The sequence below is a fragment of the Triticum aestivum genome, chromosome 7B (genome assembly GCF_018294505.1).
Source record: "Triticum aestivum cultivar Chinese Spring chromosome 7B, IWGSC CS RefSeq v2.1, whole genome shotgun sequence".
Taxonomy (NCBI): domain Eukaryota; kingdom Viridiplantae; phylum Streptophyta; class Magnoliopsida; order Poales; family Poaceae; genus Triticum; species Triticum aestivum.
Window position 1 is genome coordinate 338619952 of NC_057813.1, and position 72089 is coordinate 338692040.

Consider the following 72089-nt stretch of genomic DNA (forward strand, 5'->3'; position numbering starts at 1 on the left):
CCCCTCTGGTCCATGGACTCCATGGCGGTGGAGGGGCGAGAGCCCCTCCAAGATCGGATCTCTCTCTCTCTCTCTCTCTCTCTCTCTCTCTCTCTCTCTCTCTCTCTCTCTCTGTGTGTGTGTGTGTGTGTGTGTGTGTGTGTGTGTGTGTGTGTGTGTGTGTGTGTTTCCTTCTGTTTCTGTGCTCTCACATTCTGGCCTTTCGCAGTTTCTTAAATTCCTAGAGATCCGTAACTCCAATTGGGCTGAAATTTTAACAAGATTTCTATCTACATATTAGCTTTCTTGCGGCGAAAGAAGGGCACCAACCACCTTACAAGGTGACCACAAGGGCCCAGGGCGCGCCCCTTGCTTTGTGGCCCACTCGGGCATCGTCTCGCGTTGATTCTTTTTCCCAAAAATCACATATATTCCAAAAAAATCTTCGTAAGTTTTTATCGCATTTGGACTCTGTTTAATATGGATTTTCTATGGAAAAAAAAACATGCAACAAACAGGAACTTGCACTGGGCACTGGATCAATATGTTAATCCCAAAAATAGTATAAAAAGTTGCCAAAAGTATGTAAAAGTTGTAGAATATTGGCATGGAACAATCAAAAATTACAGATACCACAGAGACGTATCGCTCATTAATATTTTCTACCAAGAGATCATTAACAATAGCAACACTAGGTTCTACTTTAAATTTATCAGAGGGTTTAGGTGCTTTAATATTAATTTTACCAACCATGGTTGATACCTTAGCATGTTCATTTATCCTAACAGGGAAAGGTGGTTTTTAAATATAAGCAGTAGACACAAGTGGATCAACATTGTAAATAATAGTTTCATATTTAGCTTTTACCGATTCTTTAATTTTTTTATTTAATAGGGGGATGGTATTTAAACCACTTCTCCTTAGGGAGATCAACATGAGTAGCAAATGATTCACAAAAAGAGGCTACTATCTCAGAGTCAAGTCTATATTTAGTGCTAAACTTGTGAAAAGCATCGGTATTCATAAAATATTTAACACAATCAAAACTCAAGCTTAATACTTGACTCTTTACCTTCATCGAGTTCCCAATATTTAGAGTTGCGTTTAATTCTTTCTAAAATATCCCACCTAAATTCAATAGTCTTCTTCATACAAGAACCAGTACAAGAAGTATCGAGCATGGATTGATCATCACGAGAATGTCGAGCATAAAAATTCTGAATAATAATTTATCTCGAGAGCACATGATTGGGGCATGAATATAACATTTACTTAAGCCTCCCCCAAGCTAGAGCGATACTTTCTCCTTCACGAGGCCAAAAATTATATATATAATTCTGATCACGATGAACTAGATGCATAGGATAAATGTTTTGGTGAAATTCCAATTTCAATCGGTTCCAGTTCCAAGATCCAATATCATCGCATAGCCTATACCATGTCAATGCTTTTCCCTTCAAAGATAAAGGGAAAACCTTCTGCTTAACTTCATCTCCGGGTAAACCTGCAAGCTTAAATAATCCAAGGATTTCATCCACATGGATCAAGTGCATATCAGGATGTTCCGTTCCATCTCCTGCATAAGGATTAGCTAGCAGTTGTTCTATCATACCCGAAGGAATTTCATAACTAGTATTTTCAGTAGGTGCAGTAGGTTGACGGGAAACTCTTTGTGTTTCCGGTTGAGGTGAAGATACCCCAAACAAACTCCTCAAAGGATTGTTTTCCATAGTAGCAAGTAACAATAAATTTCAGCACATAGTATAATTTTTTTCCTTACCGATTTCCACTTACCAAGAGCACTTCACTCCCCAGAAATGGTGCCAGAATAGATTCTTGATGACCCACAAGTATAGGGGATCAATCATAGTCCTTTCGATAAGAGTGTCGAACCCAACGAGGAGCAGGAGGAAATGGCAAGTGGTTTTCAGCAAGGTATTTTCTACAAGCACTGAATTGTCGGTAACAGGTAGTTTGATAGCAAGATAATTTGTAACGTATAAGTAATGGTAACGGTAAATAAAGTGCAGCAAGGTAGACCAATCCTTTTTGTAGCAAAGGACAGGCCAAAATTGTCTCTTGTAATAAGCAAAGCGTTCTTGAGGGCACATGGGAATTTCATCTAGTCACTTTCATCATGTTGGTTTGATTCGCATTCGCAACTTTGATAATTTGATATGTGGGTGGACCGGTGCTTGGGTGTTGTTCTTACTTGAACAAGCCTCCCACTTATGATTAACCCCCTCGCAAGCATCCGCAACTACGAGAAAAGTATTAAGATAAAATCTAACCATAGCATTAAACATATGGATCCAAATCAGTCCCTTACAAAATAGCGCATAAACCGGGGTTTAAGCTTTTGTTACTCTAGCAACCAATCATCTAATAACTACTCCACAATGCATTCCCTTAGTTCCAAATATGGTGAAGTGTCATGTAGTCGACATTCACATGACACCACTAAGGGAATCACAATATACATATTATCAAAATATCGAACACATATCAAATTCACATGATTACTTGCAACATGACTTATCCCATGACCTCAAGTACAAAGGTAACTACTAATACGTCTCCATCGTATCTAATTTTCCTAATGCTTTTTCTCTTGTTTTGGACTCTAATTTGCATGATTTGAAAGAAACTAACCCGAACTAACGCTGTTTTCAGTAGAACTACCATGGTGTTGTTTTTTGTGCAGAAATAAAAGTTCTTGGAATGGAACAAAACTTTTTGGAGAATTTTTATACAATAAAAGAAAAATACAGGAGCCAAGAACCATCGGAGGGGGTCCCTGGGGGAGCACAACCCACCAGGGCGCGCCCCCCTCCTGGCGCATCCAGGTGGGTTGTGCCCACCTGGTGGCCCCGCAGACCCTATCTCCGACACTATAAAATCACATTTTCGGAGTAAAAAATCAGGGAGGAAGAATTATCTCATTTCACGATATGGAACCGCCTCCACCTTGATAACCCACAAGTGTAGGGGATCGCAACAGCTTTCGAGGGTAATGTATTCAATCCAAATTTATTGATTCGACACAACAGGAGCCAAAGAATATTCATGAGTATTAGCAGTTGAGTAGTCAATTCAACCACACCTGGATAACTTAGTATCTGCAGTAAAGTATTTAGTAGCAAAGTAATATGATAATAAAGGTAACGATAGCAAAAGTAATATTTTGGGGTTTTGTAGTAATTGTAACAGCAGCAACGAAAAAGTAAATAAGCGAAACACAAGATGTGAAAAGGTCGTAGGCAATGGATCAGTGATGGATAATTATGTTGGATGCGATTCCTCATGTAATAGCTATAACATAGGGTGACACAGAACTAGCTCTAGTTCATCAATGTAATGTAGGCATGTATTTCGTAAATAGTCATATGTGCTTATGGAAAAGAACTTGCATGACATCTTTTGTCCTACCCTCCCGTGGCAGCGGGGTCCTAGCGGAAACTAAGGGATATTAAGGTCTCCTTTTAATAGAGAACCAGAACAAAGCATTAGCACATAGTGAATACATGAACTCTTCAAACTACGGTCATCACCGAGAAGTATCCTGAATATTGTCACTTCGGGGTTGTCGGATCATAACACATAATAGGTGACTATAGACTTGCAAGATAGGATCAAGAACACACATATATTCATGAAAACATAATAGGTTCAGATCTGAAATCATGGCACTCGGGCCCTAGTGATAAGCGTTAAGCATAGCAAAGTCATAGCAACATCAATCTCAGAACATAGTGGATACTAGGGATCAAACCCTAACAAAACTAACTTGATTACATGGTAAACCTCATCCAACCCATCACCGTCCAGCAAGCCTACGATGGAATTACTCACGCACGGCGGTGAGCATCATGAAATTGGTGATGGAGAATGGTTGATGATGATGACGGCGATGAATCCCCCTCTCCAGAGCCCCGAACGGACTCCAGATCAGCCCTCCCGAGAGAGATTAGGGCTTGGCGGCGGCTCCGTATCATAAAACGCGATGAAACTTTCTCTCTGATTTTTTTCTCCGCGAGACAGAATATATCGAGTTGGAGTTGAGGTCAGCGGAGCCTCAGGGGGCCCACGAGACAGGGGGCGCCCTGGGGGAGGGCGCGCCGCCCACCCTCGTGCATAGGGTGTGGGCCCCCTAGTCTTGATTCTTTCGCCAGTATTTTTTATATTTTCCAAAAAGTGCCTTCGTGGATTTTCAGGATATTCCGAGAACTTTTGCTTTCTACACACAAAACAACATCATGGCAGTTCTGCTGAAAACAGCGTCAGTCCGGGTTAGTTTCATTCAAATCATGCAAGTTAGAGTCCAAAACAAGGGCAAAAGTGTTTGGAAAAGTAGATACGTTGGAGACATATCAACTCCCCCAAGCTTAAACATTTGCTTGTCCTCAAGCAATTCAGTTGATAAACTGAAAGTCATAAAGAAAAACTTTTACAAACTCTGTTTGCTCTTGATGTTGTAAACATGTAAAGCCAGCATTCAAGTTTCAGCAAATATTATGAACTAACCATACCCACAATAACACCTAGGTCTTACAATTACTCATATCAATAACATAATCAGCTAGTGAGCCATAATAATAAAACTCAAATGACAACATTTTCTCAAAACAATCATAACATCATATAACAAAATGGTATCTTGCTAGCCCTTTCTGAGACCACAAAACATAAATGCAGAGCACCTTTAAAGATCAAGGACTGACTAAATATTGTAATTCATGGTAAAAGAGATCCAGTCAAGTCATACCCAATATAAACTAATAGTAATGAATGCAAATGACAGTGTGCTCTCCAGCGGGTGCTTTTTAATAAGAAGGGTGATGACTCAACATAAAAGTAAATAGATAGGCCCTTCGCAGAGGGAAGCAGGGATTTGTAGAGGTGCCGGAGCTCGTCTTTGAAATAGAGATTGGATAACATTTTGAGCGGCATACTTTCGCTGTCAACGCAACAACTATGAGATGGATGTATCTTCCATACTACATGCATTATAGGCAGTTCCCAAACAGAATGATAAAGGTTTATACTCCCCCAACCACCAACAAGCATCAATCCATGGCTTCCTCGAAACAACGAGTGCCACCAACTAACAACAACCCTAGGGGAGTTTTGTTTAATTATTTTGATTTGCTTTGATCTTTTTGGATCTTGAGACTGGGCATCCCGGTTACTGGCCCTTTCTCGTGAATGAGGAGCGGAGTCCACTCCTCTTGAGAATAACCCACCTAGCATGGAAGATATAGGTAGCCCTAGTTGAAACATGAGCTGCTCGAGCATACAAAATAGAATTTCATTTGAAGGTTTGGAGTATGGCACATACAAATTTACTTCGAACGGCAGGTAAATACCGCATATAGGAAGGTATGGTGGACTCATATGGAATAACTTTGGGGTTTAAGGAGTTTGGATGCACAAGCAGTATTCCCGCTTAGTACAGGTGAAGGCTAGCAAAAGACTAGGAAGCGGCCAACTGAGAGAGCGACAACAGTCATAAACATGCATTAAAATGAATTCACACCGAATACAAGCATGAGTAGGATATAATCTACCATGAACATAAATATCATGAAGGCTATGTTGATTTGTTTCAACTACATGCGTGAACATGTGCCAAGTCGAGTCACTCAATTCATTCAAAGGAGGATACCATCCCATCATACCACATCATAATCATTCTAATAGCATGTTGGCATGCAAGGTAAACCATTATAACTCATAGCTAATCAAGCATGGCACAAGCAACTATAATCTCTAAATGTCATTGCAAATATGTTTACCTCATAATAAGCTGAATCAGAAACAATGAACTCATCATATTTACAAAAACAAGAGAGGTCAAGTTCATACCAGCTTTTCTCATCTCAATAAGTCCATCATATATCGTCATTATTGCCTTTCACTTGCACGACCGAACGATGTGTATAATAATAAGAGTGCACGTGCATTGGACTAAGCTGGAATCTGCAAGCATTCAACTCAAGAGAGAAGACAAAGTAATATGGGCTCTAAGTTAAATAAACAATTATGCATATGAGAGCCACTAAACATTTTCAATATGGTCTTCTACTCTCGACCCTCAAAGAAAAGAGAAGAAAATAAAACTATTTACACGGGAAAGCTCCCAACAAGTAGGAAGAAGAACGAGAAATCTTTTTGGGTTTTCATTTTAATTTCTACTACAGGCATGGAAATTAAACTAACTATTTTTTTTATTTTTCTTAAGGTTTATCAACAGACAAGAAGAAAGCAAGAAAAAGAAAATGAAACTAGCATGGATAATACAATGAAAGAGTATGAGCACCGACGACTAGGATTGTGTGTGAACATGAATGTAAAGTCGGTGAGAAATACGTACTCCCCCAAGCTTAGGCTTTTGGCCTAAGTTGGTCTAGTACCAAGGACTGCTGCTACTCTCCCCGGTGTACTGGGAAGTATAATCAGGATACCACTGGCTGGCCATCTCCGGATCCCACTGGCAAGATGATGCACGATAAGGGTCTAGTTCAGGTTCCGGCTCAGGTTCAGGTTCTGGAGTGGATGCTTGGCCTCGATGAGCGTACACCGCTTCCGGTGTAACAAGAAAATTATCTGCAATCAAATCAAACAACAGAGGCGCAGGCAAAATAATAGTCTCATTGTGTTTCTTATTAAATCTAAGGTTATACAAGATCATCTTCTCTTTGTTGTCCATAATAAATGCGTATGCTACCATGCTATTGTAATCTAAAATGTAAGGAGGCAATTTGGTCTCCTCTTTCTCATGGTGCCTAATGGGTATCTCAAAATGTCTAGCAAGACATGAAGCATAGATACCTCCAAATATGGGGCCTTTTGTACGATTCAGGCTTAGCTGTTTAGCAATGACGGCACCCATACTAAAACTTTTATCCCCAAGCAAGGCATGTTGAAGGATGATAATATCAGGAACACTAAAGTTTCCACTATTTCCACGACCAATCAAGCATCTACTAGCAAATATGGCAAAGTAGCGTAAAACAAGAAAGTGTATGCTAGAGATTTTTGCCTCGGAACCCTTCTTTGGCTCCTCTACAGCGATAGTGTTAACAAAGCCATCCACATATTTACGATGGGGTTCCTCTAATTCTCCCTCATAGGGTATCCTACATACCGCACAAAAATTACGTAAAGACATTTCTCTGAATTCATCATATAAATGAAATGATACTAAGGGCGGTGACTTCTTAGGATAATAATAAAAAATTTGCACGAAAGTATTGGTAAGTAAGAGATACTGATCCATTCGGTCGTGGAGGAAATCGGTGAGGCCTGCATTCTCGATCAAAGAATAAAAATCTTCATGAATTTCGGCTTCTTTCAAGAAATCATCACATGGCCATTCACACGGTCGTACTTCCGCTAAGCGAGGAAGATTATACTTGCTTTCTCCTTCTCTTTAGCTTGTTTTTCCTGAGAGCCTTGGCTAGAAGAGCCCCTCAAAAGTTTCCTTAACATTTTCTAAAAATTTCTGAAATTTTAGTAACTTCAAAATAAAAGTGAATAAAACTAAACAAGATTGGTAGCAACTACTCCTACAAGTGCCTAGAGCCTATATCATGCATTAGGATTACTTGGGACCTCATAAATTTAACATGCAAGCTCAAGAACATGGTCACCTATGCAGCAAAAATTTGCAATGAATAAAGCACTTGAACAAAAACTAATTGGACCAATGGAGGAGTCACATACCAAGCAACAATCTCCCAAAGCAGTTTTGTTAATGGAGCTTTGAGCAAGGAGATCGAAAATCGCAGCAAAATGAGCTAGAACTCGTGCTTGAGCTGGATGGGGATTTTTTTTGGGAAGAAGATGGAGTGTGTGGGTGCTGGCATAAGTGGAGGGGGGAAACCAGGGGCCCACGAGACAGGGGCGTGCCCAGGGTAGGTGGGCGCGCCCTCCACTCTCGTGGCCTGGTGCTTGCCCTTCCTGCAGTGATTTCAGTGCCTAAAATCCTCAAATATTCCATAAAAATCATACTAAATTTGCACGGCATTTGGAGCACTTTTATTTTCGGGATATTTTTTATTGCACGGATAATTCAGAAAACAGACAGATAATACTATTTTTGCTTTATTTATTCTAAATAACAGAAAGTAAAAAGAGGGTATAGAAGGTTGTGCCTTCTAGCTTCATCCATCTCATGATCATCAAAATGAATCCACTAACAAGGTTGATCAAGTCTTGTTAACAAACTCATTCCGAATAACACGGAACCGGAGAAATTTCGAATAACACTAAGTTACCTCCACGGGGATATGAACATCCCCAATAATAAGAATATCATACTTTTTCTTGACAGTAGGGAGAGGAAATTCAAAACCTCCAATAATGATAGTTGGAACTTTTCCAATAGAATTAATGCTATGGACTTGAGATTGTTTCCTCGGAAAGTGTACCGTATGCTCATTACCATTAACATGAAAAGTGATATTGCCTTTGTTGCAAACAATAACAGCCCCTACAGTATTCAAAAAAGGTCTACCAAGGATAATCGACATACTATCGTCCTGGGGAATATCAAGAAAAACAAAGTCCGTTAAGATAGTGACATTTGCAACCACAATAGGCACATCCTCACAAATACCGACAAGTATAGCAGTTCATTTATCAGCCATTTGCAAAGATATTTCAGTAGGTGTCAACTTATTCAATTCAAGTCTACGATATAAAAAGAGAGGCATAACACTAACACCAGCTCCAAGATCACATAAAGCAGTTCAAACATAATTTCTTTTAATGGAGCATGGTATAGTTGGTACCCCCGGATCTCCAAGTTTCTTTGGTATTCCACCCTTAAAAGTGTAATTAGCAAGCATGGTGGAAATTTCAGCTTCTGGTATCTTTCTTTTATTTGTAATGATATCCTTCATATACTTAGCATAAGGATTTACTTTGAGCATATCAGTTAAGCGCATACGTAAAAAGATAGGTCTAATCATTTCAGCAAAGCGCTCAAAATCCTCATCATCCTTTGTCTTGGATGGCTTAGGAGGAAAGGGCATGGGTTTCTGAACCCATGGTTCTCTTTCTCTACCGTGCTTCCTAGCAACAAAATCTCTCTTATCATAACGTTGATTCTTTGATTGTGGGTTATCAAGATCAACAGCAGGTTCAATCTCTACATCATTATTTTTGCTAGGTTGAGCATCAACATGAACATTATCATTAACATTATCACTAGGTTCATGTTCATCACCTGATTGTGTTTCAGCATCAGAAATAGAAATATCATTGGGATTCTCAGGTGTGTTTACAGTAGGTTCACTAGAAGCATGCAAAGTTCTATCGTTTTTCTTTTTCTTCTTTTTAGAAGAACTAGGTGCCCGTAAATTATTTTTCTGAGAATCTTGCTCGATTCTCTTAGGGTGGCCTTCAGGATACAAAGGTTCCTGAGTCATTCTACCCGTTCTAGTAGCCACTCTAATAGCAAAGTCATTTTTATTATTTAATTCATCAAGCAAATCATTTTGAGCTTTAAGTACTTGCTCAGCTTGGGTAGCAACCATAGAAGCATATTTGCTAATGAGTTTAAGTTCACCTTTAACTCTAGCCATATTATCGCTCACGCGTCCTATCTCGAAAGCATTATTCTTTAACTCTCTACCAACATAAGCATTAAAACTTTCTTGTCTAGCCATAAAGTCATCAAATTCATCTAAGCATAGGCTATGGAATTTAGTAGAGGGAATTTCAACTTTATCATATCTAGAGAGAATTTACCTTTACTACCTGTGTCGGGTTATCAAGACAATGTTGTTCTTCAACAAGCGGTATATTAAGACCATGTATTTCTTCAATAGGTGGTGAATTCTTAACATCTTCAGTTTTATACCTTTTTATTTCATTGATTTCTTTGCCTCATGCATATCTTCAGGACTGAGAAATAAAACACCTCTCTTCTTCGGAGTGGGTTTAGGAATAGGCTCAGGAGTTGGCTCAACTGGTTCAGGAATTGCCTCAGGAATTGGCTCAGGAAGAGTCCAATTATTTTCATTAGTCAGCATATTATTCAATATTAATTCAGCTTCGTCGACTGTTCTTTCCTTGAAAACACAACCAGCACAACTATCCAAGTAATTCTTGGAAGCATCGGTTAGTCCATTATAAAAGATATCAAGTATTTCATTTTTCTTAAGAGGATGATCAGGCAAAGCATTAAGTAATCGGAGAAGCCTCCCCTAAGCTTGTGGGAGACTCTCTTCTTCGATTAGCACAAAATTATATATTTCCCGTAAGGTAGCTTGTTTCTTATGAGCAGGGAAATATTTAGCAGAGAAGTAATAAATCATATCCTGGGGACTACGCACACAACCAGGAGCAAGAGAATTATACCAAGTCTTAGCATCACCCTTTAACAAGAACGGAAATATCTTAAGGATATAATAATAGCGAGATTTATCATCATGAGTAAACAGGGTGGCTATGTCATTCAACCTGGTAAGATGTGCCACAACAGTTTCAGATTCAAGGCCATAAAAAGGATCAAATTCAACTAAAGTAATAATTTCAGGATCAACAAAGAATTCATAATCCTTATCAGTAACACAGATAGGTGAAGTAGCAAAAGTAGGGTCAGGTTTCATTCTAGCATTAAGAGACTGCTGCTTCCATTTAGCTAATAACTTCTTAAGATCATATCTATCATTGCAAGCAAATATAGCTCTAGCAGCTTCTTCATTCATAACATAACCCTCGGGAACAACAGGCAATTCATAATCATTGGGAGAATTTTCATCATCAATAATAGCATCTTCAATAATTTCATTCTCTCTAACCCTAGCAAGTTGTTCATCAAGAAATTCACCTAATGGCAAAGTAGTATCACGCACAGAAGTAGTTTCATCATAAGTATCATGCATAGCAGAAGTGGCATCATCAATAACATGTGACATATCAGAATTCATAGAAGTAGCAGGTTTAGGTGTCGCAAGCTTACTAATAACAGAAGGAGAATCTAGTGCAGAGCTAGATGGCAGTTCCTTACCTCCCCTCCTAGTTGAGGGCAAAATCTTGGTTCTTTCGTCTTTCAAGTTCCTCATAGTGATCAACAGATATAAATCCCAAGTGACTCAGAGAATAGAGCTATGCTCCCCGGCAACGGCGCCAGAAATTAGTCTTGATAACTCACAAGTGTAGGGGATCGCAACAGCTTTCGAGGGTAAAGTATTCAAACCAAATTTATTGATTCGACACAAGGGAGCCAAAGAATATTCTTGAGTATTAGCAGTTGAGTTGTCAATTCAACCACACCTGGATAACTTAGTATCTGCAACAAAGTATTTAGTAGCAAAGTAATATGATAATAAAGGTAACGATAGCAAAAGTAATATTTTTGGGTTTTGTAGTAATTGTAACAACAGCAACGGAAAAGTAAATAAGCGAAACACAAGATGTGAAAAGCTCGTAGGCAATGGATCAGTGATGGATAATTATGTCGGATGCGGTTCCTCATGTAATAGCTATAACATAGGGCGACACAGAACTAGCTCCAGTTCATCAATGTAATGTAGGCATGCATTCCGTAAATAGTCATACGTGCTTATGGAAAAGAACTTGCATGACATCTTTTGTCCTACCCTCCCATGGCAGCGGGGTCCTAGCAGAAACTAAGGGATATTAAGGCCTCCTTTTAATAGAGAATCGGAACAAAGCATTAGCACATAGTGAATACATGAACTCTTCAAACTACGGTCATCACCGAGAAGTATCCCGATTATTGTCACTTTGGGGTTGTCGGATCATAACACATAATAGGTGACTATAGAATTGCAAGATAGGATCAAGAACACACATATATTCATGAAAACATAATAGGTTCAGATCTGAAATCATTGCACTCGGGCCCTAGTGACAAGCATTAAGCATAGCAAAGTCATAGCAACATCAATCTCAGAACATAGTGGATACTAGGGATCAAACCCTACCAAAACTAACTTGATTCCATGGTAAATCTCATCCAACCCATCATCGTCCAGCAAGCCTGCGATGGAATTACTCACGCACGGCGATGAGCATCATGATTGGTGATGGAGGATGGTTGATGATGACGACGGCGACGAATCCCCCTCCCCGGAGCCCCGAACGGACTCCGAATCAGCCCTCTCGAGAGAGATTAGGGCTTGGCGGCGGCTCCGTATCGTAAAACGCGATGAAACTTTCTCTCTGATTTTTTTCTCCGCGAGACGGAATATATGGAGTTGGAGTTGAGGTCGGCGGAGCCTCAGGGGGCCCACGAGACAGGGGGCGCGCCCAGGGGGAGGGCGTGCCCCCACCCTCGTGGACAGGGTGTGTGCCCCCTGGTCTTGATTCTTTCGCCAATATTTTTAAAAAGTGCCTCCATGGATTTTCAGGACATTCCGAGAACTTTTGCTTTCTACACATAAAACAACATCATGGCAGTTCTACTGAAAGCAGCGTCAGTCCGGGTTAGTTTCATTCAAATCATGCAAGTTAGAGTCCAAAATAAAGGCAAAAGTGTTTGGAAAAGTAGATACGTTGGAGACGTATCACACCTCTTGTTCTTCATCGGGAGGCCAGATCTGGAGTCCGTTTGGGGCTCGGAGAGCGGTGTCTTCGATCTTCGTCATCACCAACCCTCTTTCATCGCCAATTCCATGATGCTCCTCACCAGGAGTGAGTAATTCCTTCGTAGGCTAGCTGGTCGGTGAGGAGTTGAATGAGATTCATCATGTAATCGAGTTAGTTTTGTTAGGGCTTGATCCCTAGTATCCACTATGTTCTGAGGTTGATGTTGCTATGACTTTGCCATTCTTAATGCTTGTCACTTTGGGCCGGGTGCCATGACTTCACTGAACCATTTATGTTATCACCATTATATCTGTGTTCTAGATCTGATCTTGCAAGTTATAGTCACCTATTACGTGTTATGATCCGTAAACCCCGAAGTTACAGTATTTTGGATACTCTCCGATGATGACCATAGTTTTAGGACTTCATGTATTCACTATGTTGTAATGATTTGTTTCGGTTCTCTATTAAAAGGAGACCTTAATATCCCTTAGTTTCCTTATGGACGTCGCTGCCATGGGAGGGTAGGACAAAAGATGTCATGTTCTTTCCATAAGCACGTATGACTACTTACGGAATGCATGCCTACATTATACTTATGAACTGGAGCTAGTTTTGTATCGCCCTAGGTTAAGATTGTTATATGATGGATACAATCCAACGAATTCACCGATCCAATGCCTATGAATTTTCCACATATTGTTTCTGCTAAGTTACTATTGTTATTGCTGTTGTCACAACTGCTACAAAATCATTGCTATCATTGTTACCGTTACCGCTACTATTACGACTACTATCTAAATTATCATATTACTTTGCTACTGATCATATTGCTGCAGATAATTAATCTCCAGGTGTGGTTGAATTGACAACTCAGCTTCTAATACTTGCAAATATTCTTTGGCTCCCCTTGTGCCGAATCTATTAATTTGGGTTGAATACTCTACCCTCGAAAACTGTTGCGATCCCCTATACTTCTGGGTTATCACTACTCACAAATGATATTCATGCTCAAGATCGGAGGGGTGTTAAATAGCATAATGGATCTGAACATATAATCTTCCACCAAATAAACCATATAGTAATCAACTACAAGTTGTAATCAACACTACTAGCCACCCACAGGTACCAATCTGAGATTCCGGTACAAAGTTTGAACACAAGAGATGAACTAGGGTTTGAGATGAGATGGTGATGTTGAAGATGTCAATGGAGATTGGCCTCCCAAAGATGAGAGGGTTGTTGGTGATGACGATGGCTTCGATTTCCCCCCTCCGAGAGGGAAGTTCCCCCGGCGAAATCGCTCCGCCGGAGGAAAAAGTGCTCCTGCCCAAGTTTCGCCTCGAGACGGCGGCGCTTCATCCCGAAAGTCCTCTTCTTATTTTTTTTCTAGGTTAAAAGAGCTTAAATACTAGAAGATGGGCACCGAAGGTGGGCTGGGCTGCCCACCACCCACTAGGCAGCCCCCCTCTGGTAGTTATTTGCTCCAATATTTATTATATCTTCCAAAATAATTCTCTGTAAAATTTCAGCTCATTTGGAGATGTGCAGAATAGGTAACTCTGACATAGCTTTTTCAGGTCCAGAATTCCAGCTGCCAGCATTCTCCCTCTTTGTGTAAATCTTGCATATTATGAGAGAAAGGGCATTAGATATACTCCATAAAGTATTATTATGCATAAAAATATTATAAATAACAATAGTAAAACATGATGCAAAATGGACGTATCAACCCCCGCCGCTTCTCTTCGTGTTGCCGGGTGTGGGATGTTCAACCGGCATCACCGTTGGCGCGAGCCCCATCTTCTTGGCGCTGGGTACAGCCGACTCCATCACCCTTGCTATCGTCGTGTCGAGCTCGCCGATTTGGGCAGAGTAGAGAACAAGGAGCATAGGTGCAGTGCTAATGAGGATGAAGTGGGGGCTGGGGTTTTCTGTACGCGTGAGGAAGAAGGGGGGCTGGAATTTTCTGCACGAGTGAGGAAGAGGGGATAAAGTGGTATTGCCATAGGTGTTGGGCTAGGCATTTTTATCAAAAAAATCATGTTAGGTTGAATCTTTTTATTAGATAAAAACTCAACTTGTCAAAAAACTTTTGGTACTTGGAATTCGAGCGGGAGACCAGGGCAGCACAATCCCTACAACGTACCAATGCAACAGCTAAATTTTTATTATATTTCTTGCAGGTTGTCGCTAATAACTGTTAGGTGTTGACCATGACTTGCATCGGCTTCAACCTGGTGGGTACCAGATAATAGTCTGCTGGTAGCATGAACAAAAGGGTGGGAGAAAAACGACTGGTTGCTATCTTTACATAAGAGTAGTATGTACTTGATGTAAGGATACTTTTATTGGAATATAATATTCTCTTGTTAAAATAATACATTCAAATCCTGAATTTTAAACAACATGTGCATGAGCATGTAGCAAGGCCGGATACATGTAAGAGTCTCCCTCCCACTAATTTAATTATGGGTTCTTCTATGGGGCCTAAAACACTGGGTTGTCTCTCCTTCACAAGTGGAAGTTTCGATCCATATGAAAAATAATATGTGCTATGTACGGGGAACTAAAGAACTAGAGCGTACAACGACTACCAAAACTAAATAACGAATATGATGATACCAATACGGACATAAACAGAGACACATAGATTATGAATGTGCAACGAGATACGAACAAAGTAAAGTAAATGTAAATGTAACACCTTACAAGCAGCACCAAAGGATACTACAATAGTTGTTAATCAAACATGCATTGTGTTTAGCATTCAAGTGCCACTAGTTATTCAAGCAATATACAAAATATATTACTGATTGTACATTGAATCACCAGCATCATTCATGACTCGATTTTTTCTATTTTATTTTAGTAAAAGGGGTTTGACATGAATTTTTCGCTAATAGAAACCATTAGAGGTTCACATCAAACTAAAGCCCTACATAATCCTAAAACAACCTTGGGATTGAAGAATAAAGACCCAACTCCCTCTTCCAACCAACATAACCCAACATTTGAGAAGGGCTACCAAAATAAAGCAAATGTACACATCAAACTCAATAAAGATTCTATTACATCAAGTCTATGCACTAACTAAGTGGCTCACGTAGATGTTGCTATCTATTAAGCTGCAGAGATTAGTCGAAGGCTTGAACCAGATGGATGCCCGGTGAGGGAGAATCCAGCCAGCAGGTTGAATCCCGATTCTTGCGTCCCTCTTTCCTACTTTGGGCTGCAAGGTGTGGCGGCATATATCAGGATATGGTGCATAGAGAGATGCAGGGTACGCTGTGTACATATAATTTTGTTCGATAAACGAAACCGCATTGTCATCAGGATCCTTGCCATCGGTGACCTCCTGGTTAATCGAATAATTCAATCAGAAAAATAGAGAGCATGTGCCGAGGCTACTTACCAGTCTTCAGTCAAAAAATTCTGAAGGCCTAAAGAAGTTAGGATCCCACTCAAAGTCCATGTAGTGACTATGATTGTATTGAGAGAAACAGCATGTTCGGTACATGCGAACAATCATTAATTGTGAGTCATCGTCTTATAGAGTCCGAAACCACCTGCAACTGCCATGCCACTTTTCCTTGGAAGGTTCTCAAATTAGGCAGGGTATGGACACAAGGCGGCCTACAACAACATATCATGTTGGAGTCAAATAAAAAGACTGATATTGTAAATCTAAGAACAATATGCGTAGAGCATGAATATTTTTCAATAAATGTTAACGGTAACATAAACATGGAAGAACGAGTTAATTTCACCGGAACTCTACTATCTATGTTCACTAATACGGGACGTTTTGGCAGTTCAATTTAAACTATCAAAATGTCATACACCACTAAACAGAGGGTGTTGACAGTGTGGTATTAATTTCTACAGAAAAGTATAGTTTTCGTCCCTCAATTTTTGGTGAAATCTAGATTTGGTCCCTCAACTCCAAAACCGGACAAGTTGCACCCTTAACTTCTAAAACCAGCCAAGATTCATCCTTGGTCACGGTTTTGACCGGTTTTGGTGCTATCCCACCCCGTTTTTTGATCATGCCGACTCAAATTCGCGTACTTTTTTCAAGTCCGCGTAATGTTTCCCAATTCTGGTACTTTTCAAATACATGAACTTTTTAAAAGTTTCTGTACTTTTCTCAAATCCGCGTACATTTTCCAAGTTCACGTACTTTTTGAAAGTTCATGTAGTTTTTTCAAATTCATGTATTTTTTCTAAATTGACGTACTTTTTCATATTCGCGTACATTTTTTGGAAATAGTTCATGAATTTAAAAAATCTATGCGAACTTGAAAAAAGTACGTGGACTTGGATATTTTTTACACAAAAATATGTGGATTTGAAAAAAATTATGTCAACTTGAAACAAGAGGTGAAATTCAAACAAAGTTCCTGGATTGGAAAAGGAACACGGATTAGAAAAAAATATGCAAACTTTGAAAAGTATCCGGATTTGAAACAAGTACGTGAATTTCAAAAATAGTTCATGGATTTTAAAAACATACTGGATTTCATAAATTACACAAACTTGGGAGAAATACGCAGGTTTGAAAATAGTACGCAAATTTAAAAAAAACATGGATTTAAAAAAAGTACGCAAATTTCAAAATAGTTCACTGATTTGGAAAAATTATTTTACTTTTGAAGAAAATGTGCCATGAAAAAACTATGCGGATTTTGAAAAGTGTGTGTGAATTTCAAAAAGTTCATGGATATAAAATAATTACGCGAATTTGAGTGAGCACTGGTCAAAACCCGGGTGACTCGGCACCAAAACCGGTCAAAACCGTGGCTCCCCCCATTTTCAGGAAAGTTTGGAAAAGTGCTACAATGCTTAGATACAAAATCTTTATAGGGATAATTAGATTTATGCCCCTAGTTGTGTCTCACTCGGCTGTTTTACCCCTAATTTCAAAAAGTCACCTGTTATGCCCAAGTCACTTCGCTCCTCTTATGCTTTTGCCCTTTGACCGTTTGATCGTCAGTTTAAAAAATTCATACTAAATCAGAAAAATGCAAATAATATACCAAAATGTTCGGAAAAACATCACCTATATGTCAGTGTCATTTGCATTCATGAAAAAAGTGTTGAAAAGTGCCCCTGTGAGTTTTAGCTCTTATGATACCACCATGAATAGTAGAATAAAAAAATTGATGGCAAAAAATGACAAATATTTTAAGTTCTTGCCAAGTTTCATCAGGGAATGACATTCGTGGATGTCGTGGCAAAAAAACAATTAGCACTCCAAAATAGATTATTTTTTGCTATGACTTCCATGAATGTCGTTCCCTGATGAAACTTGGCAAGCACTTAAAATATTTGTCATTGTTTTCCACCAATTTTTTTTTTGAATTTTTTTAGATTTTACTATTCATGGTGGTATCATAAGAGCTAAAACTCGGAGGGGCACTTTCCAACACTTATTCCATGAATGCAAATGACATTGACATATAGGTGATGTTTTTCCGAACATTTTGGTATCTTATTTGCATTTTTCTGATGTAGTATGAGTTAGTTATGAATTTTTCAAACTGATGGTTGACCAAGTCAAAGGGCAAAAGCATAACAGGTGCAAAGTGACTTGGACAGAACCCGTGACTTTTAAAAATTAGGGGTAAAACAGCCTAGAGGACACAACTTGGGGCATAAATTTAATTATCCCATCTTTATATGGCTATTACTCATGACAGAGTCAATATAAGGAGTTTATTGCTGAGAAAAAAATTCTTTTTGCCTAGCTACAAATGTGAAATCTGCAACAATAACTGCGAGGAGACAGCTTTACGTCTCTTTTGGGACCGTCCTTTTGCAATTTCATGCTGGGACTCAATCATACAGAACAGGAAGAGGGGTATCAATATTCTTGATGAGCTTGAAATCATGGCACAGTCTCTCCCACCCCACATTGCAATGGACATCACTATCATGGGCTGCTGGCACATTCGGATGCAAAGAAACTCAAAGATCTTCAACGCCATAAATCCTTCACTTCAATCTTGGAGGCACCTGCTTAGAAACGATCTTCAACTAGTTGTTCTCGGAAAAAAGACCAAGCATAGAGAAATGTTCAAGGAGTGGATACAGAGCCATTTGATTTAAGCTTCAAGTTTTAACTCCTTTTCATGATGTTGCCAAAAATTGGAATTGGGTAGTTGTTTGCTTTGTTTTGGGCTAGCTTGTACATTTTTTTATATATATGGAATTACCGTAGAACAATAGTTCAATAGTTCTACAGTTTACGGTTCAAAAAAAAAAACCATGACCAGTGACGAACCTTGTCCGGTTTCAATAGTTCGAATTGCAAGTTATATGATTTTAAAGTTAAGGGACCAATTCTAGACTACACCAGAAGTTGAGGGACGAAAATGTATTTTTCTCTAATTTCTAACACCAATGTCATGATTCTAACTCTTCCCAAACTATATACGCTAATAATAGGAAGCAAGTCATCGTGATATTTGTAAATCATCGGAAAGTAACGGAGGTCAAAAAGAAAACCGGATGGCTGACTGTGAATTCTTCATGTCAGTGTCATGCGTACTGTGGTTTTTGTTGAGTACATGTGTTGTGCATATTTGTGTATTGGGTCCATCTTCTAGTTGCTTTGTATAATTGAGGTTGTGACCCGCTTTTATACATCATATATGCGTGTCTTTGCACATGAGCAATATATCGTACAATTTATACATCATACATGGTATCAGTTTTCTAGTTTCAACCTAGCTTCCGCCCCGCCGCCGCCGCGCGCCCTCACCGCGCCGCCGCCACCTGCGCGCCTCACCGCGCCCGCCGTCGCCGCTCCTCCTCTCTCCCTGCCACCGCGCATCCCCTTCCCTACCCGCGCCGCCGCCTCCACCCGACTGCCGCCGCGCCACCCCCACCCGAGCAATGCCACCACCTCTCTTCCCAGCCACCTAGCCGCTGCTGCCCTCTCCCCGACACGCGCACCACCTTCACCCGAGCCGCCCGCTGCCACCGCCACCCGCACCAAACCCTAACCTGCGCCACCCCGAGCCGACCCTAGCCGCCATGTCGTCAGTCACGTCCTCCGCGTCCACCAACTCCAACCCGTTCGCCGACGCTAACCCTCCCGACGTCAACGACATCCGCAACATGAACATCTACGAGCGGGTGCCGGTTCGTCTCTCCCAAACGGACTCCTCCTACTACACATGGAAGACTTCCAGGAGTACCGCCTCGTTGATCACGTGGACGGCTCCGTTGACTCCAGCCACGTCCCCGAGTTGCATGATAGTCCACCATCGACACCATGATTATCCAATGGTTCCTCCTCACCATCTCGCTGGACCTCTTTCAGGCGGTCGTGCATGACGGTGATAATGCTCATGCCGTGTGGACCAAGCTGAACGGGCTCTTCACCGACAATCAACTCCAACGTCGTGTTTTTTTGCAGCAAGAGTTTTTTGGGTGCCACCAGGACAACTCCTCCATCGACGACTACCGTCGCCGTCTCAAAACTCTTGTTGACGAGCTCCGTGATATTGGCGCGAGGATCGATGATGACCTCCTCCTCAGCACACTCACCGCCAGGCTCAACGAGGACTTCAGCAACGCTGCGGCGAACCTCACCCTCATCCCCGAGCCCTCCTTTGCCAAGTTCGTTGCGTACCTCCGCTTGGAGGAGCGACGGATGAAGCAGGTGAAGGCGTGGGCCATCCACACCGCCCTCGCCATTGGCACCACCCGTGGCGGACCCCCGGGGCTTCCCGCTGCCCCGGCCGCGCCACCAGGCGCCCTACCCGGTGCCGCCACCGCCGTACCCGGTGCCACAGCAGCAGCCGAGGATGCTCCCCCTCCCATACGGGCCGCCCACCCTCCCGTCCCTCCCACCAACCGGCGCTGCGAGGGCCGGCACGGTGGTCATGGGGACGGGCAGCGGTAGCAGCAGTAGGGCGCCGGTCAGCCCCGTCAGCAGCAGCTCCAGGTGCCCCCCACCCATGGGCCTACGGCTACAACGCATGGACCGGTGTCGTTCATGCCTACACCATGCCGGTTCCCCGGGCCCCTGCACCGACACTTCCCATGTTGCGACCGCCAGTGATCAGGCGCACTACGAGGCCCGCAGCTGTATGGAGGGTACCCACCGCCGCAGCTGAGCAGCGGCTACGACATCCCGATGGCGCCTTCCTCCCCCTCGCCGACGCTGCCGCTGGCGCCCTGGGATCCGGCGCTCCTCGTCGCGCTACACACCGCTCCTACGCCAAACAAGTACACTGGAGGCGGTGATTGGTACATGGACATCGAGGCCACGGCTCACATGTTTGCTCATCCTGGTATCTTGCCTCCTTCACTCCCGTCACCACCGACCGCCGCATCATTGTCGGCGACGGTTCCGCACTTCCTATCACACACGTCGGCACACTTCTTTTCCTTCTAATTCCATGCCTACAACTTTGCCTAACATACTTGTGTCTCCTCATCTTATTAAGAATCTTGTTTCTGTGTTGTTTAACTCGTGAAAATCCTGTCACTGTTGAATTTGACGAGCTTGGTTTTTGTGTTAAGGACGCTCGAACTAGGGTGGTACTCCATCGACGTGACAGCCCCGACGAGCTCTATCCGGTGCATTCGCCTTCATCCGCCACCACCGCACCGGTTGCTCTCTCCGCTGGCGTCGATCTCTGGCACGCTCGTTTGGGTCATCCTAACCCCATCACACTTCGTCATATTCTTAGGAGTTTCAGTTTTAGTTGTAATAAGATAGAGGATCACACCTGTCATGCCTGTCGTGTCGGCAAACATGTTCGCCTTCCGTTTAATAACTCCTCCATCATTGCTTCTTTTCCCTTTCAGTTGATTCATAGCGATGTGTGGACCTATCCGATTCCTAGTAATTCAGGCTACTTATATTATCTGGTTATTCTTGATGATTATTCTTATTATGTGTGGACCTTTCCTTTGTGACGAAAGTCGGATGCACTCTCTACTTTGACGGCTTTTTACTCCTATGTCAGCACGTGGTTTGGGCGTTTCATTCTTGCTCTTCAGACTAAAAATGGAAAAGAGTTCGACAACCTTGCTTTCCGCACTTTTCTGTGGCACCATGGCACAGTTTTTCGTCTCACATGCCCGTACACTTCACAGCAGAACGGTCGAGCCGAACGCATCCTTCGCACTCTGAATGACTGCGTTGGCATGCTCCTATTCCATGCTAACGTTCCACCTCGCTTCTGGCAGGACGCACTCGCTATCGCATCCCTTCTTCTTAACCTTCGACCCTGCCGCCCACGGTGGAACTATGCACCTCACCACCTTCTCTTTGGTACGCCGCCTTCTTATGATGGTTATTTTTGGGTGCCTTTGCTATCCTAGCACTGCCAACACTACTCCTCACAAACTTGCACCACGTTCGGTTGCCTGCATCTTTATCGGCTACCCCTCTAATTCCAAGGGCTATCGGTGCTACGATCGCATCTCCCACCATGTGTTCACCTCCCGGCACGTTTACTTTGATGAGCATGTGTTTCCGTTTCAGCAGGTTCCCCCGGCAGTTCCTCCCGCCACTGGTGACACGGGAGCCTCGACGCCTCTCCCAGGGCGTTCGCGCACCGCTCTCAGCCCGCCCCTGGCTTGAGGCGCGTCCCCCGCCGGTGTCTCCTCTGACCGCGGCGATGGTGCCCGCGGCTCCGGCGCCCACTCCTCCCGCGGCCCCTGCGCCCGCGGCCCCCGCGCTTGCTGCCTTGGCGCCTGCGGCCTCCGTGCCTGCGGCCCCCATGCCTGCCTCGGCGCCTGCGTCGGCCTCGGCGCTTCCCTCGCCTGCGGCCTCGGCGCCCGTGGTTCAGGCGGCTCCGGCGACTACGACCGAGCCATCAGCGGTCGGTCCGGTCACCCGTGCTCGTCCGGGCGTGTTTCGCCCGAGTTCACGCTACACTTCGGATGACTACGTCCACACGACATCCACCTCTATGCCACAACCATTGCAGTCCTTCGTTCGAGCCGCTCTTCGTGGCCCACTCTGGATGGCTGCGATGCAAGAGGAGTTTGATGCTTTGCTGCGCAACCGGACGTGGCAACTTGTTCCCCATCCCGGCACGCCAACGTGATTACCGGAAAGTGGGTCTTCAAACACAAGCTCCGTCCTGATGGTACACTTGATCGCTATAAAGCGCGATGGGTTGTTCGTGGCTTCCGTCAACGTGCTGGCATTGACTTCACCGACACCTTCGCTCCGGTTGTTAAGCCCGGCACGATTCACATGGTTCTTCATCCTGCGGTCTCCCATGCTTGGCCGGTGCACCAGATGGACGTCTCTAACGCCTTCCTTCACGGTCACCTCGAGGAGCAGGTCTTCTGCCAGCAGCCTACGGGGTTTGTTGATCCAGCACTTCCCGACCACGTGTGCCTTTTTTCGTGGTCCTTGTACAGACTCAAGAAGGCTTCGCGCGCTTGGTACCAGCGCATCGCGGTGTTTCTACACCAGCTCAGGTTTTGCTCCACCTGCTTGGACGCATCGCTCTTCGTCTATCAGCAGGGCTCCGACACGGCATACTTGCTCCTTTATATCGACGACATCATCCTGACATCATCTACGACTGGTCTTCTCAGTCAGCTCACTACACGTCTTCGTGCTAAGTTCGCCATCAAGGACTTGGGTCCTTTGCACTACTTCCTCGGTGTTGAGGTGGTGCGCCGTCCGGATGGCTTCTTCCTTCATCAGCGGAAGTACGCTCATGAGCTTCTAGATCGTGCTGGCATGCTTAACTGCAAGCCTGCCACTACGCCTGTCGATACGAAGGCCAAGCTCTCTGCCACGGAATCGCTGGTGCTCTCCAGTACCTCATTCTGACTCGACCGGAGATCCAGTATGTCGTGCAGCAGGTGTGTCTTCATATGCATGCTCCTCGGGACGTTCACTGGGCCGCTGTGAAGCGAATTCTCCGTTCTGTCTGTGGCACTATGGACCTTGGCGTCACGCTCCACGCCTCCCCCGACATCGCCCTCAACGCCTACTCCGATGCAGACTGGGCGGGCTGCCCTGACACTCGTCGCTCCACCTCGGGCTATTGTGTCTTCCTTGGACCTTCACTCATCTCGTGGTCGTCCAAGCAGCAGCCTACGGTCTCTCGCTCTAGTGCTAAGGCTGAGTATCGTGTTGTGGCTAATGTCGTTGCTGAGTGTTCGTGGCTTCGCCAGCTGCTTCAGCAGCTCTCTTGCCCTGTGGATCGTGCTATGGTGGTCTACTGCGACAAAGTTTCTGCGGTCTACCTCTCCGCTAACCCGGTGCATCATCGTCAGACCAAGCATATTGAGTTGGATATTCATTTTGTTCGGGAACAGGTGGCTCTTGGCCATATTCGTGTTCTACACGTTCCTACTTCCCAACAATTTGCAGATATCATGACCAAGGGCTTGCCTACGACGTCATTTGAGGAGTTCCGGTCCAGTCTTTGCATCAGCAGCAGTGCCGCTTCGACTGCGGGGGGTGTTGAGTATATGGTCTGTGCATATCTGTGTATTGGACCCACCTCCTAATTGTTTTGTATAGTTGAGATCGTGACCCACCTTTGTACATTATATATACATGCCTTTGCACATGAGCAATATATATGCAATTCATACATCATACAGTTTCCACACGACCTCCTGATTTTGAGACCACAAACATCACTTTTGTCTTAGCCACAGCATCTCCATCCAAATGGCGCGTATCATCTTCCTCCACACCACCACCAGCCATCCTCCCAGCCCAGCACCATGGCGGCCACGCTCTCCTCCGTGTCTGCCTCTTCCAAGCACTGCTCCGTCGTCAGGGCTAAGCACTCGTCACTTCCTTCCATCCTCTCAACATCATCAGCCGTGGGTGCTCTTTTTTTCTCCCTCTTGATGTTTCTTTCATCCTTTGTGTTGTCTTGTTGATGCTCTCGTCTGTGTTGGTGCAGAAGAAAACTGCCTTCCGTGGGGTTTCCTTGGTGGATAGCAGGTGGTTGCGCAGGGGCGGCGCGCGGCGAAGGCTGGTGCAGGTGAATGCCAAGACCGCCGGCGCGGCCAAGAACATTGAGGTGGAGGTCGACAAGCCGCTCGGCCTCACCCTTGGCCAGAAGTCCGGCGGCGGCGTCGTCATCACCGTCAGTACTACCAGCCGCCCTCCTCTTCTTTCCTCCACCTTGGGTTCTCTTCCAGAAAATATCGAATCCGAATCATGACCTAGGTTTAGCTGCTTCTTTTGACATACTTTATTTATACTTTACTATTTAAAGGAAAGAAAAAACAAGAATAATATGATGAATGATAAACTGAATAAACTAGATAGAAATTTAATACACAAGGATTGCAATTAGCAGCTGGGATTAAAAGGAAACGGACTGGTTTGTGATTTAATCACGGTAGGGTGTGGAGTCAGGAGGGAATGCAGCAAGAGCAGGGCTCAAGTCGGGTGACCAAGTGCTCTATACAAGCAGCTTCTTCGGTGATGAATTGTGGCCGGCAGACAAGCTGGGATTCACCAAGACAGCCATCCAAGCAAAGCCAGACTCTGTATACTTTGTGGTAAGCAGGTATGCACCTCTTCTCCTCATTTTCTGCCTCCGAAGCTTCTGTTCAGATATCAGGATTTCAGGAAACTGAATTTCCCTGTAAGGTGGAGTTTACAAGATTCTCATTTTGCGCCATGACATCAGGGGTGGTGGTGATATTGATGTGAAGCGCCTGCCCAAGAGGCCGGCGCCCCCTCGGTTTGGCCGGAAGTTATCTGATTCACAGAAGGTAATATCAAAATAGTCCCTGGTCGCTACAGTGTGACTTCTTATAGGCCTCACTCAATATATACCTTCAATTTTCCAGGCTAGAGCAACACACATCTGCCTTGATTGTGGATACATATACTTTCTACCCAAGGCTTTTGAAGAACAGGTAAGATCAGACATATTTTTCCTTAATTCCATTAGCACCAATCAGCTTTTCCACATGTGCTCATTTGTAGTTTGCCAGCCTGATGACTTATGACCGATTTTCTCATATACTTTTTTTTTCAGCCTGATGAGTATGGCTGTCCCCAGTGCAATGCGCCAAAGAAGCGATTCGCGAGATACGACGTAGAGTCTGGGAAGCCCATTGGCGGTGCACTGCCACCTCTTACGGTGATAGTCAGTTTGGTTATCGGCATCGCTGGCATAGGGGCTTTACTTGTATATGGCCTTCAATAGGCTTGTTCGTCTCTTCCGAAATTTTGTTCTGGCCGACAAGCTCAACCGATTGCTCATGTACTCTATTTAACAGAAAATTCCAGTAATGAAGGGGTAAAATGAAACATGTTATGTTTGAGGCTAATTGCAGTCCAATATTCTTTGGATCATGTTGTCACCAGAGGCCAGTCACTTTCCAGAAATGTCTCTGGAGTCATGTTGCTCTCAACGCAGTGGTGATTTTCTGCAAAATGGTTGTGGGCATTCATGTGGTGTTGGTATTGAAAGACATGCCTCACCTTGGCATGCACTAATATGTACTCGTAAGACAGAAGCCCCTTTGATGAGTTGTTGCTGATGAAGTGATGTCGTAAAATTTGAAGAAATTCTGAATGAAGTGCATTTTCTTGTGAGATCGATTAGCTAAGCTTTGTCACACCCTCTTAGATAATCATTATAACCCACTCTTATAACCATTATAATATGGGCAGTTGTACCGAAAGTCCATAACTGCTTCCACTATGGTTCGGTGTGGTTAAGGACTTGAGGCATGTGATGTAATGTCTGGTCCGGTTCATCATATCAGCCATCATTTTCAGCTGCTTAATCATCCTTTTTATGTCTAAATGGAGGGGCAATAGAGGAAGAATATTTACCCCACTGAACCCCAAGCCTATCTATCAAAGTGTGGGAGTCATGCATGAAAGTGGCCTGACCAACAACCCCCCTAGTGTATTTCTCTAGGATTTGTTCATCTACCAGATAGGTCCTTGCCTCAACTACACTCCAGGACAGTAGACATCATCACACACAAGCAGGTGCTAGTTAAGATTAGCTGAAACCAGAAGAAGCTGATGAAACCTGCATTGCCATCTTCTATACTTGTTAGTTGCCAGAACAAGTGACAGAAAGAGTAAACCAAAAAAAGAGGCTGCCATGAGCTACTGGGGAAGTCCAGGTACCTAGTAAACCGAAAGAAGAGGCTGCCATGAGCTACCGGGGAAGTCCAGGTGCCTCGCCAGTGCCATCTCCGATGGTACCTCTCATGGTGGTCCTGGCCTTGGGGTGGGTCATCTGCAATGAGACCCTGATGGAGTGGTATGAGCAGGTGACTGACGTGCAGGAGACGGTGACCGACAATGCCCTCATCTTAATCCTCGCCTCTGGGTTCCTGCTGCTCGCGGTCGTCCACCTTAGCAGCCGGATGGAAGTGGGTGCCGGCGGTGCTGGTGCTGGTCATGCTCTTGATTCAGAACATCGTTGTTGCCACGTTCCTGTTGCTGCTGGCGGTGTACTTCGCCGGAATATACTACTACCCACCTCATCGGGACTACGGTGGCAGCGGCAATCTCACCGACCCCGGCGATGACTGGACAGGCTCTGGGCTAGGGTTCTACATGCTGCTGCTGCTTTGCCTGGTGCTGTGCGCCATGTTTTCAGAGGAGGGGGGCAGCTGGTGGATTCCAGGTGTGCTGTTGGCTGCATGACTGCTCTGCCTCAACCTCTTCGCAGGTGGCAAAGTCTTAGGCTATTAATACATTTGAACATGTTCTCTTCTGTTGTTCCGGACAGAGCTTGGGCACCTGAGTGAAACTTCTTGACCTTCTAAATTTATTCTTGAGAATCCACCAATTTACTTTGTGATGTGAGGGTGTACACAGTTCACTACTTGTGATTCCACAGGAGCTAGCCTTGAACTGATTTGCATTAACATCCAGTTTACTAAGCAATTAGTATTGCTTTTCAAGAATGATGTTTTTTCGGGGGTGTTTTTGCTAAGCAAACATCACAACACACTAGTAGAGACATGTTTAGTACTCCCTCCGTCCCATAATATAAGAGCATTTTTGACACTAGCGTAGTGTAAAAAACGTTCTTATATTATGGGACGGAGGGAGTAGAAAATATTTAGCAGTCTTCATAGATGATAGTAAACTGCGGTGGACAGAATGATATAATTCTCATAATAAGATAGCACAAAGGGTTCGTCGCTGAGAATAGCTGCCTGCAGCAGCTGCCTCCTCCTGGAGCTGCTTCACCTTGGTGGTGTAGTCGTTCATGGCTTCCTTAGATTTGTCTGTTGACATCATAAGAATTTTAGCAACGCATGGTAACGCCCTGCAGGGGTATCAGAGTAGAAAACAGAATACAAGGATTTGAAAAAATAAATGGACCTTTAACAGCTTCCCATGCATCCCATTTGGCCCTCTCCCTCATGTTGAACATACCAGGCCGAGCTTCAGAAGATTAAAAGAACGGAAGATGAGTTATAAGTTGTTTAGGTACCATTCGCGAATCACTCCATTACAGGGAAATCAAGCTCAGATACAAGAGATTGGGGAGGAAGAACGGGTAAGTACAGGAGGTAGGAGAAGCTAGGGGAGGAGGGAGCCGCCGTTGCCTTTGACTTGATCCAAGCCCGGATGGCTGTTCGCTGCGCCTGGTCTGGTTACTTGTAGTAGTCTGCCTTCCCTTCGATCGGCACCCAGCCAGGCCCGGCCCATGAGCTGGTGGGCTTGCCACTTCAGCTGCCATGATGGCAGTGCCTTTGGTCGATCCAGTCGTGCTGATAGTTGGGTCGCTGACATCCCCTCCTCCTTAACAACCGGCTTGCCCCCAAGCCGGTGCTCGTTCTCCGCTAGTTCCACCGAATCCAATCCTCCTGGATCCCACTGCTCACAAGAAGAAGTTGTCGGTTGAACTGACTGTACTACATATTGGTCTTGATTCTGTGTATTGCTCTGAAACTCCTCTAGAATTGAGCTTCCTGGACATGCATCAAGGACAACCATATCTAGGTATGTACCCCAAGAGAAGCACCACCAGTTATTTGATCCAGCACGGGTATGATTAGCATAGGCCCAAAACTGAGTCAATTCCCAAAGAACTTCAGCTCGAAGGTTGCTCCTATGTTGCTGACCATCTGTCTTGGGTAATACTCCCTCCGTCCGAAAATACTTGTCATCAAAAAGAATAAAAAGGGATGTATCTAGATGTATTTTAGTTCTAGATACATCCCTTTTCATCCATTTGTCATTTCGGACGGAGGGAGTATCAGACAAAAATGTAGTGACTCCGCTGGGAAGGCAATAAACCAGGCAGTGCTAGGTGGTATTTTTGCGACAATCTTCAGCTTTTTAACAGTGCAGTCTAGAGTGTACTCATGCCAGGGGGGTTTCGGCTGCAAAAATGGCTGCAAAACTGACGAGCACTCATGCGGTCCTTCAATGACAGGCTTCCTACGTCTCGTAGGCCACAAAACACACGGAGCAGTGAACTGGACTGTTTCGTTCTCAGCTTTTTTTCTTGCAACGTGATCACTATGCAGAATATCACATCGGTGGTCTGAGAATTCAGCTCGTACAGAAAACTTGAACTGAACAGTGGTCAATGCTAAAGTATATGTACCCTTGGCGCTCTCTCGGCTGTGAACTTGCTTACAAGTTGTCCTTCTATTCCAGTCTGTCGGATATGCTTCTTCATTGCTGAGCGGCAACCAAATCACACACTCGCAACTCTCTTGGCCCCATATTCTTGTACCATATTTGAGCTCTGCCACTGAATTTTTTAAACCATTGTTCTCCAGCTTTCCTGCTAGTGCAAACTTCTTCAAATAAAACTCATAGGAAGCATAAAGATGGACACAAAGTTCAACTTTTCCCTTTTGTGTTCCTTCTGAAGCTCTTAATCCCACGGTGCAAATTTCTAGATAGATTGGACAACTCATAGAGTACAGACCAACTAAGATCCCACGTGGAATTTCCACCAAAATAAGAATATTTATGTCATGATTCTCAGGAGGCTTGGCAGGGGGTAACATAAAACAGAGAAGTTCCGTGGATTGCAATTTATTAGTTGCGGCAGCTGGTTGCACATGATAACTTTCACTGAAGTTGGTAGCCATTACTATGTTTGTTTGTCGACAAATCTCCCAGTGAAGTGCTGAATCGACAATACTAGTGTGGTGAATATGCAAGATCACATAACTGAAATCCAAAGTGCCCCAATCTGCTAACAATGACCACTGTTCCTTGCGATGAAGTTGTACCAACTGAAGGACCTTAATCACTTGTTGCTGAAGTGACTCTCTGGGAAGGACAATAAGCTGCAGCTTCAGGTATGTTACAGTTGCACTTGTGTAGAAAAAACCAGTGTAATTGATATCAGAAGAGGTGGATAGCGGATGGTCCATATAGGTAGCAAAGTTGGTGGACTCCAAGCATGCCATTTCACTAACATGAGGTAGTTCATCACACTTAAGCACCATGGCATCCAGATTGCAAACTAGCCAAACATCAGGAAATCCAGAGTTGAGACTAGTGTTGAGAAATATAACTCTGTTTACGCAGACAGATTTTGTACCATACTCTGGATGGCAAATTTGAAGGCTGGTTATAACAGTCTTGTCCAATGTGAAACCAAGGTTTGCCTTATATTCCTCTTGACTCCAAATTTTCCATTGTACTGACATGCTCATAATCTGTAGTGTATCCTGCTTACGGACAGACTTGGATAGTTCAGACCACACATGTACTGCTCTGCAACTGCTTGAAAACGATGGCCACGGTAGCGGACGCAACTCGACCTTGATACACTTGTCTTGCAAAATGAGAGATCCTTGTCCATTTACCATCTGCAGTTGCAATTCACTCTTCACCCTTGGCTGGTGATCCGGTGGGCACCACACATGTCCAGAATCACCATAGATACAGCCATGAGCTATGCCATCGAACAGAGCAGTGTTGTTCACAGCAATCTGCACTGGAACAGGGGGCGGCCATTGTTGTTGCTCGATGTAAGCTGGACGCATGTGCTCGTTCCACAAGTGGTCAAGCACTTCCGTCGGGGTAGCAATGTTGATGGGGTCGATGACGTTGCCGTGGTACGCCTCGCTGGTCACCGGGGAAACCAACCGGGGAAAGGCATAGGTGGTAGTGAACAGAAGCTTCGCGCCGGCCTTGGGGTCGATGTCGGTGGTGGTTGCCGCGGAGGAGACGACCTCAGTGAAGGATGAGGTATTGATGCCGATGGAGGGCGTTGCCTGTACCAGGATGAGCTGCACCACCTCCTTGTGGCTGAGGGTGACCGCGCGCTAGGGGTAGACTGTGGTGACGGCGTCCTGGACCTCGTCGACACTGGTGATGGCGTCGACCTGGGTCGAGTAGTCCATCGAACAGGTGATGGGCGCCATTGCGATGCAGACCGAGGCTGCATCATGGGCGACCGTGGGGGTCTCCTGAGCCTGGGTGGTGGCGGAGAAGACGCCGGCGACGACAGCCGGGGCTCTGGCGTTGTCGGTGAGGCCGTCATCGTCTGCCATGGCCATGGGACACGCCGGCTGCAGGGTCGAGACGCCCTCGAGGACTTGGTTCGAGCCATCTGTCGAACAGAGGACGGGCGCCCTCGCAATGCATGCAGGGGACGCATCGGGGACGAGCTCGAGGACCTCCTGGGCTTTGCTGGTGGAAGAGGGGGCGGAGACGACCGGCATGACGGTGGCGTCGACGGCGAGGCCGCCATCGGAGGCCGCAACCGCGGAGCGCGCCGACTGCGGGACGGAAGCTCCCGTGGTGACCATGGAGAGCAGCGCGTCGTACTGCGCAAACAGCCTGTCCGTGGCGTCGTAGCGAGCCTGAGCCTTTGCCCGGAACTCATCCAGATAAGCTTTCAGCTCTGGATGCATGGTGGCGGAAGGAATGGCGTGCTGAAAACAAACTGGGTGAAATTTTTGAATGAATTTTTGGGCGAATTGAGATGAAACGGAAGGGTGGAGGGAGGCTCTGATGCCACGATGATAGGTACCACTCGCGAATCACTCCATTACAGGGAAATCAAGCTCAGATACTCCCTCCGTTCCAAAATAGATGACTCAATTTTATACTAAGTTAATACAAAGTTGAGTCATCTATTTTGGAACGGAGGGAGTACAAGAGATTGGGGAGGAAGAAAGGGGAAGTACAGGAGGTAGGAGAACCTAGGGGAGGAGGGAGCCGCCGTTGCCTTTCTCTTGATCCAAGCCCGGATGGCTGTTTGCTGCGCCTGGTCTGGTTACTTGTAATATATTGCATTGAATTTGGAGGGTGGAGAACCTAGGGGAGGAGGGAGCCGCCGTCTGCCTTCCCTTCGGTCGGCACCCAGCCAGGCCCGGTCCATGAGCTGGTGGGCTTGCCGCTTCAGCTGCCATGATGGCAGTGCCTTTGGTCGATCCAGTCGTGGTGATAGTTGGGTCGCTGACATAAGTACAACGGAGGTGAGCACCATCATGAACATATGATGTAAAGTGGGCAATAACACGTGATTTAATACCACTAGATTCAGGTACAGAACTGAAACTAGCACTCTCAACCAGAAAACTCGCTAGAAGCCACGACGAATAAATCGAAACGGAGGGAGTAGATGCGGCAAAATTTATCAGCAGGTGTAAGTTTTAGATGAAGTTGGCGCACGGCGAAGGAAAAATGATTGTCGTTGTTGCACTTTGTTGTAACTCTACCAAGTTTTTCATACTGTATCTAATACATCCCACCCATTTAGTACTCCGATAGACCATAGTTCAACTCAACAGACTGATTCTGAAGAATAGAAAAGGAGATTTATTATCTACTTTTTACAAACTTATTTTGTTTTTCAGTCCAAACTCAATGCAATATATTACAATTTGAAGACCCAATTCAAGAGTGAACAGTAAAACGAAATAAATGCAGTAGAAAGTAGGTCCCCTTTTTTGTTTTCACTTGCTTGCTAGAGGAACTCTACATTAATAATCTTTTTCGTTTTTTTTGTGGGGGTAATAATCTTTTTGGTAGGATTTGGATCTCACGAGTCAGTAATTTGATAAACTTGCGGACAATTTTCCACGATGATTTATGGCGCCTGCTACATATCACCCGGCTAATGCCAGGGAAAAGTAAGCCGCCTCGTCCACCGCTCGATTAGGCTGTTTTTGATCGTTGGATTAAAACCTTGAATCGTTTTTCCACAGATGCGTGTTTGCAGTAGCTAGAAAATGCGTTCACACCACGTGGGCATCCGTCCTGGCAGTAGCTAGATAAATACACTCACACCTCACGTGCTGCTGGTAGTAGCTAGCCTATATGTAACTCAGCTCGTCAAAGAAGCCGGCCCTGCTCGCACGCCATGCATGATGCATCCCATGCCACCAACGCAGCAGCCCCTTGCGTTGCATGCTGCAACTTAACACCCTCTATCTTTTGAAAGATCCAGCATTTGCTGGCTTCATTGATTTAGCAGGAAGGAGAGTACAAAGGTTGATCGAAACGATCAGGAAGAGTAAATAAGGGAGAGATGGTCAAGTGACCATCATCTCGAACTGAAAACACAGAATTAGACTTCTCCCAACATTTCCCCGAAAGGGGTCTCTAGCTTCTTTGCTCCTGCTAATCTTCATTGTTTTAAGTTACTACTGATCTTTGCACATATCCGTTGATGGCTTGGTGTCACCCCCCCTGAAGGTGCAGTCATTTCTCTCATTCCACAGCTCCCACAAGATCATAATGATCATTGATTTGATTGCTCTTCTGTTTTGTGGTAAGGTACGGTTGATGATCTGCTCGTATACCTGAGCGGATGAGGTGAGGTCCCTGGTCGAGGGTGACAGAGAGGAGCATCCGGATCGCCTTGCTGTGTGCAGCCAAACTTCCCGCACAAAACTGCAATCCCAAAACAAATGTGTGGACGTTTCAAGATTGCGAAGGCACAATTGACAGAAATAACTGTTCGGCCAACCCCTCCTCTAAAGCCGATCATTGCACCAAAGCCTGACTTGGAGAAGCAGCCACATGAACATCTTGTGCTTGTTTGGAGCCCACACCTTCCAGATTAGATAGTTGAATCTGGGCTGACCCGAGGGTTGAAACTGTGTATTGTATGCTGAATTAGCAGAGTAGCAGCCATTGTTGGTGTGTCGCCATCGTATGCGATCGTCGTCGTCAGGGCGCAACGCAGTGCTTTCGGCCTGTAGCATTTGCCACAAGGACAGAAAGTCCGGTGCAATGGCCATGGTGTCACCATGCTGCAGATCAACACCCTCTATCTCGCCTCTGCTCTTCATCGTCGCTATGGATGTTCTGACAAAACTCGTTCAGTGAGCTATGGTGGCTAGTGTGCTAAGCTCATTCCATGGGATCACAGCCATGCAAAGGATCTCGATATACGCGAATGACGTAGCCTTGTTTATCAAACCTACAGTCATGGATTTGAGCTTTGTGAAGGAGACCTTAAAAGCTTTTGGTGAAGCTTCTGGGCTTAAGGTGAACTATCGGAAGTCGTCGGCCATAGTGATTAGAGGGGATGTGGACGACAGACAAAGGGTGGCTGCACTACTCAAGTGTGACTTAGCGGAATTCCCATGCAGGTACCTTGGCCTACAACTTGCTATCAAGAACTTGACTCGCGCGGAATGGCAACCCATGCTGGATAAAGTGACGTATTTCGTACCCGCTTGGCAAAGGGGGTTGATTCAATGACCTGGCCGGTTGATCCTGGTGCAATCTATCATCTCTACTCGGCCGATACATCACCTGATGATTGTGGACGCCCCTGCCTGGGTGTTTGAGGAGATTAACAAGTGGGTGAGATCCTTTTTTGGGGCTGGCAAGGACAAGGTTAACGGTGGACAATGCCTCGTCGCATGGGACAAAATCTGTCGACCTAAGTGCCACGGTGGGCTTGGAGTGAAGAACTTGCAACTTCAATCTTAGGCGCTAAGGGTCAGGTGGGAATGGCTAAAGCGTACGGAGCATGTGAGGCCTTGGCAGGGATTACCAATGATCGAAGATAGATTGGCAAGGGAGGTGTTTGATAGTTTGGTTCATATTCAAGTTGGATCAGGTGATAGCGTTCTGTTCTGGAGGGACTGATGGATACACGGATACTCAGTAGCTGACATTGCTCCACTCCTGCTTATGACGGTCCACGCGAGGGTGATCAATACAAGAACGGTGCAGCAAGCTTTGCTCAACAACAAATGGATGGAGGACTGTCAAATTGAGATCTCTTTCATGGCGCAAATGCAATGCATGCATCTCTGCCATGCGGTGGCGACAGTTGATAGACGTGAGACCGAGCGGGATGTCTTCACCTGGACTTGCTCATCTTCTGGACAATACTCAGCCAAGTCAGTCTATTCCAGCCTTTGCAATGGATGGCCTAAATCACCCCTGGCAAAGTGTCTTTGGAGAAGATGGGCGCCTCTTAAGTGCAAAATCTTTGTTTGGCTCGCAATGCAGTACAGGATATGGTCATCGGACAGGAGGGCTAGGCATGGGCTTCAGGATGAGAGCTCAGCATGCTACACGTGCTTGTAGGATGAGGATAATGTTGATCATATTCTTCTGCAGTGCCCGTATGCTAGGGAGGTCTGGTATAGGACATGGGACACCCTGCAGATTAACACTTCTCAATCACTCGCAAATGAGAATAACCTGGAGTGGTGGTTACGAGCACGAAGAAGCTTCCTAGGGGCGGACAGGAGAGGGTTCGACACCACAGTCAAGGCGGTTCTCTGGGCTTTGTGGAAAGAGAGGAATGCAAGAGTCTTTAGTACGGTAAATCAACAAAAAACTCCTCTGGAGCTTGTTACTAGTACGTTAGTTGAAGTAGCTGAGTGGTCGCAGGCGGCAGGTGGTGTTGGTGGCCTACAACGGTTTATGAGGAGTTAGTTTAGATGTAGTTTGGTTGGTGTTGGTGTTGGTGTAACCGTGTGCGCCGAATGTTCGCATTTGAGCCACACTTCTTGTAATTATGCTTTCTTCATCTTCTATAAAAATATGGTACGCTATTGGCGTACTCTCGGAGAAAAAACACCCTCCGCATCATCCGTTGTTGGCAGAACCATCCTTGCATTAGTAATGAAGGAGGCCCTTGAACCATGGATGTCCGACCTGCAAAAGGCATGCAGCAGCGTGCAACTTGGTAAGTGAAAGGACAACCGCCCTTGTAGCGACATTAGAGCAACTCCAACGGGCCGACCCAAACGGACGGTGATTTCGTCCGCTTTTTGTCCATTTGGGTCGGCTAGGCAGACACGAGCGTCCGCTTCCGCGTTTGGGTCGACGCATGCGTCCAACGCTGACGAGATCCATTTCGACAACGTAAAAAAAAACTGAATGCATGCATATTTAACATAAAAAATAAATTAATTAAACATTAAAGCCGGCCACGAAGGCCGACGGGAGTCCACGCATCCACATTTTAGCATTTAAGAAAAATAAAAACAAACTAAAAACTAGGCGCCGGCGCGCTGCCCTAGGCGTCGTCGTCGTCGTCCTCGGGGTCAGTGAGGTCGATGAGCATCGGCGCCGGACCGGCCTAGCTGAACGCCGTGTTCCAGAGCACGGCCATGTCGGGCGCGGGCTGTGCCGGCGCTAGCGTTGCGCTTGAGCATCTCGAGGTACTCGCCCTCGCGGCGCTCCTCTGCCACCCGGATCTGCCGCCAGTGCTCGAGGTACGCCGCCTCTTGCTCCAGCGTGGCCTGCATCTAGACCGGCGGCGCCCTCACCCACTCGCGCACTACTCCCGTCCAGGAGTAGCGCTCGATGGGCTCCGGCTCCGGCTACGGTTTGGCTTTGGCGAGGCGGCGGGGAGGGGACGACGGGGCCATCGGCGGCACAACGCAGTCGCCGGACGCGGAGAGGGCCATGGCCTGCACCATGGCCGCCTCCTACCGAGCTTCTTCTTCTTCTATCGCCTCTGCCCTGTGCCCCTCGTCCTCCTCGCTCTCCCGGTAGACGGCCGCAAGGGCCGCCTGGTAGGCGTCCTCTGCCGCCTGGTCTTCCTCCTTGACGATGAGCGGCGGCATGCTGCGGTCGACCTCACGCACGCCGCGTCGCCTCGCCTCCTCGTGCTCGAAGGCGAACCAGCGCGCCCAGTTGGGCGAGTTATAAGCGTAGGCCTCGTCGCCGCGCTGCTTCGATTTCAGGTGCGCCTGCCGGCGACGCACCTCCTCCGCGTGCGCCCTAGCCGACCGCGGTGCCGCCGACACTGGGATCCTTTTCGGATCCAGATGCCAGTCGTGCGGCAGCATCACGTCGGGGTACGGCAGCGGCACGCGGTGGCGCCAGTGCCACTCCGCCTGGTGCACAGACACGTTCACCTGCTGCCTCTGCCGGCGAGCAGGCGCAGGCGGAGTCATGGTGAACTCCGCGGGGAAGGGGACGGCGGGGGCCTTGCCCTTTGACTTGCTCCTGCTCCCGGAGAAGAGCTCCATTTGGGCGGCTAGGGTGGCTGGGGTGGCTAGAGTTTGCTTGCTGGCGACGGGGGAGCGAGCGTGGCCTAGATGGGGACGAGAACTGGATGAGGACGGCCCCGTCACACGATCGGCTTAAAAAAGGACGACCGCCATCGCTGACGTGTGGGCCCGGGGTCATAAATTAAGCTGGCCGGCGAGGGGGCAGGTAGTTGGGCGACCGCCAGGTGGGGCCCCGGCGGACATCAAGAAGGTGCGCGTGGCATCCCTTCCGCGTCCGCGCCGACGCATTTGGGGCGCACATTTGGGCCACAAATGCGTCGGCGCGGATGCGAAGCGGGCGCGTTTTGGGTTTGGGTCGGCGCGTTGGGCCTCCACTTTTGTCCGCGCCGACCGAAACGGACGCCATCGGACAAAATGGGTCGCCCCGTTGGAGTTGCTCTTAGCTGCTTCAAAGACCAGCGGCGGAGTGGTTGTTGTGTATAAGGGGGGCGATGCAGTGATGCACTGTAAGACAGAGTGGCTGCTGTGTACAAGGGGACCGATGCACTGTAAGCCGAGACGATGATGTTGTGAGGGTCAGCCGGCTGCTACGGGCGTCACTGCGGTCTTTGCGACACCCGACTGCTTCAAACGGTTACGCGATACTATGACGTGTGCTGCGATGGCCCCGGCGATGGCGCGACGACATGCTTCAAATGGTCATGGTGTGCTGCGATGACATCCCGACTTCTTCGAGGATGTTGCGATGGCTTGCTTCGACCATCGTGGCGATGCTACGAGGTGTGTAGTGACGGCCACGATGTTAGCACAATGACATGCTTCGAACACTCATGGCGGGCTTCGACGGCTACGACGATGTCGCGGCGGCATGCTTCAATGGCCGTGGTGATCCTACGAGGCGTGCTGCGACGACATGCTTCGAATGCCCATATGTGCTTCAATTTTCCGTGGTGTGCTTCGATGACCATGAAGATGCTGCGACGATGTGCTTCGTACAGTCATGGCGATGTTGCGACCTTGTGCTTCAACAACCGCGGCGATGCTACAACCAATACTCGGCTAGTTCGACGATGCAGCAACAACGTGTTTCACGGACATGTCAGCTTGGATGATGGTGTGGCGGCGTGCTTCGACGACATCAGCGATGCAACAATGGGGCCCGGCTGCTCCAGTGATGCGGCGACGACATGCTTCAAGTGCCTGTGGTGTGCTTCGACGGCCATGATGGTGCTGCGGCGATGTGCTTCGTACAGTCATAGCGATGTTGCGACGTCGTGCTTCAACACAGCGGCGATGCTACGGCGGATGCCCTGTTACTTCGATGATTGCAATGACGTGTTTCACGGACAAGACACTGTTGTGATAACGGACATGTCAGCTTCGATGATGGTGTGACGGCATGTTTCGACGACAGCAGCAATGCAGCGACGGGGGCCCAGTTGCTTCGGTGATGCTGCGATGGCATGCTTTGAAGGCCAACGCAGCGGCTTCAAAGACGCTACATCCAAAGCAACCTTTACTCCATGAGCTTCATAGTATCAAATCAAAACCAACAACAACCATTCAGCCTGCAGAACTATTTGTACAAACTGACCAAGGTCGCGAACGCGAGTCGTAGTGTCTAGTTGAGGACATTAATTAGCAAATACTTCCTCCGTCCGGAATTACTTGTCATCGAAATGGATGAAAATGAATGTATCTAAAACTAAAATGCATCTAAATACATTTCGGACGGAGGGAGTACTAGCTACGACCGGTGCATGGCAGCAATTTAACCGTATACTATTAAACAAAACAGTACTAGTGGTGCTACTCGTCAGGGGCATGCAGCCATGCAGTGAATGGGCATAGAGGAAAAAACACGCGAGCTTGTCTCAAAGGCCAACACGTGCTCACGAAAGTGGAAGGAAACAACCGTGGGCCTCGACCTGGACACATGGTTGGAAGGGGAGGCGTATCATCCGGATGAAAGCAATCTTTTTCCATGATTTATCGGTATATCATGTTAGACATATAGTATTGAACTGTGGCACATACTGAGTCAAGAGCAAAAGAACTTGATAAAGCGTTAACAAACATGCATACCTGTATTGGCAACCCCAACAGTGGCTTGCTTGAAGAGTCCATAGAGGATTGCGTTCAAAAAAAAAAAAGAGTCCATAGAGGATAAGCTTTGTCTTCATTGCTGGTGCTCTCGGGCAAGGCCTTTGCCTTGTCGGCATACTCTTCGAAATCCTCCTGCAACATGGTTCAAAATCACTGATCAATCAAGCTACACTCAATTGGTCCCGAGTCCCAACCTACACCCCGATAAAAGCAAGCAAACTGATATGCACAAACAACGCAGGCCTCACGGCTCCGAAGAATACTCGCAGAAAATAAGGAAATCCCCCACTGGGCCAGGATCATGCGTCTAAGCGCAGCATCACAGTCCGTCCGGATGCATCGACAATTCCTCGGAACAGAGTCAAATCACTGTACATATCATCTTGGCGAGACCATGTGCGGACCGCAAGGCAATCAATTCAATAAGAGTCTAGTTGTTTTATTTATTGTCGAGGGGACAAGAATAGTGTAATCGATCAAACAGATCTAGGCGAATCCACAAATCCGTAACAAAATTAAGGCCTTGGGGCGCTCACCTAGATCCATCCAACATGACACAATCAAATGCATGCCAAGAAAATTAAAAGGGTGGTCTGGATTGAAGCCATGCGAGATGGTTCACGATTTCATATTTAGCTGGATGGACCGAGGCAAAACAATGTTGATTTCGGGAGAGTGATCCGTATACCTTCAGACTAAGAGGTTTAGGAAATTTCTTCTTCCTCGTTTCTTGGTTTTCACGATGATGTTGATGATGCCAAGACCATGGGAGAGGGACTAGATCCAACTCATCTCATTATATATAGCCTACTCCTCAGTGCGGACTCCCTGGTCTTTTGTACTGTAAATAACGAACTTCTCCCCTGGGGCGCAGGTGCATTTTTCAGAGAGGCCCTCGTGTACATTTGTGTGTGTGGATGTGTCTTTACATAAATCAGATTTTTTAAGGAAAATACAGATTAGGATGCCAAACGCAATTTACAGCATGACTCAGATTTGGCTTTCCTGCATGAGATAAACACAATATTAGTCACACAACTCCTGCTAGATGAGTACTTTGCTCATCCATCTTTCAAAATGTTATAAAGTGGGGGAGGGGAGTTTTGGCTCCCGGGACTAGGTGCTCCCTGTATCTGTGTCGTCCATGTTAGTTGTGGGATGTGTGTCAGCCATTATTCAATTGAAAATATGGGTACAGAATAAGGAGGAATACACGCATGCGGTGTAGCGTCCGGTTAGTTAAGCTACAATAATCCCAAGTTAATGATGCCATGTCATCACATTATTGTTGCTAATCCTCATTTGATCCATGTCACAATTCAAATTCAAAACAAAGCTTAAAGTCAAAATTTAAATTTTTTCAAACATGAAAACTAAAATGTTCAAGTTGTTGCATTTAATCTTTGAATAATAGTTATGAGGAGCCAACATTTTTATAAAATGTTTAACTGCTTTAAAATAAAGAAAACTAACAAACAAAAATTTAAAAAAGAAAAAAAAGATGGCAAATCAAAAAAGAAGGGGAAAGAACCCCCCCCCCCGGCCAAACGGCCCAGCTGGCCCATGGCCCAGCTAGGCCGTCCCACTTTCTGGCCTACTTAGGCCACCCACCCCTAAAACCCTAAACTGCTACCCTCGATCGCCCACTCTCTCCTACCCCTCCTCTGTTCCTCCTGATCGGGATCGAGGATATCGGCCTGACCCCGCCAACAAACGCCGCCCCACACTTGGCGCGCCGCCACGTCGCCCCGCTGCCCACCTCACCGGCACCGGCCTCTCCGTCTCATCCCGCACGTCGCCCGGTCCCCCCTCGACCCGAACAGGATCGGGACCGACCCCGCCCTGCCACGACGCCGCCGCCACCCGACCACCTCGCCTCCTCGCCTCTCCCTCGCAGGCTCCATCGAGCCTCGCCGCCCCAGTGCCCCTGCAACACGGGTGTGGAACCCCACTGGCCTCCTCCTCCTTCTGCTACAGCGCTCGCCATTGCTCGCGCCACCTGCGCCCCGACCACGCCCGACGAATGCGCCCGCACACCGCCGCCCTCCCCGGCGCGCGATCACCATGCTCCCAGGCCGCGCCCCGCGCCGCGCCTGACCCTGGCTACGGTCGGCCCTGCTCCCCATCCCCGCATTGTTGCCTTCACCGGCGCCCGCCACCTCCCCGCACCGTGGCCTCCTCCCCGGCAGCCACGCTCGCCCGCGCTGTCGCGCGCTCCGGCGTTCGATGCCCGGCGCCCGCGACCGCACCCCGGGGCTCTGCCCCCGTTTCGCCTGTTAGCCCGTTTTGGCCTCTGTGCCTATAGCACGTGGGGCCCGCCCCTATAATAGTAAAGAAAAACGAAAACAAAAATGTTAAAAAAAGATTAATAATAATCAATTAATTAGTTAAATACTTAATTAATCCTGTTATTTAACCTAATTAACTCTTTAAATAATTAAGCTGTTAATTAGCTATCACACAATGACAACCGAGACCCACGAGCCAGTTTGACCAGTCAAGCTGACTGTTGACTAATGACTGATGGAAATATGCCCTAGAGGCAATGATAAAGTTGTTGTTTATATTTCCTTATATCATGATAAATTTTTATTATTCGTGCTAGAATTTTATTAACCGGAAACTTAATACATGTGTGAATACATAGACAAACAGAGTGTCACTAGTATGCCTCTACTTGACTAGCTCGTTGATTCAAAGATGGTTAAGTTTCCTAGCCATGGACATGAGTTGTCATTTGATTAACGAGATTACATCATTAGGAGAATGATGTGATTGACTTGACCCATTCCGTTAGCTTAGCACTTGATCGATTTAGTTTACTGCTATTGCTTTCTTCATGACTTATACATGTTCCTATGACTATGAGATTATGCAACTCCCGATTATCGGAGGAACACTTTGTGTGCTACCAAACGTCACAACGTAACTGGGTGATTATAAAGGTTGTCTACAGGTGTCTCCAATGGTACTTGTTGAGTTGGCATAGATCGAGATTAAGATTTGTCACTCCGTGTTTCAAAGAGGTATCTCTGGGCCCTCTCGGTAATGCACATCACTATAAGCCTTGCAAGAAATGTGACTAATGAGTTAGTTGCGGGATGATGCATTACAGAACGAGTAAAGAGACTTGCCGGTAATGAGATTGAACTAGGTATTGAGATACCGACGATCGAATCTCGGGCAAGTAACATACCGATGACAAAGGGAACAACATATGTTGTTATGCGGTTTGACCGATAAAAATCTTCTTAGAAGACGATCGAATCTCGGGCAAGTAACATACCGATGACAAAGGGAACAACATATGTTGTCATGCGGTTTGACCGATAAAAATCTTCTTAGAAGACGATCGAATCTCGGGCAAGTAACATACCGATGACAAAGGGAACAACATATATTGTTATGCGGTTTGACCGATAAAAATCTTCTTAGAATATGTAGGAGCCAATATGAGCATCCAGGTTCCGCTATTGGTTATTGACGGAGATGTGTCTCGGTCATGTCTACATAGTTCTCGAACCCGTAGGGTCCGCACGCTTAACGTTCGGTGACGATCGGTATTATAAGTTTATGTGTTTTGATGTACCGAGGGTTGTTCGGAGTTCCGGATAAGATCACAAACATGACGAGGAGTCTCGAAATGGTCAAGACATAAAGATTTATATATTGGAAGGTTACATTCGGACACCGAAAGGGTTCCGGGGGTCACCGGATAAATACCAGAGTACCAGGAGGTTACCGGACCCCCCTGGGGGGGAGTATATGGGCCTTAATGGGCTTTAGGGAGAGAGAGAGGGGCTGGCTAGGGCTAGGCTGTGCAGCCCCCAAGCCTAGTCCGAATTGGACTAGGGGGAGGGGTGTCGCCCCCTCCTTCCTTCTCCTGCTCTCCTTCCTTTCCCCCTTCTCCTACTCCTACTAGGAAAGAGGAGTCCTACTCCCGATGGGAGTAGGACTTCCCCCTTGGCGCGCCCTCCTCCTTGTCCGGCCGCCTCCCTCCTAGCTCCTTTATATACGGGGGCAGGGGGGCACCCCAAGACACACAAGTTAATCATTGATCTTTAGCCGTGTGCGGTGCCCCCCTCCACCATAATCCACCTTGGTCATGTTGTAGCAGTGCTTAGGTGAAGCCCTGCGTCGGTAGCTTCATCAACACCATCATCACGCCATCGTGCTGATGGAACTCTCCCTCTAAGCTCTACTGGATCGTGAGTTCATGGGACGTCACCGAGCTAAACGTGTGCAGATCGCGGAGGTGCCGTACATTCGGTACTAGGATTGGTCGATCATGAAGATGTACGACTACATCAACCCGTTGTCATAACGCTTCTGCTTACGGTCTACGAGGGAATGTGGACGACACTCTCCCCTCTCGTTGCTATGCATCACCATGATCTTGCGTGTGCGTAGGATTTTTTTGAAATTACTACGTTCCCCAACGGTGGTATCAGAGCCAGGTTTATGCGTAGATGTTATATGCATGAGTGGAACACAAGTGAGTTGTGGGCAATACTAGTCATACGGCTTACCAGCATGTCATACTTTGATTCAGCGGTATTGTTGGATGACGCGGCCCGGACCGACATTACGCGTACGCTTACGCGAGACTGCTTCTACCGATGTGCTTCGCACACAGGTGGCTGGCGGGTGTCAGTTTCTCCAACTTTAGTTGAATCAAGTGAGGCTACGTCCGGTCCTTGTGAAGGTTAAAACAACATGAACTTGACAAAATATTGTTGTGGTTTTGATGCGTAGGTAAGAACGGTTCTTGCTCAGCCCGTAGCAGCCACGTAAAACTTGCAACAACAAAGTAGAGGACGTCTAACTTGTTTTTTCAGGGCATGTTGTGATGTGATATGGTCAAGACATGATACTATATTTTATTGTATGAGATGATCATGTTTTGTAACGAAGTTATCGACAACTGGCAGGAACCATATGGTTGTCGCTTTATTGTATGCAACGAAATCGCCCTGTAATTGCTTTACTTTATCACTAAGTGGTAGCGATAGTCGTAGTAGCAATAGTTGGCGAGACTACAATGATGCTTCGATGGAGATCAAGGTGTCAAGTCGGTGACGATGGTGATCATGATGGTGCTTTGGAGATAGAGATCAAAGGCACAAGATGATGATGGCCATATCATATCACTTATATTGATTGCATGTGATGTTTATTCTTAATGCATCTTATTCTGCTTCGATTGACGGTAGCATTATAAGATGATCTCTCACTAAATTTCAAGGTACAAGTGTTCTCCCTGAGTATGCACCATTGGTGAAGTTCGTCGTGCCGAGACACCATGTGATGATCGGGTGTGATAAGCTCTACGTTCACATACAATGGGTGCAAACCACTTTTGCACACGCAGAAATACTCAGGTTAAACTCTACGAGCCTAGCATATGCAGATATGGCCTCGGAACACTGGAGACCGAAAGGTCGAGCGTGAATCATATAGTAGATATGATCAACATAGTGATGTTCACCATTGAAAACTACTCCATTTCACATGATGATCGAACATGGTTTAGTTGATTTGGATCACGTGATCACTTAGATGATTAGAGGGATGTCTATCTAAGTGGGAGTTCTTAAGTAATATGATTAATTGAACTTTAATTTATCATGAACTTAGTCCTAATAGTATTTAGCAAATAATGTAGATCAATAGCTCGTCTTGTTGCATCCCTATGTTTTTACATGTGTTCCTAGAGAAAACCAAGTTGAAAGATGATAGTAGCAATGATGCGGACTGGGTCCGTGATCTGAGGTTTATCCTCATTGCTGCACAAAAGAATTATGTCCTTGATGCACCGCTAGGTGACAGACCTATTGCAGGAGCAGATGCAGACGTTATGAACGTTTGGCTAGCTCAATATGATGACTACTTGATAGTTTAGTGCACCATGCTTAAACAACTTAGAATCGGCACTTCAAAGACGTTTTGAACGTCATGGACCATATGAGATGTTCCAGGAGTTGAAGTTAATATTTCAAGCAAATGCCCGAATTGAGAGATATGAAGTCTCCAACAAGTTCTATAGCTAAAAGATGCAGGAGAATTGCTCAACTAGTGAGCATGTGCTCAGATTGTCTTGGTACTACAATCACTTAAATCAAGTGGGAGTTAATCTTCAAGATAAGATAGTGATTGACAGAGTTCTCTAGTCACCATCACCAAGTTACTGGAACTTCGTGATGAACTATAGTATGCAAGGGATGACGAAAATGATTCCCGAGCTCTTCGTGATGTTGAAATCAACGAAGGTAGAAATCAAGAAAGAACATCAAGTGTTGATGATTGACAAGACCACTAGTTTCAAGAAAAATGCAAAGGGAAAGAAAGGGAACTTCAAGTAGAATGACAAGCAAGTTGTCACTCCCGTGAAGAAGCCCAAAGCTGGAGCAAAGCCTAAAACTGAGTGCTTCTACTACAAAGGAAATGGTCACTGGAAGCAGAAATGCCCTAAATGTTTGGTGGATAAGAAGGATGGAAAAGTGAACAAGGGTATATTTGATATACAGGTTATTGATGTGTACCTTACTAGTGTTTATAGTAGCCCCTGGGTATTTGATACTTGTTCGGTTGCTAAGATTAGTAACTCGAAATAGGAGTTACAAAATATACAGAAACTAGTTGAGGGTGAAGTGACGATGTATGTTGGAAGTGGTTCCAAGATTGATATGATCATCAACGCACACCCCCTATACTTTCAGGATTAGTGTTGAACCTAAATAAATGTTATTTGGCGTTTGCGTTGAGCATGAATATGATTTGACCATGTTTATTGCAATACGATTATTCATTTAAAGTCAGAGAATAATTGTTGTTCTATTTACATGAATAAAACCTTCAATGGTCATACACCCAATAAAAATAGTTTGTTGGATCTCGATCGTAGTGATACACATATTCATAATATTGATGCCAAAAGATGCAAATTTGATAATGATAGTGTAACATATTTGTGGCACTACCGTTTGGGTCATATCGGTGTAAAGCGCACGAAGAAACTCCATAAAGATGGACTTTTGGAGTCACTTGATTATGAATCATTTGATGCTTGTGAACCGTGCCTTATGGGAAAGATGACTAAGACTCCATTCTCTGGAACAATGGAGCGAGCCACTGACTTATTGGAAATAATACATACTGATGTATGCAGTCCCATGAGTGTTGAGGCTCACGGCAGGTATCATTATTTTCTGACCTTCACAGATGATTTGAGAAGATATGGGTATATATACTTGATGAAACATAAATCTAAAACATTTGAAAAGTTCAAATAATTTCAGAGTGAAGTGGAAAATCGTCGTAACAAGAAAATAAAGTTTCTACGATCTGATCATGGAGGAGAATATTTGAGTTACGAGTTTGGTCTTCAATTAAAACAATGTGGAAATAGTTTCACAAACTCATGCCACCTGGAACACCACAACGTAATGGTGTGTCCGAATATCGTAACCGTACTTTATTTGATATGGTGCGATCTATGATGTCTCTTACCGATTTACCACTATCGTTTTGGGGTTATGCATTAGAGACAGCTGCATTCACGTTGAATAGGGCACCGTCTAAATCCATTGAGATGACACCGTATGAACTGTGGTTTGACAAGAAACCTAAGCTGTCATTTCTTAAAGTTTGGGGTTATGATGCTTATGTGAAAAAGTTTCATCCTGATAAGCTCAAACCCAAATCGGAGAAATGTGTCTTCATAGGATACCCAAAGGAGACAGTTGGGTACACCTTCTATCACAGATCCAAAGGCAAGATATTCGTTGCTAAGAATGGATCCTTTCTAGAGAAGGAGTTTCTCTCGAAAGAAGTGAGTGGGAGGAAAGTAGAACTTGATGAGGTAATTGTACCTTCTCCCGAATTGGAAAGTAGTTCATCACAGAAATCAGTTCCAGTGATGCTTACACCAATTAGTGAGGAAGTTAATGATGATGATCATGAAGCTTCGGATCAAGTTACTACCGAACTTCGTAGGTCAACCAGAGTATGTTACACACCAGAGTGGTACGGTAATCCTATTCTGGAGTTCATGTTACTTGACCATGATGAACCTACGAACTATGAGGAAGCAATGATGAGCACAGATACCGCGAAATGGCTTGAGGCCATGAAATCTGAGATGGGATCCATGTATGAGTACAAAGTGTGGACTTTGGTTGACTTGCCCGATGATCGGCAAGCCATAGAAAATAAATGGATCTTCAAGAGGAAGACGGACGCTGATAGTAGTGTTACTATCTACAAAGCTATACTTGTCAAAAAAGGTTTTTAACAAAGTTCAAGGTGTTGACTACGATGAGATTTTCTCACTCGTAGAGATGCTTAAGTCTGTCCGAATCATGTTAGCAAATTGCCACATTTTATGAAATCTAGCAAATAGATGTCAAAACTGCATTTCTTAATGGATTTCTTAAAGAAGAAGTTGTATATGATGCAACAAGAAGGTTTTGTCAATCCTAAAGATGTTAACAAAATGTGCAAGCTCCAGTGATCCATCTATGGACTAGTGCAAGCATCTCGGAGTTGGAATATACACTTTGATAAGTTGATCAAAGCATATAGTTTTATACCGACTTGCAGTGAAGCCTGTATTTACAAGAAAGTGAGTGGGAGCACTACAGCCTTTCTGATAAGTATATGTGAGTGACATATTGTTGATTAGAACTGATGTAGAATTTTCTGGAAAGCATAAAGGAGTGTTTGAAAGGAGTTCTTCAAAAGAAATACCTCGGTAAAGCTACTTACATATTGAGCATCAAGACCTATTGAGATAGATCAAGATGTTTGATAAGATTTTCAATGAGTACATACCTTGACAAGATTTTGAAGTAGTTCAAAATGTAACAGTGAAAGAAAGAATTCTTTCCTGTGTTGCAAAGGTGTGAAAGTGAGTAAGACTCAAATCCCGACCACGACAGAAAATAGAAAAAGAATGAAAGTCATTCCCTATGCCTCAGTCATAGGTTCTATAAAGTATGCCATGCAATGGACCAGACCTATTGTATACCCTACCCTAAGTTTGGCAAGGGAGTACAATAGTGATCTAGGAGTATATCACTGGACATTGGTCAAAATTATCCTTAGAGGACTAAGGAAATATTTCTCGGTTATGGAGGTGATAAAGAGTTCGTCGTAAAGAGTTACCTCGATGCAAGCTTTGACACTGATCTAGATGACTCTATGTCTCAGTCTGGATACATATTGAAAGTCGGAGCAATTAGCTAGGGTAGCTCCGTACAGAGCATTGTAGACATAGAAATTTGCAAAATACTTACGGATCTGAATATGGCAGACCCATTGACTATACTTCCCTCACAAGCAAAACATGATCACACTTAAGTACTCTTTGGGTGTTAATCACATAGCGATGTGAATTAGATTATTGACTCTAGTAAACCCTTTGGGTGTTGGTCACACGGCGATGTGAACTTTGGGTGTTAATCACATGGTGATGTGAACTATTGGTGTTAATCACATGGTGATGTGATCTAGATTATTGACTCTAGTGCAAGTGGGAGACTGAAGGAAATATGCCCTAGAGGCAATGATAAAGTTGTTATTTATATTTCCTTATATCATGATAAATGTTTATTATTCATGCTAGAATTGTATTAACCAGAAACTTAGTACATGTGTGAATACATAGATAAACAGAGTGTCACTAGTATGCCTCTACTTGACTAGCTTGTTGAATCAAAGATGGTTAAGTTTCCTAGCCATGGACATGAGTTGTCATTTGATTAATGAGATCACATCATTAGGAGAATGATGTGATTGACTTGACCCATTCCGTTAGCTTAGCACTTGATCGATTTAATTTACTGCTATTGCTTTCTTCATGACTTATACATGTTCCCATGACTATGAGATTACGCAACTCCCGATTACCGAAGGAACACTTTGTGTGCTACCAAACATCACAACGTAACCGGGTGATTATAAAGGTGCTCTACAGGTGTCTCCAATGCTACTTGTTGAGTTGGCATGGATCGAGAATAGGATTTGTCACTCCGTGTTTCGGAGAGGTATCTCTGGGCCCTCTTGGTAATGCACATCACTATAAGCCTTGCAAGCAATGTGACCAATGAGTTAGTTACGGGATGATGCATTACGGAACGAGTAAGGAGACTTGCTGGTAACGAGATTGAACTAGGTATTGAGATATCGACGATCGAATCTTGGGCAAGTAACATACCGATGACAAAGGGAACAACATATGTTGTTATGCGGTTTGACCGATAAAGATCTTCGTAAAATTTGTAGTAGCCAATATGAGCATCCAGGTTCCGGTATTGGTTATTGACCGGAGACGTGTCTCGGTCATGTCTACATAGTTCTCGAACCCGTAGGGTCCGCATGCTTAACGTTCAGTATTATGAGTTTATGTGTTCTGATGTACTGAAGGTTGTTCGGAGTTCCAGATGAGATCACAGACATGACGAGGAGTCTCGAAATGGTCGAGACATAAATATTTATATATTGTAAGGTTATATTTGGACACCGGAAGGGTTCCGGGGGTCACCGGATAAATACCGGAGTACCGGGAGGTTACTAGACCCCCCGGGGGAGTATATGGGCCTTAATGGGCTTTAGGGAGAGAGAGAGGGGCTGGCTAGGGCTGGGCTGCGCCCCCCAAGCATAGTCTGAATTGGAGTAGGGGGAGGGGCGGCGCCTCCTCCTTCCTTATCCTCCTCTCCTTCCCTTCCCCCTTCTCCTACTCCTACTAGGAAAGAGGAGTCCTACTCCCGGTGGGAGTAGGACTCCCCCGTTGGCACGCCCTCCTCCTTGGCCGGCCACCTCCCCCCTAGATCCTTTATATACGGGGGCAGGGGGCACCCCAAGACACACAAGTTGATCATTGATCTTTAGCTGTGTGCGGTGCCCCCCTGTCACGCCCAATATGCGATACTATCCTAAAGAGACTCGAAGGTCCCACCAAGGATAGAACCGCATATTGAAACGCTTTTGCAAGGTGGATATCATTACATCAACATTACATAATAGATGGGGATACATACATAAGGCATACAATGCCACTCGAATACAACAACACAATACATAAGAGCATCATCCGACTACGGATGAAACACAAACAGAAACTCAAACGACATCCACCCTGCTAGCCCAGGCTGCCGACCTGGAACCTATCCCCTGATCGAAGAAGAAGCAGAAGAAGAACTCCAAGACAAGCAAACATCGCTCTCGCGTCATGATCATCGCAAAACCTATACCTGCAACTGTTGTTGTAGTAATCTGTGAGCCACGAGGACTTAGCAATCCCATTACCATGGGTATCAAGACTAGCAAAGCTTAATGGGAAAGGAAGGGGTAAAGTGGTGAGGCTGCAGCAGCGACTAAGCATATATGGTGGCTAACATACGCAAATAAGAGCGAGAAGAGAGCAAACGGAACGGTCATGAAGCTAGCAATGATCAAGAAGTGATCCTGAACTCCTACTTACGTCAAACATAACCCAGAAACCGTGTTCACTTCCTGGACTCCGCCGAGAAGAGACCATCACGGCTACACATGCGGTTGATGCATTTTAAATCGGATCTGGTGTCAAGTTATCTACAACCGGACATTAACAAATTCCCATCTGCCTATAACCGCAGGCACGGCTTTCGAAAGATTATACCCTGCAGGGGTGTCCCAACTTAGCCCATGATAAGCTCTCGCGATCAATGAAGGATATACCTTCTCCCAGGAAGACCCGATCAGACTCAGAATCCCGGTTTACAAGACATTTCGACAATGGTAAAACAAGACCAGCAAAGCCGCCCGATGCGCCGACAATCCCGATAGGAGCTGCACATATCTCGTTCTCAGGGCAACACCGGATGAGCAATCCGTACAACTAAAACCAGACCTCAAGTTTCCCTGAGGGGGCGCTGCAAATGGCTCTAGTTCGGACCAACACTTAGACAAGCATTGGCCCGGGGGGGCTATAATAAAGATGACCCTTGAGAGAGCGACTCCCAAGGGAAAAGTAGGTGGTGGTGAGGAAAATGGTAAAACCAATGTTGGGCCTTGCTGGAGGAGTTTTATTCAAAGCGAACTGTCAAGGGGGTCCCATAAATCACCCGACCGCGTAAGGAACGCAAAATCCGGGAACATAACACCGGTATGACGGAAACTAGGGCGGCAAGAGTGGAACAAAACACCAGGCATAAGGCCGAGTCTTCCACCCTTTACCAAGTATATAGATGCATTAATAATATAAGAGATATTGTGATATCCCAACAAAATCCTGTCCACCATGGAGCAATCTTCAACTTCACCTGCAACTAACAACGCTATAAGAGGGGCTGAGCAAAGCGGTAACATAGCCAAACAATGGTTCGCTAGGAAGGATGAAAAAGGTTAGAGGCTGACATGGCAATTGGTGAGGCTTAAGCAACAAGAGATAGGTAGCACGGCAAAGCGATAGAACGAAGCAACTAGCATAGCAATGATAGTAATAAGATCCAAGGTAGCGGTCATCTTGCCTGAAATCCCGCAAGGAAGAAGAACGAGTCCATGAAGAAGACGAACGAATGAATCTGAACCAAGCGTAGACGAACGAATCCTCACGATCGCAACGAAACAGGAACTATCGAAAAGAAGCACACAACGAGGTAAACACACCACACATGAACAAGGCATGATGCACGACAAGCATGATGCATGACAAGACTACATGAAGCTACTCATGGCAAGAGATGATGCAAACAAGAGCAACACATCAAAGCAAGTTTAAATGAGGCCAGGAACAACATATAACAATTCCGGTAAGTCCTCATATGCAAATTTCAAAGTTGGTCCAGATCTGAATAAACCTTATGTTCAAGTTGTTAAACAGCAAGTTAAGATGCACCAAGATGATCTACACGAGATTCTAGTCAAGTTACATATAAAGTTCATTATATTTGGAGCTACGGCCTAGAAGATATGAGCAAAACAAGTTAAACATGGCATTGATGCAAAATGCATTTAAACATCAAGCAACCACACCAAAACAAGGATGCAACATGATAATATGAAACTACATGCAATTCTAAGCAAGTTTCATATATAGCACACTCAAAACGGAGCAACGGTTCAACACACAAACACTATACAAGTTATAGCAACAATCTGTCCAAAACAGCAACTAGGCATTTTGCAAGCACCAAAATAACATGCTGCAACATCTCAACAAGAAAACAAAAGACATGGGCATGATGTACAGGTAAATCATAACAAAACATGAACACTGAGCTATCTCCAGAAATCACTAGAACAAGCTCAAACACACATGGCAAGATTGCAAATAATAACAGTTCAGACTTTGCAGAAAATAACATCAGGTTGCAATGTTCAGAGCTATCAAACAACATGTTACAGGAACTTATCATGGAAAACAAAGGCATGGCATGAATCTACTAATTGCATAGAACAGAAGTGCCTTACTGACCATAGGCCAAAAAGGATCAGAAAATATGATGGCACCCATGTAAACATAGCAAGTTATATTACAGATTCAAACATGGCAGAAACAGAATTATGAAGGCATATTGGTGAGCTTGTACCACTCACCACAGAGCAATACATGGCATGGCAAGGCAACCAATAGTAGGAAGACATGTTTGTGAAGCTAAGCATGTCAATAGCAAGTTCATAGGGTGCATGGATCACTAACAACAATCATGGCAACAACTGAACTTAATGTTAACAGGCTGACAGCAACATTATTTAGCAACTTTGGAGCAAGATATGAGCAAGCTACAGCAAGCTATAAATGCAACGAGGGGCATGGATAGATAGAGCATGACATGTAGAACAAAACACCCTTAGTGACCATCTCCGGATTATGCATAGAATGATTTATAGAAGCAGGTTTACATAGCATCGCGAAATAACAGATTCAGCCTAGCAAAATAACAACTGCAAGTACCCTACTTAACAAGCTCGATTCACTCACCACAAATCATCGCATGACAAGATAAGCATAGCATCAGCAACAAGACATGTTTATGAAACAATCCAAGGCAAGAACAAGTTCATAGCATGCAAGGATCAACTACAATAACCTTGGCAAAACTGAATAACATGTAAACAATCTGCGAGGAAACATTTTGTAGCAAAAGTAGAGCATGAAAATGACATGCTAGACTACTCCATAATTGCAAACAGGGGCATGAATGGATAGATCATAACCATATGTACAAAACATCCTTACTGAAGTATCTCAAAATATGCATGGATCTCTCTGTAGCATCAAGTTTACATGGCATCAAAATAACAGCAGAACAGGGACTAAAACAGCAACATTACAAAGCCTAGTTTACATGCTTGTGCTAGTCACCACATTGATCACAAAAACACATGGCATACACCCCTGGAAAGATGGCATGGCATAGATCAAAACACATGTAGACATCAACCTCATAGGATGCACACATCAATCATGACAAAAATGACAAATGAGCACGTTCTGTTAACAGACAGCAGACAACATCACGAAGCACTCTTGCAACGATGATTCAGGCATCAAGATGAGCTCAAATGAATATGATGCAATGGAATGAAATGAAGTACTTATTGAGGCGAACAATTTGACATATTACACGCACGAAACGGAGCAGTATGCACAGAGTTATGATGCGATGAACATGGCATGAAAATATGCAGATCTGGGGACTTAGTGGAATTATACCCTCGCGAAGAAAGTCAACGGGCAGGATCGGGATCTCGCCGGAGACGAGGTTGACGGCGGCTGGGGCTTGCCGGAGCGCGGGGGTATACGCCGGCATGGTCGGGGAAGGCCGGAGGGAGTTGGGGCCGGCTGGATCCGAGCGGTGGCTCGCCGGATCCGCGGCGAGGCGGCGGTGCACGGCGCGGGAGGCGGGAGGCCGAGGGGCGGCGGCTCACGAAGCTCCGGCGCCGAGCTCATGGCGGCGGGCCGGCGCGGATCGGGCGGAGCGGGGCCCGGGGCGGCGAGCTGCGGATGGCGGCGGGGCGAGGCACGCCCGATGACGCTCGGCGACGACGAGGGAGCGCCCGGGCGACGCGGTCCGGCGGAGAGCGGCGGCGGCGGGTCGGGCCGCGCGGCGAAGTGCGGGCTCGCGGGGCGGCGGCGCACGGGCTCGCGCGGGCCCGCTTCGGGCTCCGTGGGCCGGTGGTGCGAGGACAGCAGCGGAGGACAGGTGGTGCGCGCCGGTTGGAGGAGAACGGCGATGGGGATGATGTGGCGCGACGCCATTGGTTGGAGCGACGTGGAGGGCGCGGTGGACATGTCCGGCGGGGTGCGGAAGCGTCCGGTGGCTGCGGGAGGAGCTAGACTAGGGTTTAGACCGTGAATTTCGGGGAAGAGGGTGTTTAAATAGGTAGAGGGAGCTAGGAGAGTCCAAATGAGGAGCGGTTTTCGGCCACGCGATCGTGATCGAACGACCGAGAGCATGGAGGGGAGTTTGCTGGGTTTTGGGCCACTTTGGAAGGGGTGTTTGGCTGCACACAAAAGAGGCCTTTGCGGGCTACGCGGTTAACCGTTGGAGTATCAAACGACCTCCAAATGGCACGAATCTTGACAGACGGTCTACCGGTGCTATACCAAGGCCGCTTGGCAAGGCTCGGGCCATTCCGAGAACGTTTAACACCCGCTCACAACAGGAGACAGAAGGGGAACGCCGGAGGACATAGGAGTGCCGGATTGCAAAACGGACAACGGGGAAAATGCTCGGATGCATGAGACGAACACGTATGCAAAATGAAATGCACATGATGACATGACAAAATGCAACACGCAAGAAAATGACATGGCAATGATGGCGAATAACTGGCAGACACCTGGCGCATCGAATCCGGGGCGTTACACCCCCTCCACCATAATCCACCTTGGTCATATCGTAGCGGTGCTTAGGCGAACCCCTGCGTTGGTAGCTTCATCAACACCGTCATCACGCCATCGTGCTGATGAAACTCTCCCTCGAAGCTCTACTGGATCGTGAGTTCGTGGGACGTCTCTGAGCTGAACATTTGCAGATCGTGGAGGTGCCGTACGTTCGGTACTAGGATCGGTCGATCGTGAAGATGCACGACTACTTCAACCGTGTTGTCATAACGCTTGCGCTTACAATCTACGAGGGTACATGGACGACACTCTCCCCTCTCGTTGCTATGCATCACCATGATCTTGCGTGTGCGTAGGAATTTTATTGAAATTACTATGTTCCCCAACAGTGGTATTAGAGCCAGGTTTATGCGTAGATGTTATATGCACGAGGAGAACATAAGTGAGTTGTGGGCGATGCTAGTCATACTGCTTACCAGCATGTCATACTTTGATTCGGCGGTTTTGTTGGATGAAGCGGCCCAGACCGACATTACGCGTACGCTTACGCGAGACTGGTTCTACCGACGTGCTTCACACACAGGTGGCTGGCGGGTGTCAGTTTCTCCAACTTTAGTTGAATCGAGTGTGGCTACGCCTGGTCCTTGTGAAGGTTAAAACATCACTAACTTGACGAAATATCTTTGTGGTTTTGATTCGTAGGTAAGAACGGTGCTTGCTCAGCTTGTAGCAGCCACGTAAAACTTGCAACAGCAAAGTAGAGGACGTCTGACTTGTTTTTCCAGGGCATGTTGTGATGTGATATGGTCAAGACATGATACTATATTTTATTGTATGAGATGATCATGGTTTGTAACGAACTTATCGGCAACTAGCAGGAGCCATATGGTTGTCGCTTTATTGTATGCAATGCAATCACCCTGTAATGCTTTACTTTATCACTAAGAAGTAGCGATAGTCATAGTAGCAATAGTTGGCGAGACGACAGTGATGCTTCGATGGAGATGAAGGTGTCAAGTTGGTGATGATGGTGATCATGATGGTGCTTTGTAGATGGATATCAAAGGCACAAGATGATGATGGCCATATCATATCACTTATATTGATTGCATGTGATGTTTATCCTTAATGCATCTTATTCTGCTTTGATTGATGGTATCATTATAAGATGATCTCTCACTAAATTTCAAGGTACAACTGTTCTCCCTGAGTATGCACCGTTGCCAATGTTCGTCGTGCCAAGACACCAAGTGATGATCGGGTGTGATAAGCTCGACGTTCACATACAACGGGTGTCGGTGTCAAAACCGGCGGATCTCGAGTAGGGGGTTCCGATCTGTGCGTCTTAGGCTGATGGTAACAGGAAGGAAGGGACACAATGTTTACCCAGGTTCGGGACCTCTCGATGGAGGTAAAACCCTACTTCCTGCTTGATTAATAATGAAGATATGAGTAGTACAAGAGTAGATCTACCACGAGATCATAGAGGCTAAACCCTAAGAGCTAGCCTATGATGGTACGATTGTAATTGTGATCGGCCTTCTAAGGACCATCCTCTCCAGTTTATATAGACACATGAGAGGGCTAGGGTTTACATGGTGTCGGTTAAAAGGAAGGAAACATAATATCCGGATCGCCAAGCTTGTCTTCCACGCAAAGGAGAGTCCCATATGGACACGGGCCGAAGTCTTGAGTCTTGTATCTTCATGCTTCAATAGTCCGTACGATGTATATAGTCCGGCAGTCCGAATACCCGCTAATCCAGGACTCCCCCAATAGCCGCTGAACCAGGCTTCAATGACAATGGGTCCGGCGCGCAGTCTTGTCTTCGGCATTGCAAGGCGGGTTCCTTCTTCGAATACTCCAATGTTCCCATCAAGACGAACAGTGTCCGGCATCTCATCAATGTTGTACTCCTCGGCTTCAGTGCTTCAATAATGACCATTTCCATGTGTCAAGCGAATGCGAGGAGTCGAGGCATTTTTGCATTTGCCACCCTCGGTCCTTCGGGCTAACCATCTATTTGAAGAGACGGGGATTCCCAGATCCAAACCTCACTCTCCCTCCTCGAGCAAGCATCCAACAGATCGCCCCGAAAAAACCATTCCAACATGGTCGGTCGTCATAGCTCTTCTGCTCACTCCCCTTGCCCCAAGCTGGGGGACTGGGGAGAGTGTTCAGTTTCGCATAGCCGTTTGATAAAGTTACAAACCCAAGGGCTTCTCCCGCCGGTGTTCATGGTCCCTGTCCGAGACGGAGTGGACACCTATAACGGCGGAGAACAAGCGGAGATATCCCCTAATCCATCTCCAGAGGAGCGAATATGCCTCATTCTACATCTGTTAAGGGGAGTCGGGTTTCCTATTCATCCATTCCTTCGTGGGCTCCTGGAGTTCTACGGCCTCCAGTTGCACAACTTTACCCCAGCCTCCGTACTACATATAGCAGGGTATGTCGCCCTTTGTGAGCTATTTCTAGGCTGTGAGGCCCATTTTGGATTGTGGAAGAAGCTGCTCTGCCTTGTCCCTCGCAACCAGGGAGAATCCCTATGTGAAGTGGGGCGGGGCCGAAGTATGGCGTATCGCTGAGACCGGATAACTATCCGGCACTCCCAAGAAGGCACCAGATAACTGGGCTTCAGAGTGGTTTTATATTGACGACGCTCCCCTTCCGGATCCAGTCCGAATAGGACTCCCCAAGTTCAGTAACACCCCACCGAGGGCACGTCTAAGCTGGCGCCCCCGAGGCCCCCAAGAAGAGGATTCCAGGGAAATACATTTCCTGATGAGCAGGATAAAGTTACTGGCCAAATCCAGACTGACGATAGTCGAGGTCATGGCGATATGCATAATGCAGGGAGTGCAACCGCTTCAATATCGGGGCAATCCTATGTGGCATTACAACGGGACAGACGATGCCACCCGTTGTGGCCAGAAGGGTCCGGACTCCGCCACTGCTCTGGCAAGGATATTGTCCGATCTATACAAAGGAGAAGAGGAAGACTTCCTTCATATCAAGCCGCGAGAAGGATTCTCCATGTACAATCCCCCAAACTGGGTAAGTCGTCATTTATGTTCTCGCTTCACTTATTGTGGCGTTCTTTGCTAAAGTTACCTGCCTCGATATTTCCAAGCAGGAAGTGAGGAGGGCCGTAGAAGGAATCTCCAGCTCTTCCCCGCAGCCAGAGGACCCCGAAAGGGCCCTGGATCCAGGACTCGAAGAAGACCCGGATGCGGCCGTGGAGCTTGTCGACGGGATATTTTATCGGGCGAGTCGTGATGGCGCCTCAGTGTCTATTACTGCTGATTATCCCTGACTGCTACCTTCATCGCGTGTAAGCCAAGCCGGAAACTCGATCCTCCGAAGAGGACTCTTTCCTGATGTCACGCTTTATCCCTAATGCGTCGTGTTTTTGCATAAGCGACATTCAAAGCGCAGGGCCGAGCGCCTAGGGACCCGTCAGCCACATGCGTCCGGATTGGGTAGGCTCAAGAGGAAGGCGGTTAGGGCCGACACGCCTCTACAGAGGAAAGGTAACAACCTTCCATGTAATTATTGTTACTTGAAGTGTAACAGCGTCCTTTACATCCTGGCAGGAAGAGGGATATCCGGACTATATCCGGGGATCATGCTAACCACGCCTCCACTAGTCGGGCTCCAGAACCAACTTCGAGAGAGGAGGCGGACGTAGGGCCAACGCCGCATAGTCCTCTGACAGAGGATGCAGATATGTTTTTGGCCACAAACTCCAAAGTGGAGAGCCCCATGAATCACCGGCGCTGGAGGGCCGTGCTTCGGAACAACATCTTTTCCGAAGAGGCCTTTAATGCCTTCAATTCGGCAGACGCATACGTCTGAGCTGCTCAAGGCGGGCTTGCCCAAGCGACGAACTAGTATACCAAAGATATACGGGTAAGAAATTGTGGTATGTATAGCAGTAGCCCCTGAGACTTGAAACGGTTGGAACAACAGTTTTAAGTATCAATTTATGCGCAGGTTCTTGTTGATAAGAATGAGCAATTGTCTCGGGAGCTAGAAGAGTGCAAGACCCAACTAAGGGCCACAACTGCCAAGCTAGAGGAATCCCAGAAGGCCTCATACCGTAACATTTATCTCGATTGTATGAAAATGTACCAGTTAGCAACTGGCTGGTGTGACAAACAGAAAATTCTGTAGATAACCCCGGAGTGAATCCGGAGGGCGAGAGAGATGACGAGTCGCATCTCCAGAGGCAACTAAAGGCTGGCAAGCGCATTCTCACGCAAGTGCGGCAGGAGAAGAACAATCTTCAAGATGCCAATGTCCGGCTGGACATAGAGTTAAAAGACGTTCGCGCCCAGCTGACAGACTCCATAAAGGAGAATAAAAGGCTTCGACGCGGCATTTATGGTGAGTGCCTAGACGAACTGTATGATTTTTTGGCGAGGAAGTGTATTGAAAGAATTTTGCTTGTAGGAATGTTAACGGGTTGCCCCGAGGAGGAGATGCCCTCATCTACAGGTGATGTACTGCAAGAACTTTCACAGTTGCATGAGCGAGCTCGGTGGGTGATGCACGTCATTGCTCAGGCCTTGTGGCCATCAAGCCCTCTGCCAAATGGCATAGGGGAGCATGTGGACCTGCTTCAAGGAGCCCGGCGGCGCTTCCAGCTATGGAAGATATCAGCATGCCGGCAAGGTGCAAGAGAAGCTTGGGCAATGGTGAAGACGCGCTACACCAAGCTGGACCCAAACCATATGGCCAAAGTAGGACCGGCGGGGCCCGATGGGCAAGAAATTCCCGTAAGTCTGGTATATGACCAGGTAGCGTTAGCCGCTAAGTATTCTCAACAGGATTGTAAACTAGATAGCCTGTTGGATGGCATAGAGAAGGAATATAATCAGTCCAAGTGACTGTGTAATTTAATGGGCATAAGTAGCCCCTAGCCGGATTAAAATCATTTGTCATGGCGGACCTTTTCGCTTCAGCCCCCGGATCCTATAGTCCGGGGTGTGTTCGAATACCCGCTCAATTATACAAAACCGGGGTATGCGTGGAGACCAGGCGTAGGGGTCATAAGTGCTTGAACAGACAAGTACCCAACTAGTTATGTTATATTACATGGATAGCAAGAAACACCTTCCAGGGAGAATAGTTCCGTTAGGGGTTCCTTTCCCTGGGTGTGCATGCGGCAAAGCACATGCCCGGACTGCGGACAAAGGCGGAGGATACAAAACTTCTGGGGATTTATGTTATGATAAACGAAAACATCTTTTGTTCACCGAACGAATATTCTCTTAAGGAAACTAGCTTTCGGCTTCACCCAGTCTGAGGTACACATCCGGCTCAACCGGCAGTAATAGTCGCAGAGGTGCTCCCCTTATGCCCTAGCCGAATTAACGGGAACGTAGGGCATAAACATAGGAGCCAGGCAACCCAGCTTGGCCATGTCTTAAGTCATATCGATGCATATAATAGTGAAGAAAAGGCACACATGAAAAAGGAAACTCATGTGTGATGGGCAAAAAGCCTTGAGAGTAATTTATATTTAGCTTCCGTATAGGAAGCCCCCAGGTATTTCTTACACACATAGTGCGGCCGGAATAATCCGGGAGTCCGTACTGTATGAAATACTTTGTGTGAAGAGAAAAAGATCGAGAAAGGAAGAGGGAGGGAGCATAATAAAAAAGGAGTAGGTAAGGAGACAAACACTGAGTTCGGCGCTAGGCGTAGAATCTCCGGAGTCTAGCCGCGTTCCATGGGTTCGGCTCGAGTCTGTTATCGGATGCATTACGTAAGCGGTATGCTCCTCCGGTGAGAACTTGGTCGATGACGAAGGGGCCTTCCCACTTGGGTTTGAGCTTGTCCTTCTTCTTCTCTGGTAAGCGTAGAACGAGTTCGCCAATATTATAAGTTTTGGCCCGTACTTCTCTGCTTTGGTATCGTCGAGCCTGTTGCTGATAGAATGCAGAACGGGCCTTAGCGACATCGTGCTCCTCCTCCAGGGCGTCCAAGTTATCCTGCCGATCTAACTCGGCTTCCTTCTCTTCGTACATGCGTACGCGTGGTGAATCATGTATTATGTCGCAAGGTAGTACTGCTTCCGCACCGTACACCATAAAAATGGTGTATATCCGGTGGTGCGATTCAGCATGGTCCGCAGCCCCCAGAGTACGGAGTAGAGCTCCTAGACCCAATGAGTATCCAACTCTGTCAAGGATTGCACTAGTCTGGGTTTGATGCCACTCATGATGAGACCGTTTGCCCGTTCGACCTGGCCATTTGTTTGAGGATGGTAGACGGAAGCATAGTCGAGCTTAATGCCCATTTTGCCGCACCAAGATTTCACCTCATCGGCCGTGAAATTTGAGCCATTATCGGTGATGATGCTGTGGGGGACACCGTATCGGTGTACGACCCCGGATATAAAGTCGATTACTGGTTCAGATTTGGCCGTTTTCACTGGTTTGGCTTCTATCCATTTGGTGAACTTATCTACCATGACCAATAAGTATTTTTTCTTGTGGCTTCCCCCTTTACGGGGTCCAACCATATCCAGCCCCCAGACTGCAAAGGGCCAAGTTATGGGGATTGTTTGGAGAGCGGTAGGGGGCATATGACTTTGATTGGCAAAGAGCTGGCAACCGACGCAATGTTGGACAAGGTCTTGCGCGTCTGCTCGGGCCGTCGGCCAATAGAAACATGTACGGAAGGCCTTGCTGACTAGTGCTCGAGCCGCGGCGTTGTGCCCGCCCAGTCCGGCATGGATTTCAGCCAAGAGCTGCCGCCCTTCCTCTTCGGAGATGCACCTTTGAAGCACTCCGATCGCACTTTTCTTATAGAGTTCCCCTTCATGGACTTTGTAAGATTTAGAACGCCGGACGATGTAGCGTGCTTCGTTTTGGTCTTCGGGGAGCTCCTGCCTATTTAGGTAGGCCAAGAAAGGCTCAGTCCATGGGGCGATGACATCCATTATTTTGTGAGCTGACGATGTTATTTCGATGGTAGAGCCTCCGATTATGTCTGATAGTTTGGAATCTGGGGATGTATTCGGATTCGTGCTGGTATTGCCGGACTCCCCTTCCCATGTCACGGATGGCTTGAACAACCTTCCTAGGAATATGTTAGGTGGGACAGGGTCGCATTTAGCGCCCATGCGAGCAAGTACATCTGCTGCTTGATTGTTTTCTCGAGCCACATGGTGGAATTAGAGCCCCTCAAACCGAGCTGACATTTTAAGGACGACATTATGGTAGGCCGCCATTTTCGGATCCTTGGCATCAAAGTCTCCGTTTATTTGGGATATTGCAAGGTTTGAATCCCCGTGCACCTCTAGGCGTTGAATGCCCATAGAGACTGTCATCCGAAGACCGTTCAACAGAGCCTCATATTCGGCCGCATTGTTGGAGTCTGTGTATAATATCTGGAGGACGTATTGGACCGTGTCTCCGGTGGGAGACGCCAGGACTATGCCTGCTCCCAATCTGGCCAGCATTTTAGAGCCGTCGAAGTGCATGATCTAACTAGAGTATGCGCCGTACTCTTTAGGGAGTTCGGCTTTCGTCCATTCGGCGACAAAGTCAGCTAATACTTGCGACTTGATAGCCCGCTGAGGCTTGTATATTATGTCGAACGGAAGGAGATCAATGGCCCATTTAGCGATCCGGCCCGTGGCATCGTTGTTGTTTATTATATCGTTTAGTGGTACTTCAGAGGCCACCGTAATCGAACACTCTTGAAAGTAGTGTCGTAGCTTTCGGGATGCCATGAAGACCGCATATGCTATTTTTTGATAGTGTGGGTATCGGGATTTGCATGGGGTAAGGACCATGGATACGTAATAAACCGGCTTCTGTAGCGGGAATTTGTATCCGTCAACCTCTCGTTCGACGACGAGTACTTCGCTTATAACTTGATGTGTTGCAGCTATGTACAGCAGCATAGGTTCGCTGATATTTGGCGCTGTTAGGACTGGATTATTGGCCAATAAGGTCTTTATTTCATCGATTTCGGCCACGGCTGCATCCGTCCACATGAAGCATTCGGTGCGCCAAAGAAGGCGGTAAAGGGGCAATGCATTTTCTCCTAACTTGGAGATAAAGCGGCTCAAAGCAGCCACGCATCCAGCTAGTTTCTGGATGTGTTTGAGGTCTGTTGGTATAGCCAACTGTGACAAAGCTCGGATTTTTGCTGGATTAGCTTCAATTCCTCTATTGGAAACGATGAAGCCCATCAGTTTTCCGGAGGGGACGCCGAAAACGCATTTCTCCAGATTCAGCTTGATGTCGTATGTTCGTAGGTTGTCGAACGTAAGCCTCAAGTCATCTATTAGGGTTTCGACGTGTCTTGTTTTTATGACTATGTCGTCCACGTATGCCTCCACTGTTTTGCCGATTTGCTTTTCCAGGCATGTTTGAATCATGCGTTGATAGGTTGCTCCGGCATTCTTGAGCCCGAAAGGCATAGTGTTGAAGCAGAAAGGGCCATATGGCGTTATGAAATCTGTTGCAGCTTGGTCGGACTCTGCCATCTTTATTTGATGGTATCCAGAGTATGCGTCGAGGAAACACAGCGAGTCGTGTCCTGCTATGGCATCGATGATTTGATCGACGTGAGGGAGGGGAAAGGGATCCTTGGGGCAAGCCTTGTTAAGGTCTTTGAAGTCAACGGACAGGCGCCAGGATTTGTCCTTCTTTGGTACCATTACCAAGTTCGCCAGCCAATCCGAATGTTTGATATCTCTGATGAATCCGGCCTCAAGTAGCTTGGCTAGCTCTTCCCCCATGGCTTGCCGTTTGGGCTCTGAAAATCGCCTTAGGGTCTGTTTGACGGGTTTGTATCCCTTTAGTATGCTAAGGCTGTGTTCGGCCAATTTGCGCGGGATGCTCGGCATGTCCGATGGGTGCCAGGCGAAAATGTCCCAATTCTCGCGTAAGAAGTCTCGTAGTGCGGCGTCCATAGTAGGGCTTAACTGTGTCCCGATGGAGGCTGTCTTCGTGGGGTCCGTAGGGTGGACTTGGAATTTGACTATCTCATCTGCAGGTTTAAATGAGGTGGACTTGGGTCGTTTGTCGAGTATCACGTCGTCCCTGTCCACGGTGGCATGCAGCGTTGTTAATTCTTCTGCTGCCAGGGCTTCGGACAATGCTTCCAAGGCTAGTGTTGCGGTTTTGTTTTCGGCGCGGAGTGCGATGTCCGGATCACTAGCTAGAGTGATGATTCCATTGGGTCTGGGCATTTTAAGCTTCATGTACCTGTAATAGGGTATAGCTTGAAAGCTTGCAAACGCGTCCCGCCCTAGAAGGGTGTGGTATCCGCTGCTGAAAGGGGCCACTTGGAATACGATTTCTTCGGACCTGTAATTCTCTGGGGTGCCGAATACCACATCGAGTGTGATTTTCCCCGCACACCGTGCCTCCCGACTAGGGATAATTCCCCTGAAGGTTGTGCCGCTTTGCTCAGTGCGGCCTTTATCAATTTCCATCTTCTTGAGTGTTTCTTCGTAGATCAGGTTTAATCCGCTTCCACCGTCCATGAGCACTTTAGTGAGCCAAAAGCCGTCCACTATTGGGCTAAGGACCAAAGCGGCTGGTGCCCGGACGGTCTGGAATTGGGGTTCGTCACTAGCATTGAAAGTTATAGCAGTGTCGTTCCACGGATTTACTTTTGCCACATGGCACATTTCAGCAGAGCTTCGATAAGCTCGCTTGCGCCTATTGTTTGAGGCGAAAGTCTCTAAGACTGTTAGTATCGTATTGTGTTCCTTGGCGGGATGTTGTTGGGCTTTATGGCTCTCGAGGAGATCCTCGCCACTTTTAGCTACCTGCCGGAGTATCCAACATGCCCTAAGGCTATGGGTTAGTGTTGCATCCGGCGTAATGTGAAGCTTACATGGCCCATTGAGCCATCCTTCCAATACGGTTCCATGTCCTGGGGCGGGTTTTGGTTTCTTGGGAATTGAATTGGTCGACTTACGAGAGTTCAGCCGTTTAGTTCGGACCAAGGTTCTGGTGAGGGCCGTACTATCCCAAAATTCTGTTTGGTTTTTCCAGGCGCTTTCCATCGCATAGTACTTCTGTACTATGGTCGCTAAGTTCGCAAAGTGTGCTATGTCACGGCGGCTTATAGCATTAAGGAGTCCTTTGTTCGTGCAGGTTTTGCAGAAAAGTGAGACTACATCCTCCTCGTGGCAGTCCCCGACCTTGTTAAGCGCAAGGAGGAATCTGGCCCAGTAACGGTGTACCGTCTCTAGGGGCTCTTGCCTGATGCGGGAGAGACGGTTTAAGTCCGTGCGAGTGTCGTTGGCTAAATCCGAATTTTGATCCGATCTGACACCCGGGGGCACGGAAGGTTCCGAGCCTGACAGTTCGGGGTCCGGAGCATCACCCAATTTCTTCGGCCCGATGCCCGACTCTAAGTCCGGGACTCGGATTATGTCTTCCTTTGAGTAGGTGTTCGGCTTACTGAGTTCAGTGATCCGGACATAATTTGTCCTCAAAGTTGAGGGGCGACTCGCGTGCGGTTCCTCCACTACCGCTATCTCATGGGTGGCCGGCGGGGATCTAATGTCCCTCTGGTCGGGTTTAAGCCCAATCCGATCGTAGTCCGTAGCGACTCCCAAAGCGGCGATGCGATCCAAGAGCTCATTAAGAGAGGAGAGCTCTACCGGATCCATCTGTTCGGCAAGCTCCGAATTGATGCGAAGGTAATGCGTGATGACCCGAGAGGCCATCGTTGGTGCGACAGCCAATGGGGCAGCCATAATGAAGCCGCCAAGTCGGAGGGTCTGGCCTATAGCCAGCGTTCCTCTAGCGATGATGTCGTCCTTGACAACGAGACGAGCCATCAAGCCTTGCAACGACGACATAGAGGAACTCTCAATGAAAGCACCAATGCCGGTGTCAAAACCGGCGGATCTTGGGTAGGGGGTCCCGATCTGTGCGTCTTAGGCTGATGGTAACAGGAAGCAAGGGGCACAATGTTTACCCAGGTTCGGGCCCTCTCGATGGAGGTAAAACCCTACTTCCTGCTTGATTAATATTGAAGATATGAGTAGTACAAGAGTAGATCTACCACGAGATCATAGAGGCTAAACCCTAAGAGCTAGCCTATGATGGTATGATTGTAATTGTGATCGGCCTTCTAAGGACCATCCTCTCCGGTTTATATAGACACCGGAGAGGGCTAGGGTTTACATGGAGTCGGTTACAAGGAAGGAAACATAATATCTGGATTGCCAAGCTTGTCTTCCACGCAAAGGAGAGTCCCATCCGGACACGGGCCGAAGTCTTGAGCCTTGTATCTTCACGCTTCAATAGTCCGGACGATGTATATAGTCCGGCAGTCCGGATACCCCCTAATCCAGGACTCCCTCAACGGGTGCAAGCCAGTTTTGCACACGCAGAAATACTCGGGTTAAACTTGACAAGCCTAGCATATGCAGATATGGCCTCGGAACACTGGAGACCGAAAGGTCAAGCGTGAATCATATAATAAATATAATCAACATAGTGATGTTCACCATTGAAAACTACTCCATTTCACTTGATGATCGGACATGGTTTAGTTGATTTGGATCACATGATCACTTAGATGATTAGAGGGATGTCTATCTAAGTGGGAGTTCTTAAGTAATATGATTAATTGGACTTTAATTTATCATGAACTTAGTCCTAATAGTATTTTGCAAATAAAGTAGATCAATAGCTCGCATTGTTGCTTCCCTATGTTTTTACATGTGTTCCTAGAGAAAACTATGTTGAAAGATGATAGTAGCAATGATGTGGACTGGGTCCGTGATCTGAGGTTTATCCTCATTACTGCACAGAAGAATTATGTCCTTGATGCACCGCTAGGTGACAGACCTATTGCAGGAGCAGATGCAGACGTTATGAATGTTTGGCTAGCTCAATATGATGACTAGTTGATAGTTTAGTGCACCATGCTTAAACGACTTAGAATCGGCACTTCAAAGACGTTTTGAACGTCATGGACCATATGAGATGTTCCAGGAGTTGAAGTTAATATTTCAAGCGAATGCCCGGATTGAGAGATATGAAGGCTCCAACAAGTTCTATAGCTAAAAGATGGAGGAGAATTGCTCAACTAGTGAGCATGTGCTCAGAATGTCTTGGTACTACAATCACTTAAATCAAGTGGGAGTTAATCTTCCAGATAAGATAGTGATTGACAGAGTTCGCTAGTCACCATCACCAAGTTACTGAAACTTCGTGATGAACTATAGTATGCAAGGGATGATGAAAATGATTCCCGAGCTCTTCGTGATGTTGAAATCAACGAAGGTAGAAATCAAGAAAGAACATCAAGTGTTGATGATTGACAAGACCACTAGTTTTTAGAAAATGGCAAAGGGAAAGAAAGGGAACTTCAAGTAGAATGACAAGCAAGCTGTCACTCCCATGAAGAAGCCCAAAGCTGGAGCAAAGCCTAAAACTGAGTGCTTCTACTGCAAAGGAAATGGTCACTGGAAGCAGAAATGCCCTGAATGTTTGGTGGCAAGCCTCCCTTTTGACCATCCCTATATCGCCCATTCCATTCTCTCATGCTTGCATTAGATTTTGCTACTGTATATGATTGCTCATATTCTAATGCATAGCCTGCTTTTGTACCTGCTGTTGTACCTTACCTATTTATCCTAAACTGCTTAGTATAGGTTGGATAGTGATCCATCAATGACCCCCACCTTGTCCTTGTTGCCCCTGCTTCATCATCGATGACTCGAGCAACATGATTGATGACCAGAGCCTGACATCTCACATCACATCACACCCCCTTTGTTGCCCGACTCTGTAGAGCTACTATCGAGTGATGAGGGTGATACCTCGTAACGCACTCCTGATGATAACTCTGTAGTGTAGCTATTCGGTCATGGTCATCGAGGGTGATTCCTCCTTCACCACTTCCGATATGACTCTGTAATGCAACCTCTCAAGTGTGGACCTCAAGGGTGATTCCTCCCATGTTCACCTTGATGATTACATCGAGTGGAATCCACCAAGGGTGATTCCTCGGGTTTTCCCCTTGATGTTTGGATGCACGGTTACCTTGACTTTACTTGAGACCTTTGTGCAAGTCGGGCAGGCCCGGAGAGCACCCGCAAGATAATTACATGGCACGTCCGGGCATTCTGGGCCCTTGCCGTAAGTCCACGAGACGGGGTGACGGGGTCACATCGACCGTGAGTCTCTGCTCATCTCCGCAAGCTAATAATACACTATGGTTTGGGTATTTGTTCTGAGTTGGCCTATGACCTTTACGCACTAACCACCACGCGATAATAGTTATGGGCCTCGACGTCGCAGTATCAGCCAAAGCTTTGTAAGACGTCCCGTTCAGCATTGTGGGCCTGTCGGGCCAGTGCCATCCTATATGAGGTGGTGCTCGTCCCGGCTCGTCGCACAACGACCCGGAGTGCAACGGGCGATGGGCCCAGACCCCGGAGTGCTTAGGATGTAGACCGGCGGGGACCTCTCTGTTCAGCCTAGGTAGGGCTACGACATGTTGATCATCCGAGGCCGAGCATGATCCAGGAAAGTGTGTCCGGCCAGAGTAATCAAGCGTGTTGGAAAATGTGGTGCACCCCTGCGGGGAAGATTATCTATTAATAGATGTGTCCACGGTAACATACATTCAGACTTATATCCTGATCTTTTACAACTAGAAATGGATACTTGAGATACGTGGCTCCGGGATTGCTTTCTCGTAGGGAGTCGAGGAAGGATCTTTGGGCGTTAATTCTATAACATGCTTGTTAAATATAAACTGCTATTCTTTACTCTTCTACATGCTGCAAGATTCTTAGAGCTGCTTGAAGATGCTAGTCTTCGATAGGCTAGGCCTTTCCCCTCTATTCTGGCATTCTGCAGTTCAGTCCACAAATACAAACCTTCAATTTGATACCAATGCATACTTAGTATAGATCTGATGCTTGCGAGTACTTTGGATGAGTACTCATGGTTGCTTTGCTACCCTTTCCCCCCTTCTTTCTTCTTTCCGGTTGTTGCAACCAGATGGTGGATCCCTGGAGCCAGATGCCACCACCGATGGATGCTACTACGTGAAGACCGTCGACGATCATGAGTAGTTAGGAGGTCCCAGGCAGGAGGCCTTGCCTCTTCGATCGTGCTGCTTTTGTGCTAGCCTTCTTAAGGCAGTCTTGTTTGACTTATGTCTGTACTTAGATATTGTTGCTTCTGTTGACGCTTGCATATCGAGCTTATGTATTCGAGCCCTCGAGGCCCCTCGCTTGTAATATAAAGCTTGTATTATTTTGATTTGTGTCTAGAATTGTGTTGTGATATCTTCTCGTGAGTCCCTGATCTTGACCGTACACATTTGCGTGTACGATTAGTGTACGGTCGAATCGGGGGCGTCACATGCGGGGTCCTATACGCCGGGTGTCAAACGACAGGCGGGAAATGTCTGTGGATGCATAGTTAACGGCATGCTGGCGCAGGTCTGTTCCTCCCTGGAAGCGCCATCACATCTGTTCGGTATTGTAGTCGCTTGACCCACTAGTCAGCCTGGTCCTGATGATGTGTCGATGATATGGGCGAGCTCGTGACGCTGCTCCTGCTCAGCAGTGCATCCCGCTGGTCCTGATGATATGTCAATGATGTGGATAACCCTCGATAGTATGTCCCACATGTACAAAACCCAGCCGCTTCATAGGATTTCAGTGATATAAAACTACAAAATAAAATGATGGGGTGCGAAACAAGCATGCATCAGCAAAAGTGTTTGGCGGCTGGAGAAACATGAAGTTCATGATACAAGTGTTGGTGTCAACACCGGCAGATCTCGGGTAGAGGGGGCCCAAGCTATACGCCTGGGGACCAATGGTAACTATGGACAAATGACATAGTGTTTACCCAGGTTCGGGCCCTCTTAATGGAGGTAAAACCCTACTCCTGCTTGATTATATTTGAGGGTATAGGGGTTACAAGAGTTGATCTACCTCGAGATCGATTCGGCTAACCCTAGATTAGCTAGCCTAGCAATGTTGTGATCCTGAATCCAATCTACCCTCCAGTTTATATAGACACTAGAGGGGCATATGGTTGTACAAAGTCGGTTTTATAGAAATGAATAAGATATCCGGACACCTATACTTGCCATCCACGCATACGGGAGTCCCCATCGGACACGAGAGATAATCTTTTGTCTTGTATCTTGACGGCCCATCAGTCCGGCCCACATCAATGGACCGGACGCCCGAGGACCCCCTAGTCCAGGAGTCCCACAGTAGCCCCTAAACCAGTGTTCAATGATGATATATTTGGCGTTCAGATTGTCTTCGGCATTGCAAGGTGAGTTCTGAAGAATACACATTGGCTTTCCTCTGTAAAAGAATTGTATCCGACTTTTCACAATAAACACAACCCTTAGCCACGAAGGCAATATATATAATAATAATAATAATAATAATAATAATAATAATAATAATAATAATAATAATAATAATAAGAACAGTGTCTTTTATCTAACAACTTTTTCAATGCAGGGTCACACTTGACCCTTTGGCATCTTGAACTGTTCTACTACCATGCGTTCCATGTTTCGAGGCCACGCCTCCATTGGCACGTCCCGTCGAAACAGAGATCGTGCCCACTTAATACGGGATTGCACATCAATGATATTTGGGTAATCCAATCGTTTGCGGTGCACGCCTTCATTGGAAATAGGCGAGATTCAAGGCACGAGCGCGCGGGGGGGGGGTGGCATTTTTACTGCCTATATGAGGACAATAGATCCTTACTTTCTTCCCCACGCCTTCACATCTCCTCGGCCTTCCAATCTCCCAAGCTCTCCGCACCCGCAAAGTCTCTGTCTTTCTCACCACCACCTCCTCCGACCATGGCCGGAGTTGGCTCCAAAGGCAAATGGGAGGCCTCCTCCATGACGGAGAAGGATATAAAAGATCTCCGGAGTGTGGGGTACCTCGCCGCCGATATCAAGCACAGGCTTCCCCCCAGGTCAAGTCATTCCCACTCCGGAGCCCGGCGAACAGGTTGTCTTCCTTTCCCACTTCCTTAGAGGGTTAGGTTTTCCACTCCACCCGTTCGTCTGTGGACTCATGTACTACTACGGGCTAGATTTCCATGATCTAGCCCGAACTCATTCCTCCACATCTCGGCATTCATCGTCGTGTGTAAGGCTCTCCTCCGCGTCCACCCACACTTCGGCCTATGACTCAAGGTCTTCAATGTGAAGCCGAAGGTGGTCGACGGGCATCACGCAGACTATGGCGGAGCTATGATTAGCAAGCTGCCGAACACCACATGGCCCAAGGAGGCCTTTGTGGAGACCGTGAAGATCTAGCAACAGGAGTGGTTCTACATCACCGAGCCGCGCCACACTAAATGAGCGGCCATTCTGGAGTTCAGATCCCGACCCCCCATGAGGCTCACCTCCTGGAATGCGAAGGGCCTCGACTGGGGGTCCTAGACGGATGTGCTGGCGCTGCAAATGCGCATCAACAATGTGTTAGGTAAGAACGTTGGTCTAACCAACATGGTTCAGGTCATGCTTTTCCGCCACATTCTCCCCTGCCAACGCCGGGCTGCCCCCATGTGGGAATTAAAGCCGGAGGAGCCATAGACGCTACAACACTTCCTCGCTACCACACACGAGGGAATGTGGAAGATGCTCTTCAAGGCGCAAAGGAGCTGGCCCATGGAGACCGAAGACGTCGACCTCAATGCCACGAATCCGTCCTCTCTGGTAAGTATTCAATATCTCCAAAGATGTACCTAGTTAACATACATATATTCAATCTATGCTGAATTCATCAACCCATCCTTTATTACAGGCTGGACCAAGAAATCGTAGCGGATCAAGAGTCCGGCTCCGCTGCCCGAAAACCCAGCCACTCCTCAGCTAGAGGAGATGCTGGTCCTGGCGCCTTATAATCCACTGGAGAGGAAGGCCAAGAAGAAGAGCAAGGGGCCCAAGAACGGGCCCCACTGCAAAGGCCCTCCAGAAGCTGTGTCCGGAGAGACCGAGCCCGTCTCCTCCCACAAGGAAGACGAAGACGAAGAGGAGGAGGAGGAGGAGGAGGAGGAAGAATAAGTGGAGAGCGACTCCCCCCTCAAGATGAGGAGGGGGAAGAGGACAACCTCCGAGAACTTGGAGGGGGCCACGCCGAAGAAAGGGCGGGTGGTCCTCTCGGATAGTTCGGAATCAAAGTCCGAACACAGCTCGGAGAGGGTCCAATGGGAGAAGCCCCTGGCCGAAACATAAGTGT

At 46.5% G+C, this 72089-nt stretch overlaps 2 protein-coding genes and 1 pseudogene across 5 annotated transcripts; 2 read left to right on the forward strand and 1 right to left on the reverse strand.

The window, feature by feature from the left end:
- The first annotated feature begins 24125 nt into the window (after positions 1-24125).
- Positions 24126-25842, forward strand: LOC123156877 (uncharacterized). Of its 2 annotated transcripts, none has more exons than XM_044575071.1 (6): positions 24126-24372; positions 24456-24641; positions 24904-25070; positions 25194-25278; positions 25357-25425; positions 25548-25842. In XM_044575071.1, exons 1-6 carry the CDS (start codon positions 24271-24273, stop codon positions 25716-25718), a joined length of 780 nt encoding a protein of 259 aa, XP_044431006.1. In that variant the 5' UTR covers positions 24126-24270; the 3' UTR covers positions 25719-25842. The 2 variants fall into 2 exon arrangements, with proteins under 2 accessions (XP_044431006.1, XP_044431007.1); XM_044575072.1 differs by having other exon boundaries at positions 24149-24372; positions 24459-24641.
- Positions 25843-26685: 843 nt separating this feature from the next.
- On the forward strand, positions 26686-27241 carry LOC123157950 (uncharacterized; annotated as a pseudogene).
- Positions 27242-27595: 354 nt separating this feature from the next.
- On the reverse strand, positions 27596-39805 carry LOC123156876 (acyl-CoA-binding domain-containing protein 1). Of its 3 annotated transcripts, XM_044575070.1 has the most exons (4): positions 39701-39805; positions 38992-39144; positions 27872-27934; positions 27596-27774 (listed from the first exon to the last, which is right to left on the reverse strand). In XM_044575070.1, the coding sequence occupies exons 2-4, from the start codon at positions 39065-39067 to the stop codon at positions 27659-27661; spliced, it is 255 nt and encodes an 84-aa protein (XP_044431005.1). In that variant the 5' UTR covers positions 39068-39144; positions 39701-39805; the 3' UTR covers positions 27596-27658. The 3 variants fall into 3 exon arrangements, with proteins under 3 accessions (XP_044431005.1, XP_044431004.1, XP_044431003.1); XM_044575069.1 differs by lacking the exons at positions 38992-39144; positions 39701-39805 and having other exon boundaries at positions 27872-31665; XM_044575068.1 differs by lacking the exons at positions 38992-39144; positions 39701-39805 and having other exon boundaries at positions 27872-31652.
- Between the last annotated feature and the right edge of the window lie 32284 nt (positions 39806-72089).

Bases quoted from the DNA above. Each gene is read 5' to 3' on its own strand.
- LOC123156877 (XM_044575071.1), top strand. From the start codon at position 24,271: ATGGCGGCCACGCTCTCCTCCGTGTCTGCCTCTTCCAAGCACTGCTCC. The intron at 25,071-25,193 runs GTATGCACCTCT...CCATGACATCAG, and splicing joins GTATACTTTGTGGTAAGCAG to GGGTGGTGGTGATATTGATG. The intron at 25,279-25,356 runs GTAATATCAAAA...TCAATTTTCCAG, and splicing joins AGTTATCTGATTCACAGAAG to GCTAGAGCAACACACATCTG.
- LOC123156876 (XM_044575068.1), bottom strand. From the start codon at position 30,507: ATGCGTCCAGCTTACATCGAGCAACAACAATGGCCGCCCCCTGTTCCA.